At 35.1% G+C, this 72,089-nt stretch overlaps 1 protein-coding gene across 1 annotated transcript; it reads right to left on the reverse strand.

The window, feature by feature from the left end:
- Positions 1-9,020: 9,020 nt before the first annotated feature.
- LOC149574891 (syntaxin-22-like) lies at positions 9,021-34,231 on the reverse strand. Its single transcript, XM_089814741.1, has 7 exons — positions 33,872-34,231; positions 18,332-18,425; positions 11,489-11,628; positions 11,216-11,290; positions 9,695-9,852; positions 9,508-9,608; positions 9,021-9,415 (listed from the first exon to the last, which is right to left on the reverse strand). The coding sequence occupies exons 1-7, from the start codon at positions 34,057-34,059 to the stop codon at positions 9,350-9,352; spliced, it is 822 nt and encodes a 273-aa protein (XP_089670867.1). The 5' UTR covers positions 34,060-34,231; the 3' UTR covers positions 9,021-9,349.
- Positions 34,232-72,089: the final 37,858 nt, after the last annotated feature.

Here is a 72,089-nt window from a genome sequence, read left to right on the forward strand (position 1 = left end):
AATTTTAAAATATGGCAAAAGTTCGTCTTAAATGAAAAGCATCAAATTTTGATAAGCTTGACTTTAAAGTATTTTTACAAGAAAACATTCTTATGTAATAAAAGATCTAAGAGTTGTAGGAGATTTTAAAATGGTATAATAAGAATTTGGTGGGTCATGTGTGATTATAAAAAGATAAATCTAAATATTGGTTGAATCAAAGCCCAACAAAATAAACACATAATTTTCAAGGCAATTATAGACCTATGATCAAAATGAAATTATAATAGTATTTACAAAATGGTTATCCTACATAATTTTAATTTCACTGGCAAGATAATTCCTCCATACATTCATAGTTGATATTTTTGTCAAAATGGGTCCTCATACATAATAAACATTTTATGGTACTAACAGACATGTGCGAACCAAAACTTGCATCCAAAATTCTAGGCCAAATTATTAATACAATTGCAAATATGAAAATGTTATAAATGAAAACATCAACTATATATGCCACGTAAAATAAATTGATGATGACTTCAATGCATTTGATTGATAATTCATAGAATTTGGGTGAATGGCCACCTTATAGTGAGTAATGTATTTTCCAATCAATGAAGATTTTGTACCAAAATAAGCCTTGGATATTTTTCTCTGAGTTATTACTAAGCTACGAATCCTCACAGATCTTGAAAGTACAATATACTTTAATCTTGCATCATACCAAGATAATTGGAAAAAAATTAAGAAATATCATATTTTGAGGGGTTCCTCTTTGAGTCTTTAAATTGCAAGTTATTTTTGGAGCATGTTGGTGCAAATTTTAGCTACCTGTTATGTTTTGACTATTCAAAAAAATGATTTTCCTTGTTCAATCTGAATTAGACATGTGAGGTCAGATCTATGAGGGTTTAAAGTTAGGAGATGTTTGCTAGATAAAAAATATAGCTATGGTTTCAGAGCATTTTAGGTCAAAGGAGACCTTGACACTACATCGAGAAGGACCAAAGGCTTCAAGATTGATTTTCAGATAATCAAATCAATATTCTTTTTCGCATAATCTCAAAATAAATTTTCAACTCTCACCTTTAGTTTTGTAAGACTTAATTAATATTAGGAAAATCATTGTAACGTTTGATCTATGAATTATTATTTTTTCAAATGATATATCATTGGAATGCTAGTTCCATGAATCTCTAGTAGTATAGGTTTCATTATCATATTTTATGCTACTAGGTTTTATTTCTTTTTGAAGTTATTACCCCAATTAAACATCTAAGCTCATGATTTTTTGTTAGTTTACCAAATCTTTGAATGACTCTTTTGCGATTAGAAATGAACTATGGAGATCTTTGGATCTTACCAACTCCAATTTCTCTATGTTCAAACCCAGATTAATTATATTTGAATATATAAAAAAATATCACACTCAATTAGTTACTTACCCCATGTGACACTCAAAGACATTTTATCTTTTTGGTGCCGCTTGAGGTTTAATCTTGATTTAGATTAAGGATGTTTCACATTATATTTTTGCTCTCTTGTGTCTATGTTTCTCTCTTGGCACTTTTTGCTCAAATGGCCAAATTGAGTTCATTTGAGCTACTACTCACAAATATCTTACATGAAAAAACAAATTGTAGTAGTTGTTGCTTTCTAGGAGTGTGTGGCCTATTTTGGAGTATCATAAACTTGATCTCGCTAAAAGTATGAGATAATTGTAACAGGGTTATGCAAATTTAGCTATATGTCTCTAATAGCTTGTTGCTCCAAACTAAGGAGTATTGTGCATCAATACAAGCATGGGAATACAAACAAAGATTTGTTTGCATGGTTAATGAATCCCATGCTTTGAAAATATGTGTAGAAATAACATATCTTTCTCCTAGGATATTTCCTATTAGTGAAGATTATATGGTTAAGTTCAAATCATTGAGATATAAACTAAATGATTCTGAAAAAGGTAAATCTAATAAGGAATGTGGATTCTTGATTTTCACTAAGTTGAAAGGGTCATCTGCAATCTTCATCTCTACCCCTTATTCCACCATGCATACTTTGGATGAACCATTTATGATGCATTTTTTTTGAGATACTTTGTGATTGCTTAACTAGAGAGAAAGTAAAGTTGAACCAATTTGACACAGTTCCCAAGAGTCAAGCAATATTATCTCATAAACACCCAACAATAAAGTAAAGAAGAAGCCCAAAAGTATGATAGAATATAATATTCTCTCTCCTCTACCAAACAAGATAAAACTAAGAAAAATAAATACACATGCATATTGCAAAAATAAAGAGAATGGTGAACATAACTATCATTTAGAATAATTAAAAGGATTGAGGTGACTTGTTCAAGAGTATTATATTTTGTTGTCTTCAATTTCTTCTAGTTCACCCTTCATCTGCAAGTCTCTCATCAAGTAGATGGAGTTTTAATTCCAAAACCTCACACCAATTGGCTTCATCTATATATTTAGTTGAATCTTATATTTTAGCACATATTGAGATGGGTAAAGCACATATTTATGTGTAGTTGAGGAACAAGGTCTATGGACATAAGAGGTAGAAAATTAAATGATGTTCTTTGTATGACATCAGTTTCAACCTATCTAATTAAGGGTGCTCCCCTTAATACCATAAACTCATAACAAAAACAAAGAAACAACAGCAAATGCGAGAACAAAATATGGACTTCTTATTTGCATTGCAAATGTAGTATTACAAATTTCACAAGTACAATATGTTAACCCACATGGGTGCCTTCATTACAATAATCTTCAAGACAAGCTGCTAACTATCACCCAGAGTTGTCCTAGACAATGTTCGAGCCTTTCTTAAATAAGCAATTTTATGTCATCCAAGAAGGTTCTAGATGCTCAAACTTAATACCTAGGGCCGAGAGACCCTCTACATATAAAGTTAGCTAAATACATCTTTGAAAAATTATTTTAGATATTTTGGTAGCCCAACTTCGAAAGGCCATAACTCTTGAACCGTCACTCTGATTGGCTATTATAACCACTTTTCGAAAATGCCAGCTCTTGATCTACAGACTCAGACTTGTGCTAGCGCACTTCTGTCAAGTTTTTGGACCTCATCAAGGCACTCTAAGGCCTCCAATAGTGAGCTTGAAGATTTTTCTACAAATTCTTCCACTGAAAATCCACAGTAAATTCTCTGATACTTAAGCCTTCTATCGAGTTTTTGGACCTCATCTAGGCACTCTAAGGCCTCCAATGGTGAGCTTGAAGATTTTTCTAAAAAAATTCCACTGAAAATCTGCAATAACTTCTCTAATACTTAAGCTGGAGCAATGAGATTTTTATGGTAGGCTTATAATTCCAAAATGAACCTTCATGTAGAAAATGAGAACATTCCAAGCTTGTATGAGAAACTTAATAAAAATAGCAAGTTCCCATAAATAGTAACCACCCTGTCTACTAGTCCTTATTAAAATAGAAAAGACTTAAATGAAAAATATTTTTGAGTGATGCAAGATTGCTCTTACACCTAGGATGCTCCTACATCATATCTCTTGTCTATCTATTAAATGATAAATAGTGGAGCAAGTAAAATAATTGAGTTCATGCCTAATTCTACATTCATCAAAGATTGAGAGAGTAAAGATGTCATTTTTGTTGGGATGGTTGATAAATCATCTCCATGTATGCCTCTATATATTTTCCTCTAAATGATCATATGGTTCCTTTGACTATTATTCACATGCATGCATCAAGTGAATCATATTCCTTTTGACTTTCCTATAGGACACATCTTTGTAGATTGCTCTCTCTAAATGTTTGGTTTGAGAGATCTTGAATTAAAGTTGGAATAATTTTTTTAAGGAATAGGAGAATAAGGATTGTGTCCTACAATCACAAATCGTACCACTATTATGTGGCCAAAAAGGGCGCCATAATTTTTTTTTAAATTGTACTTCCCTAGGACCCCTTCTCTAACTCTGGGGATGTCACCTCCATGTTCCACTCACTTGCATCTGCCTTGTGAGAATTTGCCCTTCTCTCCATTCCCCATTGCACCTCCTCACTCACCCCTTGCCCCACTTGCAGGTCTTGCCCCATTAACCAATGGTTCGATGAGGATTGCAAATCCTTTCATCGCATGCTTCACTCTACTCCACCTACTACTTCTTCCTCCTCTTCCTCTTAGTTGAGGCTCGACTACCGCTGCTTTCTTTTCCATAAGAAACGGAAGTTCACTTTATTGTAGTGTATGTCTCTTTGTGCCATGTTCTTCCAGTCCCCAAAGCTCTTTTGGCACACCATGTTTCCTTCCCACCCCCCCCTCCCCCCCACCCCCCGCCCCCCCCCCCCCCCCCCCCGGCCTCCCCACCTCTACTTTGGACCTTCACTCCCTTACCTCTCACACCTCCACACTCTATGATATTCCTAGCCAACCCCCTCTCCATCTCATCCTCATCGCCACCCATTGTCACTTCTTCTCCTTTTCCCGCATTAATCAGGCAGTTAAAGTTATGAACAGTAGAAAAACTCCAGATGAGAAAGAATTTCAAGCTAAATTCTTCAAGTTGGGTATCTTTGTTCTAGGTCCCTTTCTTACAATGCTCTTTAATCGAGTGGTTTGTGTTGGCTTCCCTGACTCTTGGTCATGACATATTATCTATCTGATTCATAAATCTAGGCCAACCTCTGATCCTGAAAATTACAGGACCACCATGGTTGGGCATACCGTCACCAAACTCTATGTGATTGTGTTGAACAATATCCTGTCTAGTGAGCTCAATCAACGACATTGTCGGGCTAGAGGTTAGGTTGGGTTTTGTTTAGATTTTTAGACCACTGATCACATTTTGACTTTACAAGCCATCATTGAGGAAGCTTGCCACTACTCGACAAAAGTTTATTGTTGTTTTATCGGCTTCCATAAAGCTTTCGACTCTGTTCCTTGGGCGGCTCTCTTTCAGTGTCTTAGGGACATCAGGATCTCAAAGATTCTTCTTACAACTATCATGAGGTTATACGAGCACATTGGGGCAGATTCAAGACTCCATAGGGCTTCTCTAATCCTATCTAGAGCACTCTCGAGGTGAAATAGGGTCATCCTCTCTCCCCCAGTCTCTTTGGCATCTACATCGATGAGCTTGAGGCTTTTCTCCATGATTGCTCACTCCCTAGCGATGGTTGTTATCTACATCAGGTATTGATCTATATTCTTCTATTTGGTGATGATGTGATTCTCCTAGCATCTTCTCCTAATGGTCTACTGTGGCTCCTTGATGGCTTGGCCTCTTTCTGCGACTCACGTGAGCCAATTGTAAATCTGGACAAGACTTGGGTTACGGTCTTCAATTGTTTGAGGACATCCCATCTCCATTTTTACTTCCAAGATACCGAGATTGAGATTGCTTCCTCATATACTTACTTGGGGGTTAAGTTTTATGGACCTCGATTCAGCCTGAGACTAGCCATGCAACCCACAATCAACAAGGGGCTCGACTCCCTTGCTATTCTTGAGCGATAGTGTTTTTGACACCATGACTAAGATGTCTCTTCTTGACTCCCTGGTCAAGCCAACTATCCTCTATAACTCTACTGTTTGGGGCCCCTCCCTCTTGGAGTCTAATTGGGCCTCTGTTGAGAGTGTCCAAACTCTTTTCCTTCGACGCATTATCAGATGTCACTGATTCACACCACATAGCATCGTTCTGGCTGAGTTTGGTGCTCACCCTTTCAGATTAGGGACTATCTTTGATTTAGTTTGGCTTCTTCACCAGCTTCGGAGCTTCGTTGATTCCTCTAATGATCGTCACAAATATTCCTACTTAGCTTATTGTTCCTCTATGGAGGTTGCGGGTTCAAACTCTAGTCACAGGTCTCGTTGTTGGTACACCCAAGTCTCTGCTCTCTTAGGCTCAATTGGTATTAGTTTGGATCGCCTTCCCCCCCTTCTAGTTTTCTCTGGACACTCTAGTCCATCTTCTTCCACCTCAGCGAGAGTTGAATGAGCATGTTAGATTTGACATCTACAAACAACATGTTATCACGACCTAGAGGAATCCCCCATGTGAGCTTTGTTCGCGCATGGCCTTCTATGCTGAGCACTTTCTTGATATCTAGGATGGGATCATCTTACATCCCTGGTACCTCACTCGTCATTGGACTCATGCTCTTTGCATCTCCTTGAGATCTTTTAGGGTGGGTTCTCACTAGCTACGTATTCAAATTGATCACCAAATTGGTAGGGAGGATAGGATCTATCGGCTTTTTCACCTCAGGGAGGTTGAGACCGAGTCTTAAATGTAATTTGCAAAAATATAAAGTCATATGACATATTTAGGTTTTACCAATAAATTTTTTAGGATGCATAAATAATATGAATATGTATTAATTATTATGGTATTTTTTTCTTTTTTAAATTCTAATAGAAAGTTAGAGGTAGGAAGGTGGAACTTCATTACAAGTGTAATATTTAGTTACTACCATTAATTTTAAATAATCTAATCGCTTCATTTGAATTTTGTGTATAAAATGTAAACTCATTGACTCTAGATCATTAATTTCTATTGATATTTACAATTCAAAAGTAACTGCAACCTCACTAGAGACTATTAAACATGCTTTTGGACTTGCAAGCACACTCACAAATTTGACAAACAATCGTGACTTATTTCAATCATTTTAGCTAAAAATTAAAATAGAAAACAGATCTAGAGCTGCACTACTCACAAAACATGATTTCCAAATATTTGTGTCAATGCTTCCTTTTATATATTTGGATGGTCCAATGTAAAGCTATTTTTTATTATATATTTTCTACAATAGCAGTGATAATACATGCAATACTCTCTATTTTTACTTTGGAGTAGACAACACTCACTAAACTCTTGGAGGATAGTACAACAATAAGAACTCCAAACATAGTTATCAAGGGTGCAGTCCCAGCCAGGGGTTATAGCTAAAGATCACATTGTATCTCAAGACATCCAAAATCATTATGGAAGAACATGTGCTTTGTACTCTTCAAGAGAACTAATTTTTTCTCAACTTGTTACAGGTAACTTCTTTCTTTCAGCTATCTTCCTCATGTAATTATTGTCCTTCATTTACAAACTATATTGTTGCCATCAACTTTTTGGCTTGGGAATGCTTCTACCAATTTAATTCTTTCAAGTTGTAAAATTTTTTAATTGGGATTTAAACAAAATGCGATGTCAACATTTTAACCTCCATGAGAATTAGCAATTGTAGGTACATTTTCCCTCGAGGAATACAATGAGGATCATTAGATTGTTAGATTGCATCTTAAATCAATTGTGGCAACTAATATTGACAACATATCTTTAAAACAAAAATGTTGAAAATTATTATCGATTTCCATAGTTACTTACCAATTTTAAGGGAATACAAATTAACCATGTATCCTATATTGTGGCAAATGTTTATGCTCTAACGAATTAAATAAAACAATTAAAATTTTATAAAAATATGATTTAATTATTAGCCAGATTTTTATTCTCAAACTTTAACTGCAAACCAATTGTACTAAAAACATTCACTCCACCAATGAATGCCTCATCCTCCTCATTAGGCTATTGAACACAAAAGCTTGTTGGTACTATACCCTAGCATGTGCATAAAACAAAAAATTTACAATTAAATATATCTCTATATTTTATTTTGACATGATAACAAAAATAAATTCAATACCCTTGTTTAATGAACATTTCAACATTTTTTTTAATGTTAGTCTACTTCTACAAAAGTTTTTCCAAATTATATCACAAATAATTGATTTTCATTCATTATTTGATTTGCCAAGTCAATTCTGAGTCCAAGTAATGCAGCAATGGATTATGATCTATGTGTTAGAGCTTGAAAATGGATCCCATGTGTAATATGCATGGAATTACCATAAAATTAACACGAAAACAATATCGTCCCAGCCCTAAATGCAGCTAATGACCAAAAATACCTACAATAAATAGCTACAAATCAACATTCAATACACACCAGAAGCTTGGAAACAGAAAACACAACTGAATTCAGTTTGGCTCTTTACATACACATGCTTAATCCTCCACAACTATAGAGGTATGATACTATGATCAATTGATATGCTGAATTAATTTTTCTGTTTTACATATCTTTGCATGATATATGAACTTTTAGAATAGCCAATAATCTATGTGGGTTTTTGAAGTTTTTTCATACATGTGATGTCAAGCTTAAACAGAGCTAGAAACTTGTATCATTTTCCAAAAATAGTATAAATAGGTAAAAATGAAACCAGCAAATACGTAAAGTGCATATTTTCCCTGTGAAATGCAATTTCAAGCACCTGACTCATTAGGCATTTAAGATACATGGAATTATATATGGGAAAATGAGTGGTATTTGCTTCCATGTTGCCTCAAGAAGTGAGATAAATATAAACCTGTGTAACTTTAAAAAAGAGCCTTACATATTTGGATTTAACCACTGAATGCATTAGTGAGGTCAAGTAAAAGCTAACACATCTAATATACCACCATATTATGTGTCTTAGTACTATTCGTAATAGTTCGAAAGAGATGCAGATTTTCTTGAATGGATCCGGTTATTCACTTTAAACTTGCATATGACTTGAGCCTGAACAATAAAGATGAACGAATACAACCTTACCATGCTGTTTTCATGCAACATAGGAGGATAAGGAGTTCTTTTAAACCTCTTTGAGCACTAATAAGTAACACATCAACAAGAATAAAAATCTGTATTCTATGCAAAGTCAAATCACCAAAGTCAAGAGATTTCCAAGCAGGCAGAAAGCAAAACAAATCATTCATTTAAAAACACAAATCTGCATTCTATGCAAAGTCAAATCACCAAAATCAAGAGATTTCCAAGCAGGCAGAAAGCAAAACAAATCATTCATTTAAAAACACAAGAGGACAGATAGTTATCCAGTATGAGATTCCCTGTAAAATTTAATTTGTCAGCTATGGCTCCATAGAAGAACTGCAAGTGTACAATTTATCATACGAAGCCATTAAATAAAAAATGTGGCGAGTAGTCTTAAGAATGATAAATATATTCCATTCTCAATTCACCGACTATAATACAAACAATTAGCTTTTTCATCTCCATCAAAGCACCACATGAATTGGAATGTTACTAATCCAAATGCAACTTGTGGCAATAGTCGGTTGTTAAGTACTAAAGAAATGCATTTCTTGGGATACAAAACAAAGGAAGCCAAACTTCCATTTATGTCAAAATGTTGCATCCACGAAATCACAAGAGAAATCCAAGATTGACACAAATCAATCTACACTGATGGAGTTAATAAAGCATTGAAACAATAGGAATCAAATCCAAATTGCTCAAAGGAACATAAGCTTCATTTATGCAGCAAGGACTATGACAACAATGAATGCTACAATAGTGAAAATCACCAGCAACAAACAAGTCTGCATGGTGCAACAAACTGAATGTCAACATATTGTTGTAGTATATTGTCTTGGGTTAAAAAATAATAATGAGGTGTAAACAAAACACTCACCAGAGAAGAATTTGATTTCTGAGCTCTAGATGCATGGGACAATTGAATTTTTGCTTGACCAGTTGCAGAATAGGCACTGTTTATGTTGGAGTCAATATCATCTGGTTTGAAATATCAATAATCATGTTAAGGAAATTAACTCATACTAAAACAATACCAATTATATACATAAATATGCACTCTTTACCCATCATGATTCCTTGCTCATGAACTAGAACTGCAAGATCTTTAAAAATTTCATTTACTTCTCCAATATGCTGCTGAATCTCTTTTATCCCTTGCTCTCGTTCTTCAATAATGGCCTCATTAAAAATAACATCATTTTCTAGCTGAAGAACTTCCTGTCTAAAACATTTGAAGATCACATGGATCAGGAAAAGCTGAAAACTTTGTCACGAAATGCATGCATAATAACATGGACCACAAAACAACAATGTGGTCAAAATGTGGCGCACACAACATTCTAGCTAATAAACTAAGGTATGCACACTAGCACATTAAATGTGACTTGTACATAAAAAATAAATCAACATTTCATCCTCGATGGAATAGGTGGCGCATTAACCTCCCAATTGAGATTGGGATGGACTTAACTAGAGCAATCTTGTCATTTCTAGGTCCTATAGTCATCCTTCAGTCATGCTTCATGTCATCTCTACTTCCTTTGGTTCTCTTTTCCCTCTTTTAGCTACTTTAAGCAACCCTGAGATACTAACTAAAATCAAGTAGTAAGAATTTTTGGAGTTAGTGCTTAGAAACCCACGTGCATATAATAGGGTTCTCAGTTCAAAATTTCCAACAAAAGAGAGGTCAACATCTTTGCCTCAATCAAAGAATTTCTATTCATCAACGTATCACACCATATGATCCATGGTCAAGATGCAAATGTTACAATAGGCAAGAAAATTAGAGTTCCTTATATGGATATCTTTTGTTAGATGCATGATGCCCCATGGCTCTCCTAGGGAAAAATGAATTAATAAACACAAATAGATATTCATTCCTAGAAATTAAAGTTAATTGCTTGGACGAAGCTAATTGTATACAGAATGCTCAAGCTTTTAAGCTGAGGGGGTAATCTTCATTTTGTCAATAGTAGGCCTCCAGGAAAGGCTTGAAAATTTAAACATAAGACTTCACTCCTGTTATGATTAGGCAGGCTTACTAATTGCTACTTCCTTCGCGAAGGGTAGTTGGAAATTGCAACCCTCAAATACAATGACCTTGACATCCTAACCAAGTGTTCCTATAAGGCCTATAAATAGTCCTCCCACAACAGATGTCTAAATCACAGAGCTTAATATTAATATTCCTCTTGAAGAATCAATACAATACACCCACTTTGAAAAGGATGCAACTGTTGAAACCAAAACTTTTCCCAGTAGGCATATATGTTTTTATCACGGATTCATAATGATGATAAAAAATACCACAATATTTAATTCTCGCACAATTCTTACATAAATAAAAGGCATAACAATGGAAACTGTCATAAGGTCTCATTCTTAAAACTGTCTTTCACAAATATAGTTGACTGCAAAGTAAATGAGACAGAATTTACGCTCTCTGGATTTCATTTGACTGATCTAAGTTAATACTCTCTTTCTTAAACATACATAAGGCCATAAGAAGAATAAACTACAAGTGCTACAATCAAGGTAAATAAATAGCTTCGTAGTATATTTATAGAAGCCCCAGGGGAAAATACCTCCTTGACTCTATAAGGATAGTTTGATCCTCCCTAGATTTGTCTTGGCTTAAGTTCAACTCACTTGTACCATAGCTGCAAAAAACATTAGGAGAATAAATTTTCAAAAAATGTCGTAAGCAGAGATGTATGTCAAAAACTTCCGCATAGGAAAAATAAGCCCTGCAATCTCAAAGTTTTCTTGAAATGTATCCCATCCCACTGCAAGCATAAAGAACCAATAAACAAATACTAATGAAATCAAATAACACTTAGAATGATGTTTATAATCACCTCGATGGTGGGACTGCTTGCAGAACAAAAGGCTTATAAGCTGTCTCACGTTCAGCTGCTAGTCTTTGTGCCTTCTGAAATTCCTTTAAGACGGCCTGAAAATCTTTTGCAAGCTTTGCATCTTTTATCTTCTTGCTAGCCTGTTGTTAGACAAAACAATTTAAAAAGTCAGTTTGAATGACTGACTGATGAATACTGGACTGAATTAATCAAAATTTAACATTCAATTCTCTGAATGTGAAGACAACATCACTTAATAAAAGCATTTGACTTCAAGTGGAATGAATTTTGTTAGCATTTTCTGGTTACACTGATGCTGTTAGGATTGCACTTTTCCATGCATGTCTTGGGAGGTCTTCATTCATTGGTTTTTCCCCACAATCCCTGATCAGGGGAATCTTCCCCTCTCCTGCCACCCCACCCCATCAATCCTTCAAGGACATGTTGGCTGGATCTGGTTCACTCACACTTTAAAAAAATGATGTAATCAAGGCAGAAGGAGGCAAGAAGAAGCTGGATCAAACTACAAGAGGATCTAAAACCTTGCAAGCCAGATTTTGAAGAATCACTAATCATCAATTTTGATATTTTGGAATTCATAAAAACTGTATCTACTTTGCATGGTCAATTTGCAGAACCCTTGGAGCTCATCTCCCTCTGGAAGATTTGCATTCTTGGGTTTGAAGGAATTAGAAAGCCAAGAGGGAATATGGACTTTGTCCATGTCTAATAGATATTTCATTATCTTTGCCACTGAATCTGATTGAGATAGAATCTTCAGCAGAGACCCTTATTTCTTATAATGTAGCAAGGCCATCAAAGGCAATCCCTTCTACAACACCAAATTGGAAATGCATCTATTCTCTACATCAAGAGTTCTGATTCCCTAATGTGTTTGTGATGATTGTAAAATCCTTGTATGTGATAATTAATATATCCAAGAGCCACATCACATAGAATGTGGGAGAATTTGAGTGGAATCAGACTTTAAACTGTAGAAGTCTACCGTGAAGATATAGAGGTTGTCATATTATGGTTACCCAACAACAGAATACCTAGGTACTTAAAATATTGTTCAGCCTGTAAAAATTTAAATGATCCCTAGCATCGACATGGTGGAAAATTCTAATGATTTTTCTAAAATCGTTCGCAAAGATAGAAATGTTGTCCAAGATTAACTCTAGCATACTTTCTAATACAAGTTTAATGCTGGGAGACTCTCAGACTCTAGGTTCTTGGTTTTTTTCTATTTCCAAATTTTCTTATCCCTAACTCACTTGCCTTTATATTGTTGTGAAGTTTTCACACCATCGCCCAATTGCAAATGGGGACCCCCACTTTTGCTTTGATAGGATGAGGCGGTAGAATAAATTTGGCAACAATTCAGAATTTTGCAAGCCTTCTCAAAAATCAAGTTGTCCAAAAAATGGAAAATTGGCAAAATTTGGTAAAGTGTGAAAATTGAGCAAAATTGGCAAAATCTAGTGAAGTGTGAACACTGAAAATTGATAAAAAATGGTAAAATTTGGCAAAGTGTAAAAATTAGAAATTAAAATTAAATAGAAATAAAAAATTATTGTTAAAATTAAAACGCTATTCCCCTCCTACCCAACCCCCCCAAACTTGAAGAAGTGGATTCTATCTTCTCAAGAGCCAAGGTCGCCACATGAAGGAGTGGATTCCACCTCTTCAAGTGGCATTGACGCATGAAGAAGTGGATTCCACTTTCTCATCTAGCAATTGACACATCAAGGAGTGGATTCCACCTCCCCATGTAGTAATGAAATGAATTAACCAAAGCGATTGGCTTGAGCATAGAGATTGAATTCGAATTCGCCATTAGAAGATAATCATTTAATTTAATTAAACCTTGCATTGAGCTTTCAATTAAATATTTAATTAAGATTTGTATTATATATTTAATAATATTAAGCAAGGGAAATCAATTTTAATGGCATTAATTGGAATGGAAATCAATTTCAAATTAAGATAAGATCCAATTTGCATTGATTTTACAAAAATGAAGATCAATTTTAATTTGAGATGAGATTAGATTTACCTCGATTTTGTACAATGAAAATGGTTTTTAAATTGAGATGAGATTAAATTTACCTCAATTTTGCAATATATGGATTGATTTTAAATATGCATTAATTAATTCATCCATTGTGACATCAAATCTATCCAAGTGGCATCGATTTTAACAAATAGGCCATTGAAATTAATAGAAAAATAAATCATAAATGGCAATGTATTAAATATTCTCCGATCAACTTAAAATTGTAAAGGACAATGCATAGAGTGAATTATTCCAAGGCCCTTGATTTAACAAAAATATCAATCAATTTCAACCAAAGGGGAGCCAATTCAAATTGATTTATTCAAGAAGTCATCAAATTTAAATGATTAGCATCAATTTTAAACAAGGAAAATAACATTTTTTTTAAAATGATGCTGATTATTGTTGGTTACAAATCAAATTGAAGATGAGAGATGAGATTTCATTTTGCATTACCTAATTAAATTTTGTTATTGGAAATTAAAAAGGGAAGATGGGATTTAAATACTATGGATAGGAATGTTTTTGGTAAAAAAATTGAATTGCAAAATTGATTTAAGAGATGAATTTTAAAATAATAAAGTTTGTGATAATTTTCTAAGTCTTACTAATTTGCATTGTTGAAATTATCATTTAAAATTCCACAATAACTTACAAGTGGTGGTTTGCCTTGCAGGTAAAGTAATGATGAGGTGCGACTTTTATATGATGGAGCTATGATTTTATCAATAAAAGAAGGCAATCTTAATTGATAAATTGATTAAAATTTATCTTTTTCATCTCTAACCAAGTCAGGCTAGATTGATGGTCATGCCTTTTGGGGTTTAATTGGCCATATAAAAGCAAATAAAATTGCTTCATTTCAGACTCGGACCCAATCAGAAAACAAAAGAAGAAAAAACCAAGTACAAATGGAAGAAAAAGAAAATACAAGTCAAAATTGCCCAAATACTGGTCCAAGGCCGAAATTGTGGCGAAGGCCGAAATTGTATGAAGTCAAACTTGCACAACCGTAATTGTGGGAGGCTGCCATTGTAGGAGTCCAAGAGATGGACAATTTCCGCCATGCTAATTACAAGTCAAACTCAATCAAAGGAATGGACTTCAAACTAGCAAATTGAATTTATGCGAGATATTGCAAGCATTTGAAATCGGACTTGTAGCAACGAAGGGCTCTAGGTGAATCCAAGGCGTAACACTTGGAAATTAACAAAGAAAAATCTGAATTGAATTTTTTTGAATGTAGACTGGTTATGACTGAATTATTTAAGTTTGAAGTCTTTCATCATTTAGGTGAAATTAAATCTTTTTGGTTAACATTGTGCATTTCAAATTTGTGCACATTGAATACCTTTCTTGAAAGATTTGATTCCTTAAGCATTAATCCATGAAATTTGAGATGTGAAATGAAAATATTTGACAATATAATGTTGTTTTGCAAGATTAAAATGAAGATGAGCATTGCAAGGAAAGGCTCAAATTGAAGATCGAGCCAAGATGCAAATACAAATCCAAGTCCAAGTTCGAGTGCAAGCTATCAAAGTGGATTTTGAAGGGCAAATGCAACATCATGATTAAGGCTATAGGAAAATCAAGAAGATTATCAAACTTGAATTTCATTCAGAAATCCAGGATGTCCCAACTATGTGCCACACTTACATCATTTCTACAAGTACAGAATCAAGGTCTATACAACAAGGTGCAAGAACAAGCCAAGGCAATGAGAAGATTTCCAAGAGTAGACGAACTTTATAAAGAGGGCAAAGGATATTAATCAAGGTTATGAGATGAACATGCTGAGGTGGCACCTATTCACCTTTAATCAATCAGAATGCACCAAGTATCCCAATGGAGTAACTTCATCATATCATGTCTAAATTCATTGACTATGCTGAAGAAGAAAAGGTAAAAAGGGAAGAATATTCTCAAGGGTGACTTAATGTATATACAAGTGGTATTATCTTATTAATCCATTAAATGGTGGCTTCTTCTACAAGCTTCTACCTAACCTCTCTTCTCATTGGCCCACAAAATATTGTAATTATTTCATTGATTGGTGCACCTTATATAATGCTTCTACCTAATCTATTTTCTTACTGGCCCATGAAGGCAATGTAATTTTCTAATTGGCCCACATGGTGGTGCTTAATTGTAAATGGGTGCGCATTTAATAATTAGTAGTGGAGGTTATGAAACCTTAATTAGGGTTGCATTAGATTAATCTTGGCCCTTGATGTCAAATCGATCTTGGCCACTCATTGAACTGAACAACTATAAAAGGCCAAGGCCTTCTCATTTCTAACTCATTAGAGAGGAGATTAAAATTAGGTTAGATTAGCTAAGGAGAGGAGATTTGTTGAAATTGTTTCCATAGTACTATCAAAGTAATTGTCAATTCATTGTTGGACTTCATGGTGGACTACTTGTGTTGCTTTGGAACATTGCATGGTTTCTACATTCCTCATTAGATTAATATTTTATTTCAAGTAGAAGTAGAAGTAGATGAATGGAAGATATTGTTGAATGGTGATTACTGGTGAAGCTAGTGTCCATACCTTTAGGTAATTGTTGATTGTAAGTAACAGTGCAAGGTTAGTTTGAGCCTAAATTGCAAGCGTTTAACTTCTATTGGAGAAGATCATTTAGATTGCACCTTCGTAGGGTATTTGAATGAGTGTAGAAAATGTGAAAACCATTCTCACATCCATAGAAGATAGCATCTTCCTGTGCCTGGATGACACAACGAAGCAAGGATTGGTTAGAGGCTCACCCCATCATCAACATTATATCACATTCTTAGAATTTCTAAACTCTTTATCTCTTTGTTGTTGTTGGGTTTAAAGTGATTAAAGGAGCTAGAATAAAGTTGGTACCATAGAACGAACAATGCAAGTCCCTTTGTGATAATCAGCATATCATGTCATTACAAATGAGTGAAAGTGCACGGTAAAAAGGAACCTTAACGTTGTCTCATTTGATTATACAAATCATCTACATTGTTTAGCATATGTGCATCCTTATTCAAGAGAGAGTTGGAGATTTAGTGTCTCGTCTCAAACTACTAAGTATTCAATTTTGCATGTTCTAGTGGAACAAAACTCACATCAACACATGCCTCCTTATCTTTTTGGATGTTTCCATCATTTTACCTCATTCAATTTTACATTGCCATCTAGTTTACTTTTCCCCTCTTTTTCATTACATGAATGCTAGTTACCTTTTCTAATCAAACGTTATCCTCTAGACTTGTTTAAGTAAATCCCTTTTGAGACTATTTTAAGCTTGCAACTAGAGTTTCCACTCGTGTGGTTATTGTTCCATTCTCTTTTCCCTTTTTCCAGGAGTTCACAGTATCATGTCACTATAGTGTTTCTCTCTTGGCTTTACATGCGATGTGCTCTCTTTTGGAATGTCTTGGATGCCTTCAGATACTTCCACTTCAGTTTTCTGTGCAAATTCTTGACTAAAGCCCCAGCCATTTTTCTCCTTACACTGGTGCAGCTCACCTTATTCCTCTCCTCTTTTTCCTTTCTATCTCTGAGGCTTTTTATGTTAGCTGTAAGCTACTGGTGCTTCCACAGTCTATGCCAACCTCTCTTTTTCTAATAGATAGATTGTTCATATTGGCGGTACTAGGAAATTAGAAATAATCAAATGCAACTAGTGATAAAGTGAATCAACATACTTCTAGCTAGATGCTGGCTGATAATGAGTTTGTTTCTATTTCAAGGCCCTGCTCCAAATGAAAACATAATCTGATAATCCTAATTTTCAAGAGCAATCTCTCAGTGGAAAGCTTAATGTTGGACATGACCAAGCTAGAAAGACTAGTGCAGCTCTGTCTAGCAGCTGTTTTCTAGTGCAGATTAGAGACCTGCCGATGGAGGTCACTTCCAGTTTCTTCTCTCTTCTCTAAGAAAATAACTCCATTAGTTCTAACTTCTTTCAGGACCTTAGATAAGATAGAACTGCTTCCTAAAACCTTAGCATTTGAACTAATGATCTATTGGTTAACAATCATAATCACCTTTTCCAGTTTCAGTGCAAAGAAGAATGTAGGAGAAGGTTACTTGAAGACAATTCAGAACGCTTAACCATTATTAACACAAATATGAGCAATACTGAAAATGTTGGGGAAAGTCTTAAAAATTATTGTCAATGAGTAGAGATGTCTGGAGAGGATCTTTCATAGAGGCCAGGATCCAGCAAGTCAGAAACAATGGTCAACGCGCTGAGGTTAAATCAGATAATGATTTTGATGAAGATATGTAGCATTCCTACCACCCACTCTTGTTGACCGTTGGCCTGTGACCTAGATCTTGGTTGTAGATTGTATCTTAAACAAAGGTTCCTTGTAATAATGGCATTTATGCTCTTTTTATATGATAACTTTTCTGACATATTAAACAAGAGACATCACTTCACAATATTATCATGCAGAATGGTCACACTAACTTGCAGTGTAGAAAAGGTATTGTAATTGCAGCTTGGAAGGACAAGCATAGATACAAATAAGACATTAAACCACATCAATGAAGAACAGATATAATATCCCCAAACTACTTTTTAACATAAATATTACAAATGAAATTTCTGATAGTTTTGCATATAATAATGTATGCAATGGCATAATCTATGGACAAATTTATAACTGTGCAATATAACGAGTCTCGTCATAATTAATGCAAAAGAGTTAAACCAACAAAACTGGAACCACTGCATGTAATGTCACACTTTATCATTGGACAGAGGCAGAACCTTTGCATATGAAAAACAGAACTTACACCAAATTCTGCATGCATATCTGCTTCGCTCGCTTCTTTAAGTTTTGCAGATGTATCTTTCACCAACTGCCCAATATGTTGCCTAGTCTTATGCCTGCCCATCATAGTAAGGCACCATAAACGGTGAGTGGAAATCAGAGCAAATATTTTGTAAAAATATTGTGCGGCATAATTAATTGCAAATCCACAGTGAAAATATTAGCACCTTTGAGCTTATAAGGGGCCAAAAACAGAAAGCACAAAATGAAATATGTGAAAAGTTAATTACATTGCATTTGAATTTGAATTACTTGATATCTGATATAACCAGAGAGGTAAAAAATTTAACAGTTCTACACATATTATATAAAGAAGGATTCAAGTTGTTGAAAGAAAGATTTGATACTTTTCCCTGCTGTTTTCTTTGGTGATAAATATAACTTTGATGAAGTTGTGTCAATAATTCTCAGTCTCCAAGTTTGCTTTAAGGTATTTTCTCTTAGGTTTCTTCATCTTCCTTGGTTAACACGTGCCTTGTGCCCTGCAATTTTAGGCTCTGCAACCTTCAATACAGTTTGGTGAGCAGGGGACTTGGCTCATGTATTTTGTTTCTTAGCTTGGTTTTGGCTGTGATCTACTAGAAAATAGGGGATATACAAAGATATTATCCATTTTTTTGACACTCGTATGATCTCGGTTTTCTTACTGCTTCTTGTCCATTTTGTTGTTAATAAGTCTTTGTGTGTTAATGTCAATTACAGATTTCTCCTGCTAAGTTGCCAGATTGTCATGTTGTGGTCTATTTTATTTACCAATAATTCTCTAATGTCCCTTCTTGGAATATTCCTGGTTTTAGGCAAGCAAATAATATTAATCAATAAAGCACTAACAAATATAAGCATCATTAGTATTCAAATCAATAGAGAATCATCAACATTCAGATCGTGGCATATTCCTCATCCCAATCATATCATGAAATTCTTAGAAATACTTGAAATAGAAAAATTAATGTGGGTTGTCCTCCATATGTTCGAAGGCATGTAAGGGAGGCCATCTTTACAACTCCCAGTCCACCTTGAAGATTCCATCCTCCTTGCGTAGAAGGTTGGTCATCCCTCCAACTTTTGGCCAACTTGATAAGAGTATGAGAGTGGGGTCATCCTCTTACCTCCTGTGGACTTGGAAAATGGACCATCCTTCCTATTTGCAAGACACTTCCATAAATTCTAAATTGATTGCTTAAGGAAACTGCTATATTGAGTAATATTATTTAATGATTTTTTAAGAAACTTGCTAAAATTATATATGTATATTGATATTGTCGGTTAAATTTGAGACTCTTCTGATTAGTGAACAATCCCCCTTGATTGATCCTCATATAACCTGAATCCCTGATCTGCTTATTCAATTTCTACCTTAAATAGGTGTCCTGAATTATATTTCTAGAAATGAGTTTTGCTCCCGCTTTACACCTTCCAAAGTGGGGGGTCACACCTCCTCCTACCTATTGCTTTGCAAAAAGTTGCACTGCTCCATAATTGAACACTTCTTTTCAATTCATGTTCATGCTATTTAATAAGTTCTGCCTAAATATTAGTCTCAGATGGCCTCCTCTAAATAAATCTCAGCCTTGCCCCATTTAAAAATATATTGCTATTTAATTTCTTCTAATTCTAGTTGCCCCCTCTAAATAAGTCGCTTGCATTTAATTGTTGTCGATATTGTCGACCTATTATAATGAGTTGCTATTATATTTCATTGCATACCCTAGGTTTATTTATTAAGGTTCCAATCTCTACCAAGGGCATGACAGTCCACCCCACCAATAATTGCTTGTCCTCCAGCAATGGTCATGGAGAGAGCGTTCAAGATGATTGTTTTTTAGCCTAAATGTTTTGAAGACTGACTGGTAGACTTAGTCATCAAAGGTGTTGTCATTGCTGGCAACACATACGAAGGAATCATGACCGGTAGAGAGGCACAACCGGCAAGGCACGTTAATGTGTGACTCTAACTCATAAGAGTAATTTGAGTATAGAAAATGTGGTAGCCCAATAGAGGCGATGACAAACGTGATCCACTTAGAGAAAGTGTGCTAAGTGAAGTTGCATAAGCAAAAGGAAGCAAAGCGCAAGGAATAGCAGTGTGAATAGTGATTTCATTCAGCTAGGTCAGGATGATGAGCATGAAGCAAGAAACCCGTGATTGCCTAGTCACGTAAAGGGTAATAGTGCACTCAATGTCACATTTAATGGTGATGGGAGAAAGGATCGAGGAATATTCAAAAGAATTCAAATTTGAATTCTTTCTAACTATGGCAAGTCACCAAGAACACATGGCACTTGTGACTCTTGTACAAACACGCCAGAACCTGACAAGAGCGATGCATTTCTACAACAAGAGGCTGAGCTCGTAGTAGGGTGGGAATTCAAACTTTGAATTCTCGAATCAAGTCTTCCAAGTGGAGCAAGAGAAGAGTATAAAAGCAAACAAAGTTGGAAGAGTAAAGGTTAGATTGCCAAGCGAATCGCCAAAGAGCTAGAAGAGCCAAGCTAAAGTAGAATCTCATATAATAAAGGGAGAGTAATCAGAGAGAGGTCATCTTCTAGGAGTGTTTGTGCTGAGAAAAGGAGAAAGAGCCTGAACAACACAAGGTGTATTGTGTACATAAGCTAAGAGAGCAAAGCACACAAGTGATCAAAGTCCGAAGCTATAGAGCCGAGAAAGCAAAGCTCAATTCCAGATTGGTTGAGAGAGCTAAAGAAGGATCTATATCAAGCTAAGTTCAGTAGCTAAATTGTTAGATCATTTCTTTGTTGTTTACTAATCTTTACAACAACAAATACCGTTGAGGGAGGACCCTAACAGGTTCTTTGTATAGGGTGACACATTAACTTGTGTTCTTAAGTCCTTTAACCAAGCTACTCCTAACAGAGCAAGACTCTAGCGGGTCTCATCAAATCCCCCAACAAGTTGGCACCTTACAGTGTTGTAATCTTCTAACAGGGATAAGCTCTTGATCGGATGCACTTCACAAGAGTACAAACTTGTGAGGACAGACTCACACATCGTGGTTTTTTACCCTAGTTGGGTTTCCACGAGATAAATACTGTGTTTATTGCTATTTTCATGGTATGTAATTTTTCTTAACTCTAATTGGTTGAGTTATAGCTAGTACTAACCTGTAGATAAGTGAGTAGTGTGATTTGAAGTAAAAAGTTGTAATTAGTGAGTATATTGAATCACCTCCGCCCTCTCACCTCCCCCTCTCAATATTTTGACCTGTGGTTGGGACCAACAATTGGTATCAGAGCCTAGGTCCTCTAGAGACGAGAGTTTAAACAACTTATGGAAAAGATCAAGATGTTCAAAAGGGATGCACCAAAGTTCTCCAGGGAGAACTATAACTCAAGGTGTAGAAAGATGTGCTTGCATATGAAGAATCTTGGAGACGCTTACTGGACCCATGTAGAGGTCAAATATGAACCAACTGGTTAACTTAGTACAAACCAGTTGAAGGAAAAGGATATACACACGGCCATAATGGATGCTCTAGCGAGCACCTTGTCCTACCCTGAGTATAAAAATGTGGAGGAACTAGAGGCAACATACGAAATGTGGGAGAAGTTGAAGGTCGTCCATGGTGGAGACAAGCATGTCATGAGGGCTAAAGCTGAAAGCCTAAGAGGAAAGTTTGATGACTTGAGGATGCAAGAAGGAGAAGAGATTGAGGCCTATGGCAAGCGAGTAAAAGACATCATGCTAGCTATCAAAGCATGTGGTGAAGTAATATCAAAAAATGAGTGCATGAGCAAGGTGCTAAGAATTCTACTGCCCAAGTACACCATAAGAGAGTCATTCAAGAGATGAGAACCATAGACAAGATGGAGGTATCGCTCGATGCCTTGATAGGCAAGTTCACTACATTTGATCATAGCAATTTCGACAACAATCAACCACCCAAGGTTGAAATTGCATTCAAAGCCTCGATTACACCAATTGTAATAGTGAGAGAAAGAGGAGAACTTACTAAGCACATCTAGACATAGGAGAGAATTAGAAAGTCTATATGCTAAAGAAGCCGAACAAGAAGAGTTGGAGGTTTTGTTCACAAAAAGAACGGTGAGGAAAAGGGAAGTACAAGAGTAAGCTTCATTTCAAATGCTTTAACTACAATAAGGTAGGACACTACACTGTTAGATGTCCAAAACCTGACAGAAAAGAGACTTGAGACTGGAGAGAAAACAACTGGAAGGGTACCAACAAGAAGTGGTCAAACTACAAAGCAAAAGAGAAGAGGTGCTACATTGTCTGACTGATGAAGAGTCAACCAGCAATGAGAAAGAGGACGAGGATGAAGTATCTTTTGTCACCATCAGAGAAGAAAGGGTGGACAAAGCCCTGATAACTAGTACCAGTATCCACAAGAACTGGATAATAGATAGCGGTTGCTCACACCACATGTCAAGTGACAAGAGCAAGTTCAACTAAGTCTAGGCCTACAACGGAGGAATGGTGAATCTCGGCAACAACTTGTCATGCATGGTGATAGATAAGGGTATTGTAGCCCTAAATGAATCCACTACTTGTGAAGATGTGTATCTAGTGGAAGGATTAAGATATAACCTATTGAGTGTGGCTCAACTAATGTACAGAGGTTATAAGTTTGAATTCAACAAAAGGTCTTGCAAAATACTTGACAAGGCAGGCAAGTTGCTAGCTACACAAGAACAAAGCAGAGGTAACCTCTTTTAACTCAATATTTCTGGTAATACTTGTATGGTAACTAGAAATGATAATAGTTAGTTGTGGCATAGGAGGCTATGTCAAGTAAATTTTAAGAGCATTATCAAAGTAGGAAGGAAGAACAGTGTAAGGGGTCTACCCCCTATTACTAAACCTACAATCTGATGTGTAAAGATTGTCAACTAGGAAAGCTAGCAAGTTCAAGTTTCTCTAGCAAGTCACTTACTTCAGAACATGTATTAAACCTAGTTCATACTGACTTGTGTGGTCCTATGAGGGCAAAGAGTGTATCTAGGTGATGTGTACTTTATGTTTTTTCTTGATGATTTTTCTAGAATGATGTGAACTATTTATTTGAAAGAAAAATCAGAAACCTCCCACATGTTCAAAGTATACACCGGTAGAGCATTGAAATGATTGAGATCAGACTGGGGAGGTGAGTTCACCTCATAAGAATTTGAAAGCTATTGTGAGGAGCACAAAATTAGAAGGCAAATATCAGCTCCCAAGACACCTCAACAAAATGGTGTCGTTGAAAGAAGAAACAGAACTATCATAGACTATGCTAGAACATTGATGATCCAAAATAATGTTGCACAAATCTACCAGAGAGAAGTTGTAAGCAAAACCATTTACACCTTGAACAGGGTGCAAGAGAAGAAGGGGACAAAGAAGACTCCCTATGAATTGTGGTTTGGTCATACACCATCCATCAGTTACTTCCAGGTATTCATAAACAAATTCTATATTAAGAGGGACAAATATAAAGGGAAGTTCAAGCCAAAAAGTGATGAAGGCATCTTTTTGGGATCCCCTACCAAGAGCAAAGCATATAGATGTCTGACTCTTCAAACAAATAAAATTGTTGAATCTGCAAATGTAAAGGTGGATCAATTCTCAAAGAAAAATGGAAGACACTAAAAAGGAACTAGAGGATTACAAGCAATTTGAGTACATTCCACTAAGTGATGTAGTGGAGAGAGTACCAATTGAGGTAGAACCTATACAAGAAATTGTATCAGCCCAAGCAAAGGAATCTCGACCTGAAGAGCAAAGAGAAGATACACCTGAAGGAGAAGTGAGGCTAGCCAAGTATTTGAGAAGCCACCACTCAACAAATCAGATCATTGGAGATAAGGATGTTGGAGTAATCACCATGAGAAAGGCGAGCGAGATGGTATGTCTACTCTCACACATAGAGCCTAAGGCTACAAAAGAGGCTTTGAAAGATCAAGATTGGAGAAAGGCCATGGAGGAAGAAATTGATCAAATAGTAAACAATGATACATGGACGTCAGTCGCCTGACCAGATGACAAGAACGTCATTGGTACAAAATGGGTGTTCTAAAAAAAAATGAACAAAGATGGAGAAGTGGTCAGAAGCAAAGCCAAACTTGTTTGCAAAGCAGCATGCACAAAAAGAAGGCATAGACTATGGAGAAACCTTTACACCAATGGCCAGGCTGGAAGGAGTCAGGATATTCCTAGCATTTGAAGTACACAAGAAATTCAAGGTATATCAGATGGACATAAAGTCTGCATTCTTGAATGGAGTTCTGGAAGAGGAAGTCTACATTGAGCAGCCTAAGGGATTTGAAAACAAACATGGCAGTAACCAAGTATGTAGATTGAGAAAAGCCCTGTATGGACTAAAACATGCACCAAGAGCATGGTATGAAAGGCTACACTCATACTTGATAAAGATTGGGTTCACAAGAACCAATGATAACTGCAATCTATACATGAAGGAAGATACAGAAACAAGTTTTCTGATTGCAAAATCTTCATGGATGACATCATATTTGGAGGAGATGATAAGCTAACTGGCCAAAGCCATGAAGGAGTTCAAGATGTCCATGATTTAAGAAATCAAATTCTTCAATGGACTTCCAAGTGTCCCAATTAAAATGAGGAATCTTCATAGGGCAGACTAAGTATGTGAGAGAAATACTGCAAACATTTGGTATGGAGGAAGCAAGACCAGTAGGCATGCCAATGGCAATCGGTTGCAAGCTATCAAAGGAAGATGGTAGCCCTGAAGTAAATGAGATACTTTACTGATCCATGATTGGTCAATTGCAATATGTGGTGCACGAAAGACCATAAATAGCACAAGTGATTGGGTTAGTGGCTAGATTCTCGGCCAACCCAAAGGAATCACACATGGGAGCTGTAAAGAGGGTCTTCAGGTATCTAAAGGGTACTGAAGAATATGCTCTTGGTATCCACGCAAAGGTAACTTTGAACTTAGTGTCTTTACAGATGTTGATTGGGCGGGAAACATAGCTGATAGGAAGAGCACAATTGGAGATGCATTCTTTCTTGGAGGAAGACAGGTTGCCTAGACCAGCAAGAAGCAAAACTGCATATTGCAATCAACCGTTGGAGCAAAATATGTTGCTGCGGCAATGAATTGCACACAAGTTCTGCTTGAAGGAATTCATGAGAAAATGGAGGAACCAGTAGTTATCAATTGCGATAACACTAGTGCAATCAATATATCCAAAAATCTGGTTATACACTCAAAGATTAAACATATATCCATCAAATGCCATTTTCTGAGGGAACAGGTGCAAGCAAAAGAGGTCAGATTGGAATATGTACAAACTAAGTAGCAACTGGTTGATATCTTTGCAAAGCCTCTTCAAAAGGATACTTTTAAGTATCTAAGAGAAAGGTTAGGGGTCTTACCCCTATCTAGCCTAACTAAGCCCAAGCAGGCAGGCAACAATCCATGATCAAAAAAATGAAGTAAACTAAAGGTGGATTGATGAGAACAAGAGACTACTCCATAGGGGGGAGAAGTCAAAAAAAAGCAACAAGGAAGAAAAGATGGTCGCCTTTGGCATTGTTGTCAAAAGGGGAGAAGTTGAGAGGAGTAAAAGAGTTGCAAATGATCAAAGCATGAAAATGCACTATCTCAAGGGGAGACAATGAAAGAAGTAAAGAAAAGAACACACGCGAAACAGAGAATACTAAAATGACTAAGCATTGCCATCAACGCCAAAGGGGGAGATGGTTGGCCTAAATGCCTTGAAGACTAACCGGTAGATAGACCGGTAGACGTAGTCATCAAATGTGTTGTCATCGCTGGCAACACATACAAAGAAATCATGACTAGTACAGAGGCACAACTGACAAGACATGCTACTCTGTGACTCTAACTCACAAGAGTAATCTGAGTTGCGAAGATGTGGTAGCCTAGCAGAGGCAATGACAAAGGTGATTCACTTAGACAAAGCATGCTAAGTGAAGTTTGCAGAAGCAGAAGGAAGTAAAGCCGAAGGAACAACAGAGAGAACAATGAGTTGATTCAACTAGGTCAGCATGATGAGCATGAAGCAAGAAACTTGTGACTCCCTACTCATATAAAGGGTAAGAGTGCACTTAATGTTGTATTTAATGGTGATGGGAGAAAGGATCGAGGAATAGTCGAAAGAATTCAAATTTGAATTTTTTCCAACCATAGCAAGTCACCAGGAACACGACCCGTGACTCTTGTACGAACACGCCATAACCTAACAAGAGCGATGCACTACCGCAACGGGAGGCTAAGCTAGTAGTAGGGTGGAAATTCAAATTTTGAATTCTCAAATCAAATCTTCCAAGTGGAGCAAGAGAAGAGTATAAAAGAAAACAGAGTTGGAAGAGTAAAGGTCAGATTGCTAAGTGAATAGCCAGAGAGCAAAAAAAGTCAAGCTAAAGCAAAATCTTGTATAGTAAAGGGAGAGTGATCAGAGAGAGGTCATCTTCTAGGAGTGATTGTGCTAAGAAGCAGAGAAAGAGACTGAACAACACAAGGTGTATCGTGTGCATGAGCTAAGAGAGCAGAGCACACAAGTGATCGAAGTCTAAAGTTGCAGAGTCGAGAGAAGGTCGAGCTCAATTCCAGATTGGTCAAGAGATTTGAAGAAGGATCTATATCAAGCTAAGTTCAGTAGCTAAATTGTTATCTCATTTTTCTGTTGTTTACTAATCTTTACAGCTGCAAATCCCGTCAAGGGTGGACCCTAACAGGCTCTTTGTACAAATCACTTAACAAAGTGACACATTAACTTGTGTTCTCAAGTCCTTTAACCAAGTTGCTCCTAACAAGGCAAGACTCTAATAGATCTTATCAAAATCCCCTAACAAGGTGGCACTTTACAATGTCATTGTAATCTTCTAACAAAAATAAGCTCTTGACCAAGCACACTTCAGAAGAATGCAAACTTGTGAGGATCGACTCACACACCATGGTTTTTACCCTAGCTGGGTTTCCACGAGATAAATATTGTGTTATGTGTTGCTATTTTCATGGTATGTATTTTTTCTTAACCCTGATTGGTTGAGTTATAGCTAGCACTAACCCGTAGATAAGTGAGTATTGTGATCTTTAGTAAAAAGTTGTGATCGGTGAGTATACTGATTCACCCCCGCCCCCTCGCCTCCCCTGCTCAGTATACTGACCTGTGGTTGGGACCAACAAATTTCTCACAATTCAACTTCTGTTGCACAATTCCAATATTGTCTCAAGATGCAATTTGAACCAAGAAATGTTTTTGCCTTTATTTCAAAAGTGAGGTATCCTAACAACTCTTAACAACATAACCAAGAGTTAGAAATGTGCAAGGTTCATAAATTAAGATAAGTTTTCTCTTATCCTTAGAGAGAAGAAGCTAGGACATCCTGTAAAAGCATAGCTTGAAACCATGTAGGGGATGATCAATCGAAATTTCAATTTCTCTCTGCATCTACAAGGAATCTGTTTTGATGTATTTCTTTGAGGTAAGGTAAGAAGATAAACCTTCCACATCTTAAGATGAAAATTAAGTATGACACACATCTATGACTTTAATTGAGCTGCTTTCTATTGATGCTTTTTTTCCTTCCCAACAACCTAAGGGCCAAAACATAGAAACATTATGGTGATGCGCTGTAGACAAAACTATTACTATTTGCCTTGGTGAAAAATGATTCGTCTTCTCTAATTAAAGATCTTGATTCTGCAATAGAATCTCTTCATTGATAGGTGTTACTGTCAGGAATCCAATGAAACAATTTCCTTCTTTTGTAAGAACTTAAGTGCAGTACTATGAGTTTTATGGGATGATTTTTCAAGGTCGTTTCCAATAATAAGAAGATTAAAAGTATTGTAAGATGGCCATTTCTCAAGGCATAAGTTACATCCTTGTCTTATTTGTAAAGGAGATTGTGTTGAGTGGCTAAGTTGGATTCACAATAGGTACGTTCATAAATATTTTACTTTATGATAGATCTTGTAATATATTAGATCAAACATGTTGTTGGTGTAAATACGTATTTACTATTTACACTTTACTTAAGTTAATGCATTATTTTATTATTATGCATTATTTTATTATTTTTTAGGTGAGACACTTAGGAGTTTGCGTACTTTTATGAGTTGACATGTTGACAACACTGGAGTAAGCAACTCTAATTCAGCACATGGTGTCTACAACACTGGAGTTTGCATAATTAACTGAGTTGTCATGGAGACAACATAGTTATTCCCACTCCTATTTTAGCACATGGTGTCTACAACATTATTTTGCGTGCTACACCTTTGTAGGCTTATCCTCTCATCATCGCACTTACTTCTGTGCTTAATGGAAGATAATCCACTTCAGGCGGACATGTGCCTGGTTGTATGACTTATCATGTTGCTTATTCCTATGCATTCTAGAAGCATTCCAAAGGCCTTTATATACAGGCACTCCTAGCGTACTTTAACATTGAATCGAATACATATTGATATTCTAATCATACTCTTTTTGGTCTACTGTTGTGCTTGTGTTTGAGTTCTTTGATCTTGGGTGAATTTTGGCCTAAGGCAGATTCTTACACATGTTACTATGATATGGTAGTCTCAAATCTATAGCTGTGATGATAAAGTCATGAAGGATGCTACAAAATCATTGCAATAATCATCACTACTTCATTCAAATACTTGTTTTGAGAATTCCCATCTGTGGGGGGGGGGGCTGCTACCTAAAAATTGTTACTGTTTCCTCATTCAGGGGGGATGTTATAGATCAAATGATGTTGCACATTTATTGTGTTGTACTTCTTGCAAATTTTGTTTGTGTGTGTATGTCAGAGTTTATCAATACTGAGTGCTTCAATTGCATCTAATGATGATGTTGCAGATTGATAATTATGCCTAATTACATGATGAGTAGATGAAGTTCTGTGATAGTTTAGTTGCATGACTCTTGAGTGTTGTTGCATTGAGTTGAGATTGATGCTTGAGTGATTGGCTTGAAAGCTTTGATTTAGTTTATTGAGTGTGTGCTGGGTATCTTAGATTCCTTCAAAATCTTGGGGCTCAAGGATTTCAAAGTTGACTCCAATTTGTTTGGGATCTTGTAGAATTCTCAAATATTTTGTGTTGTTAAGCATCTTGAAAGGGGTCAGACTTTCTTAGGTTTTGTGATTGAAAGGAGTGTATGTATTTGCCAAAACATGTTTATTTATTTCATAAATGAATGGCTTGTCTTGATTCCATTTTCCTATAGAATCACTACCAACATCAGTACTATGTACTCTCATTAACAGTTCCCCACTTTGAAACACTTCATAAAGTGAAGGGTAACCTTTCGTTAGAGAAGTTTAGCAAAGAAAGCCTGTAGGCTCGAAGTGATTTCAGGGTTCTCTTTCTGGACTGACCTTGTACAATGTAATGTCCCCCCTCAACTGATATGTCAAGTTATTAGAATCACTTTAATAAGTCTGTTTTAGTTATGTGTCTCCCACACTTAGTCAATTTTATGAAGTAAAAGGAGACAAGTGTGTGGGGTCGTATTCACTTAAGTTGCCCCTATTTCTATATTTCTATAGTATCACTACCAACATCAGTACTATGTACTATCGTTATCAGTTCCCCACTTTGAAACACTTCATAAAGTGAGGGTAACCTTTCTTCAGAGAAGTTTAGCAAGAAAGCCTGTAGGCTCAAAGTGATTTTAGGACTCTCTTTCTGGACTGACCTTGTTACATGTAATGTCCACCCTTAACTGATACGTCAAGTTATTAGAATCACTTTAATAAGTCTGTTTTGGTTATGTGTCCCCCAGACTTAGTCAATTTTTTGAAATAAAAGAGACGAATGTGTGGGGTCGGATTCACATAAGTTGCCCCTATTTTCCAGTCATGGGTCCGGCCTTTGGGTTATTTCCTTATCCTTGAGTGATTTAATGAGATTAAGTCAACATTATCCTTCCAGTCAAGTGGTGAAATTGTATATTAGAAAATTTGCCTAAAATCTAGGCTTTGTGGCTGTTTGGAATGTGAAGTCTTTTTAAGGCAGTGGTGCGGATGAATGGTCTATTATAATATCTTGATTTATGTTTTTTCTCTCTGCAACTGGAGCGCAACCTTACCAAGATGGAACCCTTGGCAATGGAGAGCTTGTACGTCAACCCAATGGTGAAGTATGTGCCACCAGTGCTACAGCTATAACATGGCTCTGAGGATTAGCGCTTGGAAGAAGTCGCTGGCAGTTTGGCTAGCAGCAATACTGTGAAGGATATTGCAAATTTAAAGGGAAAGTCTCAGCTGAAGAAAACTACAGAATTTGATTAGCCATTGATATACGCCTGGGCTGTGATTCACAACCAGATACATAGCCTGTCCACTGTAAGAAGACAATAAATCCGGTATCGCCCATTCAAGTACTATTATATCCTCTGATAAAATATTTAGTTCTTCTACTGTTCTCTCCTTGTTGTTTATCTTATGAACTTAGAATTAAAAATTTCCAAAAGAATCAATGGAAATTGATTTATCTATATGCTCTGAATTAGGTCATGCTTTTAGATGTCTTTGCATTATTTCTATTACTAAGGATATTTCATACCATTCAATGCATCTCTCAGCCAACTTGAAGACTCTTTTTCAGGTGACAGGGCACAATGGAACATTGAGCAGATTTAGCATGGCAACAAAAATACTTATCTTGAACACAGTCATGAAGGTCTAGGTCTGTTAACTTTTATTGTAATAGCCATTAATGTTACCACAATGACCAGACTAAAGTATCCATATAAAATTGCTAACAAGGATGACATTATTAAATTTTAGAAAACTTTGAATGCAATGTTCTAGTTTTATTGAAACCTGTGGTAATCACAGTTATGAGGGCCATCATGTCAGGTAATAAGGGAGTATGGATGTTGCAAAAGGCTGAAGAGGATCTCTGCTTATCAAGGCACTCGTAACCATTAGTTTTGTTGTTGAAAACAAAATCTAAATTATGGGAAGCCATTCTTAAAAGCTTATTAGGACACTTTGTAGGACTGATAGCTAAACACCACTTCTGAACACCATGAAATCTTTTCAGAAAGGTTTTTAAGTGTCATAGGGACCTGATACAAGAAGAAAGATAATCTTTGTTGTGGAAACTATTTATAAATGTTGTGATGCTATTTTGTTCCAGATCTTAAAGAGAAAGCCTTGAGGAAAATAGCAACAGAAACAGTGATTGGAGCCCTAAGATTTGATTTCAATACAGATCACCCTTTTGCAGTTTGATATTGTGTGATCCCACCCGATCTCCTAGGATTTGTTTATGCCTTTGTTAATATGATGTGACACAAGAACTTTCACTTTCCCTCCAATGCATGAAGCCAAAGGAGTACTTATTCACACTTGGTGAAGGGGGAAATATTGGAACAATTATGGAGTCTGAGTTGTGTTTTGTAATATGCATCAAGCTGAACATATTGTTCAACGCACAAGATTCTTTTACACTATCATTATTTGTCAACTACCAGAGGAATGGATATAAAGTGCAGTCTTTGATTGTCTGAATGTTTGATATGAATGTCTGAATGCAGTCAAGTGATCTGTGCAAATACAGAAAAAAGAGGAGCAAGCATTGGAGTTTATGCACACATTTCAAGAGGCAAGCCCATTAGTAATGTCCATAGGAAGAAAAAAATATTATAAATGAGTAAGTCATGTGTGCCCAGGTCTGAAGCAGCAAAGATTTAGGCATGAATGTCTAATGGCTTAGCCATCTCCAAGCTCCTCTGGAGTATTTTGTTGCCAGTTCAACCATCAGCAACTTCCTCCCATATTTAAAATCGAAAAACACATCCAGAATCTCTTTCCAATAACTAGGAATGCATGTGATAGGATGTAGCCACTGTTTACGTCTGCCATAGTGTCTACCACATGCAATAAGTGTGACCGGTTTGAACAAGAAAGTTTTCATGTGTAAAGGCTACTGTTTAGGGGCTGCTTCAGTCAGATGTACAGGGAATTTCAGTCTCTATTATTATTCCCATCCTGCTATTCTGCCTCTTCAAACTGCCTAGGGTTTACTCATCAGTTCAACATGTTTTCAATTCCTAATAACAATGGATTCTCAAAAATAGAAGTAGTTTAAATACCTCCATCATTGCAGATTTCATGGTGATTTCCATATTTTTGTTGCTAAATTCATCAATTCTCAAGTTACCTTTTCAAACTTCCAATGGACATTCATGGCTATTCATATATTGTCACAAACTTTCAATGGACCTTCATGTTCAAGATACTAGTTTTAGCAGTAATAATATATGGCTACAATTATTCTCAATGCTTTATCCAAGAAAAGGATAAGGATATATTTTAGACTGTTTTACTCAAGTTGTTTAATTATCTGTTTCGGTACAGTTTTGCTTTAAACTTTGTTTCTTTCTGTTTTTTCTACGGCTCTTGAATAGGCTTTCTTTTTAGGTTTTGTTATTCTTAAATATCTAGAAGTTATTTATTTTGACATATTAATAGTTTCTTTGAGCACATAAACTCTTAGTAAATGTTTTGACTGGGCTTATGTTACAAAAATTGTTATTCAGCTTAAGTAGGGTGAAACTTATGCTTGTAATTTCATCCAATAGACTGATTGAGATTGTATTGAGTCAATCTCTGAATAAGCGATATCTGTTAGTTCGAATTGAGATATAATTGCAGTTTAAGTATTTATTTGTTTAGGATTATGTGTTGTTATTTTTTCAATCTTGTTTGTAACAGAATACTAGTCTTTAATTTAGCTAGCCAGAAATTGTGTTGTTTGTTTGTGTATTATATAATTTATCTTCTTCAAAATCTGAATATCTCATATTTGAACTGTTAATAGTCTGGCACATGCAACTAAGTCAAAAACACAGACACTTAATTATTTATTTCATGCAAACCTCTTTAGTAAGATTTTGCATAGTGCGTACAACTGTAAATTCAGTGTATGGATTTAGTCTAGGCTTAGTTTTAAGTTTGGTTAGATTTGAGGGAGCTACTTCTCACAATTCGAAGAGACTTTCTACCATACACTGTTCCAAAGCTCACCCACATTTATTAGACTAAGCATTTTGGGAGAATTTCCAGAAGTTGCACGATGACAAATAATCCTGGTGATCCATGTACTACACCTGATTTCAGGAAGAAACGCCCTAACTCTGCCAATGCATGGCCTTTGTCCTACCCACCTGGCCAATAGCTCAACATGATGCCTCTCAGGCCTCCTACAATAAGTAGCTTATATTTTTAACCATGCTTACACTGCTGGGTAGCGCCTTAATTTTGTTTTATGAATTCTCCCTTACGATTGTAGATGATTTAATTGGAAATTAATTTTATAAAAATATAGAAAATTAAGTTCCCGTTGCACAACCTTGAAAGCATGTTACTAGTCAGAGGAAAGCATGTCCAGTTATAATTTATATAAGGCTCAGCAGTTGCATATCCTCCACGGAGATGAAAATTTTAATATTTATCCATGCAAGGTCTAAGCAAGAGCCTGAACACAAAAAGTGGAGACAGAAAGCAACATACAATTTCTCCCTTAGCTCAGGAGAATCCTTTGGTGTGCCCAGGGTATTGGCAAGCCGCTGAAAGGTTGAAACCGCTGTATTGACCTGGAAAACTCCTGCCGCCACGGCCTGAGATAAATCCTGCTTCCCATTAGAGGTCTCTTTCCTAATGGGTAATAACCGCCCTGCTTCTAAATCCTGAAAGCTCATATTCCCACGATGCAATGAACCCTATACAACAACAATTTTTCCGAAGCAGCCCAAAACTATTTCAATTGAAAAGAACTGACCGTTCCATATCCTATCATCTCATTCCACTGCTAGCAATTGCGTTGCAATACAATTCAGATGTAGAAGTCAATCAGAAAGGCAGAATTGATATGTTAAAAAAATAGGGGAGATTCCAATGTATAATAGAATTGGGGGAGAAAGTAGATCCAATCACTATCGTACAGACTTTTACAGCCATAATTTAATATGACGTCTATAATTGGGAGAGGTCATCTAAATGATTGAAAAGGCAACGGGTTTCTCATGGGGCTCATTGTTTGACGTTTCCTCTAATTTTTGTGGTTGAGTTCATAAATTTGGCAGTCTTCTCAACGAAGCAAGGAATACTCCTGCATTTTGTTGCGGAGCCATTGTACCATCCAAATCCAAAACCAAGTTGGCGTGTCATATCCTTTGTTTACTGGTACGCTAATTACGGCGTGGACAAGACCCATAAACAAACACAACAGCAGCTTTAACTTCCAGTCTACACCGATTAGGTAGGTGAAGACCGAATGGTGAATTTACATGTGCACGGGGCCAGACCTCATGGTAAAGTAAAACTGTCTCTCCAGCCGTCTTCGACTTGTGACAGACTTCATGGTAAAGTTCTTCTAAGGATGGCTTCTCTACGTCTTGTTTGAAGCATAGTGTTCGGTGTCTCTCTTAAAAAATATTTGTAAGTCTTATTATTGTCATGTGGAGTCTTAAATACATGGTAGTCTTACATCACTAGCACATATCTAGACGAAGATGGTTGTTCTCGTGTAGTTCCATATTTACTATTACTATTTGTAGACCCAAAACATGTGGTCATTATTATGAACTGCAAAAGTTCAAATCTTATAGAACGTAGGGTATGTATGTCTTGTTGGTAACATAGTGTTAGGTGTCTCCTACAAGAAATACATGGTAGTATCATATTATTGTCACCATATGTAGACTCGAAAATATATGGTTGGTACAGGGTAGTCCCATATTACTGTCATCAACCCCAAAATAGTTGCTTGTTATAGGGTAGTCACATATTATTGTCATCATATACAGTCTCAAATTAATGCAAGAGCATCCATGGTGTAAATGCAATCTTGCATCACCCAAAAATATATTGCTTGTCTCTTGAATAAGGGTTGTTTTAGTGCAGAGTTGTTTATGGAACCTTGTTACTTAGTAATTCAATCATACGAGCTCGAAATGTTCTAATTTTAGAGGTGGAGGTTCATCTTGGATATATCAGCCTGACGGTTATGATATGTTGCCTTATCATGTGTATTTGTTAAGTTATCGTGGATTTTTAGTATGAGTTTTTGGTATAAAAACTTTGAGCTCAATTTTGAAGGTCTTAGAGGCTTTTGATGAGGGATGAAACTCTGCTGAATAGAGCTTGTGCAAAATAGGCATTGTGCAACAATAGATGATGATTCCAGAATTGGGTCATAATAGCCAATCGACTCAACGGTTTGCAAGATATGGTCTTCAGAAGTTGGGCTACTCGAAAATCCTGAAATAATGTTTGTAATTGTTTTGGGTTGACTCTATATGTACTTCTAGGGTTGGTCAACCTCAAAGCTTAGGGCTAAATGTCTAGAACCTTCCTAGGTGGTGGAAAATTGTCTATATAAGGAATGCTTGTAGATTGTCTAGGACAAATTTGGGTGATAGTTTGCAACTCAATCTTGTAGATTATTGTAAGGAAGGTGCTCATGTGGGTTTGCATATTGTATATCAGAATTCTGTAATTTTGCATTTTTGAAGTGTAGTCCCTACCTCAAGTTTGCTTTTATGTTATATTGTCAAATTCTTTTAGGCTAGTTTTCATGGTTACGTGATTTGATTTAGTGGTACTTGGTTACCTGATTTGGTTGATACTATTTACATGTTTGGATTATATATTTGATGAGATACCTTATACTTGGATATTTGATGTGTTCATGGCTATTCTTGTGATGGTGATATTGTACATCCTTCATATAGTGATTTCATTTGCTTTCATAATGACAATTATATGGATGATTTATGTGTGGTTTTATGGTTACTTACCCATACTTGCATGTGTATGGTATACATGTATATTTTACTTTATATTTGGCATATCTGATGTAGTTGAGGGAGGGAGTCATAATTACCTGCTAGTCGGGATCTACACAATGTACCACTCCCTGCCATTGCTTGTTTAGATTAGATTTATATGCATATGTACATGTTTGGTTTTTATGCAGATTATAGGTATCGAACATCGACTTCCCTTAATTACCAGGATGAGTGTGCCCTATTGCAATATCTCAATGGTAAAATAGGGGAGATAGTTCTCAAGTCCAATTCCTAAACCTGAGCTAATTGTCCTAAAATATAGGAAAAATATCTAATTTATTTACCTTTCTAAATTCGTCAAAGTGACATGAATTCAAGACTTTTAACCTTTGAGTTTGATTCGTACTTTGTCTTTAACATGAGTTTTCCTTTTTTGAGTTTGTGGGTCTACTATGATTTTTGGATATAATTAAATCAATCAAAGAGATTATTAAATGATTTAATTAAATGAAAATTTTATAAAGAAAAATCATTCTAAATATTATATTTAATTAATTGAGAAATTAATTAAATGAAAGAAATGAATTTAAAGATTTAACTAAAAGACCAAATTTGGTGCAATTATATTTATTTAATTTAATAATAATAAATTTAGAAGTTGAATTTAGATAATGAACTTAAAGTATTATTATTAGTTAAATTAATAAATATGTTTTCTAAAAACGTCTTTCTTACTAAAAAAATGAAGTGGAAATAATTTAAATAAAGTTTATTCTAATTAAAGGCAAAAAGCGTGCATAGGGGAATTAAATAAATTAAAATAATAAAAGTGTATTTTAATAAAAAAAGGCCTTTGCATGTTCAAAAAACAGAAACCCTAGGAAGAGTTAAACTCTTTATTAATAAATTGGAGCTCATTTATACACACACGGGTTTTGGAGGAGCAATTTTTATAGATTGAAAGACGAAATATTTTAGGATTTGGGAGATGGGAATTGTTGCAATCATTGAGTTTTTGTCAAATTATAGCATCAAGTTGAGGTAGGAATCTTGTAGGATTCATCTAGTAAATTTCTTGAAAAGCCTATGTCTTCTTTATGCATGTTATATCAAATTTTGTTTATGAAAAAAAATGGATCTTGAATTGAAACCCTCATTTGAAAATAGATTGCTTTTTATTGTAGAATATCTATGAGATTTACAATTTAGAAAACCCTCATTGGAAGATTTGAATTTAGAAAACGAAACCGTGGCTAGGGTTTGAGAATGAAAACCAAAATTAAATTGCACATATTTGATTGGTTGGAATTATTTTTCCCATCAGGTTGATGGGCAAGAATCTATTAAAAATATATATATTAAAAAACGGAGGTGAGGTCGTGACCCCCCCACCCCCCTTGGCTATGATTTATAGCTTGGTTGCGAAGGTTGTCATTGGTAGTCGAGCTACCATGATAACGAAGGTTGCCAAGGTTGTCATTGGTAGCCAAGCTACCATGATAGTGGAGGCTACCAAGACTACCAAGGTTGCCCCGCGCAAGGCAACTAGGACCGCGTCAGCTTTGGAACGAGCGGTGGCCCACCCCTTAATTATAGGTTAAATTAATTTTTTTTAAACATTTTTTAAAAATTCTTTAAAACAAAAGAGAGTTTCTTTTTTTATTATTAAATTAGTTTTTTAATATATTAATTATAAAAAAGATTTGATTATGTAGTTTTAGATTTAATATGTTTAACTAAAGTTTGGTCATTATTGAAATTAATTTTTTTTATTTAATTATATTGGATTTAGTTATTATTAAACTAAATTTAATATTTATTAAATGTAATTACTACCCAACTTCTATAATTGAATCTATACAGATATTGTTAAATGGAAGTCTTATGTAAAGTTTTAATAAACTATTTTGTTTTCCATGTGGATTATCATTGGATCTTATCAAATACATAGATATTTGGAAAACGTAGACGATTAAGTTACATAGATGAAATTTATATTACAATCAATCTAAACTTGAAACCTCTATCCAACTAAGAGACAATTATGAAATGATAACTTGGAATTGACACAAATCGATTATTATGAAATTATAACGAAAACTAAAATGACTAAATAACTACACTTGTTTTGTTTTGTTTTAAATGCATGTCAAAATGTCATGATTTATCTTATGATGGGTTTTTGGGAAAACCTAATATTTTGACCAGTTAGGCATGTTTACTAGAGGCTTGGGAAGTGATTGTTTTATGATGTTGTTATGTGATGCATTCACGTGTTCTATGGTGAAAACCAATTCTGTTATGTAAGCTCATGTGTTGTGATTTTAGTGATATAACCTTGAGGGTTAGTCAATTATCTATTGGTGCTATCCAGTTGCTTGTATGGGATTGATGTGGTTGTTGTGATTTTATGAGATATTATGTTATGAGTTTAGGGTAGGTTATCTATGTGTATGTTGGGAAGTGGCTTGCAATGGAGATCAAAGCCCTAAAGAGGATGCTTGGGTAACACATTGTAAGTTGTATTAAAAAGTGATAACATTCCATTAATGGGAATAAAATGAATTAACAAGAATTAGTGTATTACCTCGCCCATGTCTTGAATGCTAGTATAGGCTAGGATGGGAGTAGAGAGGATGCTTGGTTGTGACCATGCCTAGTTAGTATGCCTTGTCTGTAAGAAAGGATATTGATGTCACATAGAGTCATTAGGGGGTCAGGGTCCAGAGTGACTACTAGGGTAACTTTAGAGTTGGCTCATGTGATGACACTTGCCCACATGCATATTAGGTTTTCTGCATGTCTTTTTTGCTTTCGGGATTAGATGTTACTTGTGTACTTGGTACCTTTGAGATAGATTGCTATCAGGATTCCTTGACCTAGATTCTTGTTATGACTTTTGGATTTAATATATTTGGGACTTGGGATTATCTCCTCAGCACAACGGCCTTTGTTGAAACACTCATGAAGAAAGATTTGCATCTTTCTACTCATGAAGGCTTAGTCCACCTTGCTATTGAGCTGGCCATCTAGATCAAATCATTTGAGGTAGCTTGTGATAATTGGGATGTTGCATTGAAAATAATGCTTGAGGTCCACAAAACAATTTTGGACAAACACACTCTAAGTGTATAACCCTTTGACATAAGTGTCAAAATGGGGGAGAAATAAGAATGGGAGAAATAAGAAGTATGGGGGAGACAATATTTTTGAGGGAGATAATTTTTTTGAGAAAAGAGTAGTTGATGATGGAAAAAGAGTACACATATCAGTCAATACAAATCTACTTAGTAGGAGGAACAATTTTGATTTAGATATAGAATAGTACAATCAACTCAGGGGGAGTTATTAAATTTTGAGCTATGACTAATGATTCATAAGCTTTTACAAAATTTGAAGTTTTGAAGTTTTGTATGTAAGTGGATATTATCAAAGTTATGCTTGAAAGGCTAAAGGTTATTCATACATGATCAAGTATTTTTCAACTCATGTCAAAGGGGGAGATTGTTAATCTCAGATTGGTTTTGACATATGAGTGTGAATATACTTAAGCCATTGACTTAGTTCATGCCGAACAAGTAATGCATGCCGAGCATAAGTTGTCAGATAGTATATGCCGAGTGACAGATATTTAGTATGAGCCGAGTAACTAGTAAGTGACGAGTCACTCAAGTCTCGAGCAGATAGTATGTGCCAAGCTATTCAAATATTGAGTGATTAGTGGATATCGAGTCATTTAGAGGCTGAGTCACAACATTGAAGTTACAGTTGATGTCGAGCATCAGGAACTTCAAGTGTCGAGTTACATAGTATTGACATAGTTATTTGTAATGGCACAAACTTCTATGTAAACCATTTTTAGGCAAACTTAAGGATTTTTTACAATCTTTTATGATAAGGATAGATCTTAATTGTGAGTCCCTATGCATTACATGCATTCAATCAGAAAAAGGGAAGGATTAATTGGTAATTTGAGTGAATCACTACCATTGATTCATACCTAACCCTAAGTCACCCAAGTATTCATGAAGAGGACAAACCCTAAATTGCTAAAGAATGCTTAAGGAGAATTGAAGAGAGTTTGTATATGCAGACAAAGCATTCATGGTGATTAAGGTGTTATGATTTGAGTTACCTTGCAGAATCAATTAAAGGATAATAAAGGAAAGGAATCAAAAGACATCATAGATACATCTGATTATAAAGGATCAAGTACACATTAGTATAGTGGTGATCTGACATCAAGCAACAGAGTAATAACTAAAGGATCATTGGTGAGACATTCTAACAGGTGAATCAATTAAATATCTTAACTGAGTAGTCTTAACAGGTTGTTGTAAATCCTTTAACGAGATGCTTACTTCATTGTGAGTTTAAGTCCTCTCACTAGGCACACTTATAACAGGGCATTGAAATCCTTTAATAGGGTAAGATCTAACAATCTTGTAAGCCTTTAACAGGGCAAACCTTTCACAGGGTGGATCACATCTCATGGTCAAAACATTATAACCTTCATTGGATACACTTTATTACTACAGTAGTGAAGAATTGTGGGTGTCATCCCCACCCAGTTTTACCTTCTCCTTAGAGGATTTCTAGGTAAGCAAATATCTTGTGTCATACATGTATTGAATATTTTACTTTCATGCTATGGATGTATATGTTTAATTTGGTATTTTAGTTTATATGCATAGATTGTGAGATGGATGTGTGGCAAATAGTTTTTAAGGTTGAAAGTTTTAAGTGTTGATTCACCCCCAACCCCCCTTCTCAAAGTTTACTTCCCTATTGTATTTCCAACAATTTTGTCTTATCCAACCTTTGTTTTTTTTCTTACAAGATTTATTTGATGACAATCTAAGGCCACTTTATGTCTCCATTTGTTCAACTTTCTTAAGATAACTTATAAAATGCACCATGGGAATGTCCTTAAAGGGATGCTACATGTTTTAACATGGTAGATTTCATAAGGAACTAAAGTTTTGAGTTTGAATATGGTTGTGATCATGTGCTTTTGAATATTCTCTAGTGTCTTCCATTTCACAACTAAAGTATTGCTACCCCATAATTCACATTTGTAAAGAATTACGTAAAATCTAAAAACCAAAAAAGAATATTCCATTACTACAAATCCCTTCTTTTGTTTTGAAAAGAATATAGCACTCTCTACCCTCCCAAAGTTTGATTCCTTCTTCAAGTACTTCAATTAAGGTTGTTGAGAAAGTCAATGCCCATAAATTTATACTTATTACTTTGTCTAAATTTTCTCTTCAAAATAAAAGTGAGTCTAGAGCATCCAAGAGTGTAGGACAATTTTCCATCATCCAAAAATACTGGTGTTTTTATTTTCTATTAAGATTAGGTGAATATGAATAAATGTAAGTTATTATAAGTCTCTATGATCTAGGAAAGTGTTCAATAGGACATATAGGGTTTAAATTATTTAATGTTTGTGGTCTATGCCTATAGGAAATTATGATGTTCATGCATGGGGATATATCCTAAGAAGGAACATCAAAAAATTTAATTAAAGTTACATTTCAATAGCATTATCATTCATCTTAGTTTCATTATCTGATTAGGTTCATTTTAAAGTTCCATTTCATAAACATTGTCATTCCTTTCATTAAGGTTGCATCGTAAATATTAGGTTCATCTAGTTCTTTTATCATTTAAGCTCATTATTTTCCTTTAGATCATTTTAGTTCATTTAGGCATTTTGCATCTATCATTACAATATACATAAAACCATCTTATAAATACATCAAACATAGAGATCCATCATCATATAAATCCCATAAAATCATGTAAACATATGGGCATTGCATAGAAATAGAAATAAAACCATGTGCATCTCATCTAACATATTGAATATTAATTTACCACAAATACATCACATCACATCACATAGGTTTATATGTACACGTCACACACAATTGCATAAATCACATAAGTTCATCATGCATTGCATCCTATAGGAACATGTTAAAAGCATGATGCATCACATATAAAGCATATAGCAATCATCACATCCTACAATCACACATTATTACCATCATATAGGCACCATATCTAAGCATCTGATAAAAACCTCAAGGGCATAGGATCTATAACACATACATCCCACCCAATCACTTCTCTCTATATATATGCCATAATGTAATAATAAAAGAATACGCATCCCACCCATGAAAGAATAAAATTTCATCAGTTTCCACAAGTCCATCATAAGTACAATGTCCATATAGTACATCAGGGTTTGTGCCCTCATTAATAACTATCATGAAAAGTACATCATCAAATGCACATAGTACATATCCATCAAAAGCACAACATATCATTTTTCATTGGTCTCCTTGTCGACAGGATCATCACTCATCTCTATGACAGGGTCCTCACTCGGGGAAACCTATGGTGGACCACAAGTTCATAGCAACATCATCTCCATTGTATATTTCCTACCTTGACCACTCCCACCTCCTCCCTTTGATCTCCCTCAATTGCACCATCTCCTATCCTTGAGCTCTTTGCCTCCTCCATCTACATTATCCTTGACCTCCACATATGAATCTGGCCTATCCTCTAAGATCCAATAGTCCTCTGAGACCCTCCCATACTCCAACTACTCCCAATATCTTCCTACAACCTTGCAAGTGTCTCTATTGTACTTGACTATGTAGGTCATCTATAATTCTCAATCTGATCCTCTAGGACTGTACGATGGTACCTCCCCCAATAGAAACTATCCCTATCTCAAAGATTATTTGCCTCTCCTCATAACCTTTGGAGCTTATCCAACCCTTTGTCAAAAATGACATGAGCCCTCAAAGTTTCTACCTCCAGCAAGAGTGTCACACTACACCTACAACACATCCACTATCTCCTGGAGTCTATCCCTCTCTCCCTATGCTACCTCCAGTCTCCCTTAAGCACATCCTGCTCTTTTCAGAGCCTATCTTGATCAATGTGTAGCTTGTCAAATTAGCCCTATAATGTGTCTCTCACCCTAAAATGATCTCTCTTGGCTTGAAAATGATCCCATTCCCCCTATGTGTCATGTAGCAGTTGATTAGTCACATCATGAGCATGTTGGAGTGATGCCAATTGTGTTGCTCATCCCTTGTCATCCCACCAACAAAAGGACCTCCTTGAATCGATCCCCTCACAAATACCTCTATAAATGGTGGCACCTACAAGCCCTATATGCCATCCACATCCATTTTATGAGGCCTAGTGTCCTCTTGTCTCCCCTCATCTTTTTGTTTCCTTTGCCTAGATGGAACTTGGACTATCTTCACTTGCTAGCTCAATCCTTGAGCCATGTATCTCCCTTGTTTGTCATTTAGTGTTTCCTCCCTTGCTCTAACTGATACCTTGGGAACTTGAGACCTCCTAGCTATTGTTGGCCTCTAGAACTAATCTCGGTACTCCTAAGTCAACCCTACATCTTCTAAACCTCCATACTAATCCCATTCGATTCTATGTATCTCACGCCACACTACTAACAACCCATCTCACCTCAAGGTCTGCCCAAATAGAGTAAATGGCTCCTTGGTAACTCATTGGTACCACATAGGATCTATTGGCACATCTTGGACCCATCAAAACTACCTCAACATCCTATCAAGGTGATATTGATCAATGATGTAATCTCATTGTCCACAAATTAACCCAAGGGTAATGGTGTACGATAGTTACTCCTGCTCCTTCAACCTTGGCCCTACACCCATATACAACCTCCATATTATGACCTCCATATCACTGTGCTAACATCATTTAACACTACCCTCCAGTAATCCACCCCCTATGTGTGGTGGTATGTCATGTTGGAAATCTAATAGGGAAAGTGTGATACTGAGAGGGGGGTGAATTAGGACCTATGAAACTTTTTTCACTTCAAAATGAAACATATTTGATATCACCACATCAAACTCTCATTTAAACATACATCTCATATAAATGAAACCAATCGCATCAACATAATATCAAATCTACCTTCTAATTTCATAAATGTAAACTTATAAACACATTAACACACAAATTTGGTAACACAGAAACCCTCCAAGGTAAAGGTAGAACTATGTTGGGGATGACACACACAAAATCTTCACTACTGCAACAACAAAGTTGTGTTTGTTAAGGTTACAATAATTTGATCACTTTTGATGATCTACCCTATGAGGGGTCTACCCTATTAAAGGCTAAAAGAACTTCTAGGTTCTACCTTGGTTAAAGGATTTTTACATCACAATGAAGTGAGTACTCTACTAGAAGATTGACATAAGCCTATTAAAGCTACAATGTTAAGAGATTATGGATTAAAATTTGATTTATCGTTGTAATAATGGTATGGGTAAAGTATTGAGCCCACAAGAATTCATGTATTTGGACTATACTAGGGATTTGAATAATTGAAGGTCAACTAATAGTTATGTTTATATTATAATTTAAGAAGCATCCACTTAGATGATAAAGAAAAACTAGATATTCATGTTATCCATAATAGGAGTTGATTATATATAGCTACAACACATAATTGTGAGGAAACTATTGTTGAAGATACTATATGTTATTATTGAAATTAAGAATCATGTGATGCACTTTACCTATAAATCTTCATGTTTACAATACTAAAAATGAGTACATTAATGTACAATATCATTGGATAAAAGAGATAGTTAAATCCAAGAAAGTGCAAATGGGGAAAATTAATGCTCAACTAAATGTTATTTATTATTTGATAAAACCTACAAGTATTACCAAATTCTTTTGGGGGTATAGATGAGATTGTTTAGTCTCATTCTCATATGACAAATTAATTTCTTATAAATATCAAGTGGGAAATGTTGGGACTTGGGTGGATTTTTCACTTGTACGGAATTTCTAATCTAGAAAGGTCTTGTTTACAATATAATGAGCAATAAAATATATTGTGGTATATTAGAGCAAGTTTCAAATGTTGTAGCAAGCATAAGTGTATATTTTCATGTGGTGATGTTGTAATAGTAATTGAATGTGTTTGTAGGAGAACTCACAACCACATACTAAATTAAGTGTATCAATTAAGGAAAAGATGGATTTCATGAAACACATTCTAGAGATATTTATGCAACAATATCTAGGTCCACAAGTGATACTACATCACCCAAAAAAATCAAGTTAACATTCAAATTTTCAATTTAGTTTTGGTTCAATTCTGGGTTGGTTCTTTTCTATTCTAATTTTGAAGGAGTTTTTAATATCAATTTATCCAAGAAATGTATCCACCCTATAGAATACCCAAATTGGTATCAATACTTTCAATTTAGCAATGTTCAAAGAAAAATCAATTAATTTATGGTCCATCGAAGGTTTTCCCTCTATTAGGAATGAACTAGAGGTTTAGTTACTTCCTAACCTTTAGAACATTGGTGATTTCTAGCTCCTTGTGAAATTATTGATCAATCTTCAATCATTAGTGTTTCTACAATGTCAATTCCACCTTAGACATTATTCAAATGAGTAGCATAATTTCAAGTTTGTGATAATTTGAAAAAGACCTAACATAGATTTGGGAAGTCAAGAGGAAATGTTACTTCTAGAAAGCCTTGGAACCATTGACAAGTTTTAGATCCTCCCTCACAATTTGAAAATTTCTAGGTTCTACTATAATCACCAATATATAATAATATATTGGTGTTTAGGAAGGTCTTGATTCTAGTGGAGGCCCTAAAAATAATTTTTATTTGTTCGATTCTTTTGCATGAATTCACATTTACATTAAAGGTTTTGATAAGTATTAGATTTGATTGAATAGTAAGTTCTTAAAACATGATAAAAAGTTATGACAAGGTTTATGTTGGCTATTTTTTTCACCATTCATCCCATCACAGATAAACAATCTAAGAAATTTTCAATGGGCCAAAATCTGTCACAATGGGTTAACAAGTAAAATATATAAAGATAACCTTCGTATTACGTTCAATTTTATATTTTGTAAGGTTCCCTTTTTTCCCCTTGAGAAATGGTAAGACCCTTAGGTTTTTCACATTAGTACATTAGGCCTCCATCTTTGACCTAAATTTTTCACTACAGGCCAATTTGGCTTGTCAAATTCTCTCTCTTTTTAATATGTTCCCAATAACATTGAAAGTTCAATGAAACTTAATTGATTTGGTTGAAATTTTGACATTTATAGGATATAAACAAAACAAAAAAAAGTGAAATGCTTCATTTTTGTACATTTTGTTTTCACACCAGTGGGAGGTTTCAACACTTGAGATTGTGGGCAGGAGGGTTTAGCAAGATAAAGTATTCACATTCACTTTAGGTAAGCATGCCAAGCTCACATCTTCCCAACCTGATTTTAGGGTGCTAGAAATGTTCCTCTTTTGGGGTTTTAATGTTGGATCTTGAACAAATTTGTTGGATCTCTTGACTTGCTTTGTATTGTGTTCCATTTCATATGAATTTCTAATGTGTATAGAGTCCAGACTGCCAGAGTTTCACACTTTAACATAAAGAATGGAACGAAATTTTACATCACCCTATCTAATCCACAGAATCCCTATCCAAACTAGTAGATCCCACCCATGAAGATCCATAGAAGAAGTTTCGACCTCCTATGATTATTGCAACCTAACAAGGACCATAAGTTACAATGTTTCAACATTCAAGTCATCAAACTAATATCATAGAACATCACATGCATATTCTTCTATGCAATATGAATCTAACATGGTTACTCACAAAGATAGATTCCCTCAATTTGATTAGAGAATCTGTATAGATTGAAACAATGAAATAGTTCTACACCAAGGCAATCAATAGTTGCAATTTCTCGGGTGATTAACACTATAACCTACAAGAAGGGGACATAATATTCCAATTTTTTTTTAGTTTCAAAATATCTCCAAATACATATACCAAAATTTTTTAGTGTGCAGTCATACAAAGGATGTAGTCAGATTGCATACTAAATAATTTTTAGAGTTCAATCATGAAAGATTGCTACCTTTGGATCAACATTTTTGGGCATTCCTGACTAAATTTGTTCCACTTATTTAAAGCAAGACTCTATGCCATCTTGGAACTAAGAGAGTTTTAGTTTTCAAATTATTAGGTAGACCAACCAAAGAGGTTGTAACTATAGCCATAATTTTTTAAGTCATGGAACGTCCTAGGTTTGAGTCTTGGAAGGTACAAAATGAACTTGTAAGGTTGTCCTACAGGCAAGAATGTTTTCAAGAAACATGTGAAGGAAGAGCTCTACTTCTTGAGATTTTCAAGGTATATAATCTATGTTTTGATGAAAATAGTCCTTGGTGTTTTTGGGAAATATACCTCTATTTTTTTGTCTTTTACACAGCTAGGGTACTTTGAATATTGTTTTTGATACTTTCAGTACCATAAAAATTTCATCTATTTTGACATCTATAACCTTCTATTTCCTTTATTAGTTCCAAAACTAGTGGCCTAGGTTACTCAATTTTCTTATCTTGCATTCCCACATTGGGTGGGCTTCTCAAAATGATGCAACTATCTCAGAACATGACTGATGCTTTTATTGTTTTGGCTCTTGATTTGACATGTTTTACACATAACCGATGCTACCAAGATCACAACTTGAAATGCCTAAGGTATAACTAATTCCTATGCTTGTTGAAATGGAAATGAGAAGTAGGTCAATTTATAGCAGATCATCTCACCATTCTTCTATGCTTTTTGAAATGAAAATGAGAAGTAGCTAACCTCCACTCTAGCATAATTCAATAGTAAAGTATGAGATAAGATTCAACTTACCTAACAACATAACACAAAATGTAATAGATCTGGTTAATTTAAATTATGTTTATGCAAATATTGATGACCTTGATTAAAAAATCACCAGCTTAGATCAATGCCTTCTCCATGGGAAATAGAGTCAAATTACCACTCATATAATGTAATGATAAATTTAAAAGTTATATCCTACCACCTTGTAATAATATGTATCATTCATTTCTAAATTCTTCCTTGCTTATCGGATTCAATTCTTCTTTCATATTTATATACTCTCTACCTTCATCTATTTAATAATTTTTTTGAATTGAAGCTACGAATTAGACAATAGACATCATAAAAATGCACTAAAGATAACTAAAAATTTGTTCAAATTACTCTAAAACACACAAGTATAGAAATGAAGAGGAATAAAATTTAAAAAAATCTAAAATTTTATTTTATATTCAGTTAGTAGATCAAATGTTCAACAATTGACTCACGGATCTACAAGCAAATAAGATTGACATTTTAGAACAAAAATTATAGTCCTTTGTATTCACTCTTCATAAATATGACATCATATATCAATAATGGATAGACATAAATTGAGAAAATATGACTCATTTAATCGAATAATAGCCCTACACTCTAGTCTTTGATACTATTTTATAGACTAAGGGTAACAACAAGCTTTAGACATAGAGGTAGTACGCATGTCAAAATACAAATTGTTGACCAATGACATTCATAACTTGAAGTAAGGTACAACTAAAACTATAGATATTTTCTTGTACATAGTTAGTCATATTCACCTTTTGATGTATACATGTTAACATATCCATGACTCCTTTGGTTGCAAGAAGAAAGGTGCTCTTCTTGAAATGTGATGTAATTATGTTATTTTTGTTGAGCCTTTGATGACATGCCTTCTTTACTAATATATGTATGCACCCATGAGAATATTCCTCCTTCGATGACCAATCAAAATCCATAACCCTATATAACATCTATCTATATGGAATGTACTTAAATGAACATTGATTAACTTCCCTCTTAGAATTCTCCTAGTATAACTATGAGGTAATTAATTTGTCTAGTATAATAGTTAATGTGGGAAACTTACAATATGGAAACAATCAGAAACTTAGATTTAAATAGGCCCATAGCGTAACTTTTTGTGCTTCTATTTTGCAATTATAGAATGATGATTTGTTTCATGGTTGTAGGTGATATTTGATCAATGGTGGCTGATTATTAATGTTGACATTGTTTTTTTTTTAAACTAAAACATCGATGTAGTGGTGTATTTTACATGTTGCCTTAATACTAACATAGTGTTGTATGGACTTATTTGTTTCTGCACCTATGTACATAAACATACATATATTCTTGTATGGACAAACCCAAAATGAATTCAAACCCGACCCAAAAAAATGCAAGGTGGTTCAGTTTTGCAAAAAGTTGTCAAAGTTGTCAAATGCAACTTTTGCAAAATGCAAAGTTGCTTGAGAAACTTTTTGCAACTTTGCATTCTGACCAATTATGAACTTAAAAACCTTAATCACATTAAAATACTAAGTCCAAATAATGGTAGAGGAAAAATATTAGGAAAGGTGATTTGGGAAGGAATGTACAAATTGGTTGGCCTAATATTATGAGCGTGATTTGTGTGTGTATTTGTAAATCTTGTACAATCTTATAATATTTTATTATTTTTTATTATATACAAAATACTACTAATTCTTGTATGTCTATATTTTATATATTTATAGCCTAAATATTTTCCTATGAAGAAAGTCCACGCTTGCCAATATGAACCCAAAACAAAATAATGAGACAATTGCTAGATTGTGGTCTCAGTTCTGAAGAAAAGTTGACAAATGTAATTGTCCTTGCAAAAAGTGTAAGGGCTTAAAGAATCGAAGAATTCTAATCACAACAACCTAGAGTCATTGTAGGCAACATCGTCACGTTGAAGGGGGCACGATTTTCATCGATTAGTGAAAGTGGATTTCCAACTGGAGAAACATGGATGTGTGAATATCCAAGCCAAGGATAATGTTCTTGTGGAGGAAGATGATCCTACAATAGAGAAAACAATTGAAGATGGTGGTATTGGCATAGTTGATAATGTGCCAGAGGACATGATTGAAGAAGATGGTATTGGTGCAACTAATCAAGGTGATTATGGTGATGGTACTAGCACATATGATAATGATGATAAAGATGGCCTTGATATATCTATACTTCAAAAGGCATACGAGCTCCTATACCAAGGCTCCCAAAAAAAATTTCTCTTCACTATAGTGTTGTTGGTGAACTTGAAGGTTATGAATGGTTTACCCAATGTAGCAATGTTATGTATGCTAAGGTATGTCATGTTTTTCATCTTCAATGTTAGCATACCTTTACTATTCATTATATTAAAAAATAATATTTGTTGTTGTAGGTTGATAGGTGATTTCTTTTTAACCACCATCAAACATTTGCCTCATTTGTACAGAGACTTATCTACTGTTATGAATCAAATTGGAATGAAGTATCAGACAACACATGCATGTCCCAATGATCACATTCTATATCATAAACAACATGAATTTACAACATAATGTTCTGATTGTCATATTAGTAGATATCGATCAGATCAAATTTAAAAAAAAGGTGCCTCACGAGGTTATTTGATAAATTCCCATTATTCCACATCTTGAACAATTATCCAAGTGCACTAGCTTGGCAAAATTTATGGATTACCATGCATGTAATAGAAGTCAAGATGACATTATGTGAATGATTGTGAATGGTTATGCATTTAAGGACATAAAAGATAGGTGGCTAGTATTTAAAGAAAAACTTTGTAATCTGAAGCTTTCATTGGCAGCAGACAGTGTCAATCCATTTGGAGATATGAGATATATTTACTTGGTGTGGCTTATTTTTCTTATTAACAAAAACATTCCTCCTTGGATGTCCATAAAGAGGGAGCACATAATGTTGTCAATGATTGTACCAAGTATTTTTATATTTAATAGTTATCTAAATTAATTTATAAACTCCATGTCAAAATGGTCATAATAATTATGTAATGTTTATGTTCATTCAACTAGGTAAGTACCAAATTAAAGATATGAACGTGTATATTAAGCACCTTATTGATGAGTTGTTGAAGTTATGGAATGGGGTCACTATGTATGACATCTCTAGACCAATAGAACAAAGACAAATTCTATTTCATGCAATGCTTATATGGACAATACATGATTCCCCTGGGCTCACTCATTTTTGTGCTCTGTTATATTGTTAAGGTCATATATTTTTGGTATGTTATAGTACTTACACATTATTGTTGTATATTTTAATTGTGCATGATAATTGTACATGAACTTTTAGATCTTCAGACAAAGGAAAAATTTGCATGTCTAGTTTGTGGTCCAAAGATGAAATCTTGTTATTCAAGAAGTTTAGGAAAGTAGGTGTTCGATGAGTTTAGGCACTTTCTGTTATGATTATTTTATTGAGATTTTGGATCGACTTGTAATTATTAATTATAACCCTAAAGTGGTAAAAATACTTGTACGAGCTTAGGTTTAGGGATTCTTTTAGTGTGGTGATGCAAAAATTGGTTCTTGCGACAGTATTGAGATGTAAGGGATTATGGATTGTAATCAAGTTATAATCATTGGATCGTAATAATATCAAACTTGTTGTTTGGTGGACGTAGCCCAGGAATTGGGTAAACCATGTTAAATTTTGGTGTCTTGTGTTCTTTTCTGTGTAATCTATTATTTTCTAATATTGTTTATATTTGCATGTAATTGTTATCTCTATTTTTGGTTTAATCCTAACACTTTCTCCATAATAATAATAAGTATAAAATTACTAAAAAACATATTTTTAATGGGAAAGAAGAAACAACATCAAAGCCATGAAGAATGACACCTTGTCTATGGAAGTTAGAATACAATAGACTAAATCATTGAGGTAATGTCATTCCATCTGATTTTTTTGTTTAAAATTTATATTTTAATATTGTCTTTTATTTAGTATTGATGTAGAAGGTCGTAGGCATCAATGACTAACTTCCTAAAGGAATAAAAAGTTGTCCTAGTCAATTTAGTATGTTGTCATACTACAAGGATCTCCCAATTGTGCATTTGTTTGATGCTATGCATATTGGAAAGAATGTAACTAAGGCACTATGGAAAATATTGGATAGAAGACATGACAAAGAAAAAATTGCCAAAATTTGTAATGACATTCATGAATCCAATCATGCACTAATATTTTTTATTGAATCAAACATAAATAGAGACCACATAAATACGAGTGTCCTTCCTTGTTTATTAATGGAGCAACAAAGACATGTATTAAAATAATTCATAAAAAAATAAAATTTCTCACAAGATTTGCTGCAAATATAAGCAATCTTGTATAAAAAAAATTTGATTTTGGGCTAGGGTTGAAAACACATGATTGGCATACCTTCATCAAAGTAAGTCATGTTCTCTATGCTGAAAATATAGGAGTAAATGAGAGGGGAGGTGAATCAGTTACCACTAAAATAAATCCTAAATTCCTTACATGTCAACAATAAAAATTGATTACTGTTGTTATTTGGTAAACACAAAAAAATATAATAACTCGATAAATGCAAAGTGTGATTTACTTTTAGCTGATCTTAAAATATTAACAGTGATTAATTTGCAAGCATAAGAGAAATAACATGAACACATGAGACACCAGGATTTAACGTGGAAACTTAATATGGGAAAAACCACCAGTGTAAGTAGTTACTATTTTTTACTCTTCTGAAGTGAGCCCTATTAGGAGCCAACTTGGTTAAAGGTTACAAAATACACTGTTAGGTGTGACCTTGTTAGAGGATCTAATCACCTTGTTAGGAGTGGCCTTGCAAAAGGTCTTAAAACAATTCAATAGAACTGTCACCTTGTTAGAGGATTTACAGCTGGCTATTAAACCAACTCACTTAAGAGATTTTAGATCACTGCTACAATGGTTAAAGAGTAACAATGAAATGACTTGATTGTGATGCAACTGAATTGTTGATTACATATCTCTATTTAGCTTCATACTTGATCCTTCTTGATCGAATAACACTTTTCTACTCCACAAGGATACTTGCTTATCCTTCAAGTTTTCTCACACTCTTTCTTTCTCAATATAATCAACACACTTGCATACACTAAAAATCTCAACTTGACCTTTCATTTATACCATCTAGATTGTCAAGTTGGCTCAAATTCAAACTACAATAACCAGTAATCATTACCTTAGTCAGCTAGAAATAATACTTAAAATTAATGAGCTTCTTATGCAAAAACAACAAGATCCTTTATTGGCCAACCCTACTCGGTAAACACTAGTTCTGAGATGATTTTCTGTGTTAACCAATAGAAGCTTGGGTAACACTATGAACTTGCAAAAATCCTTTGGCAACCAAGTGAACTTGGTGAACACTAACTCTGTCCAACTTTCCTTCGCTAACCATGTGAACTTAGTTAACATTGTTTCCTTCGATGCCCGAGTGAGCTTAGTAGACACTATCTTCATAGAATAATCTTCAAGAATGCTCGGTAGACAAGGAAAATTGTCTTACTGACCAAGTGAGCTCAGTAAGCACTGACTGACAAATGATATGACATTTGTGTAACATCAAAGACAACACACAATTAGACAATTGAATCCAACAATCTCCCTCTTTGGCACTGATGGCAACACAACATGTCATAGCATAATGAAATTTGAGAACAAGACTTTCTCTGATAGAAAGTTTCTCTCTCTTAGATTTTTGCCAAAAAGCTTCTTCACTTTCATGCAGTTATCTCCCTCTATGAAGGAATTGCATAACTTCTTTGATACTATACTTCTTCCTCAAAACAAATTTTAGAAAGATATGACAGTAATCTTCTCCCTCTTTGGCAACACATGCCAAAGACAACACATACCAAATGAGTATTAATGTACCTTGAGTACTGATTCATATGCAATATTCTCTTTGACTATGTTGCATTAATTGATTGATCTTCAACTTGGTTCATGTTGATGCATCACTAAAACTTTATTTAGTGAGCTTCAGATAGGGGAATAACCTCTAACTTACCTCTTAGATACAAGAATACATCCTTAGGTAATGGCTTGGTGAATATGTCTATAATCTATTCTTCTATATGAACATTTTCCAATCTAATTTCTTTATCCTGCACCAATTCTCTAACAAAAAGATATTTTATAGAAATGTGCTTAGTTTTGGAATGCATCACTGGGTTCTTTGATATGTTAATTGCACTGGTCTTATCACAATACATGACAATTGGTTATTTGATCTCAACCTTCATGCCTTCCAACAACTATTTAAACCAAACAATGTTAGAAAAATTCACTGCTGCTACAACAAATTCTGCTTTTGTTGTAGATTGGGATGTGCAATTTTGTTGCTTGCATGTCCAAGATACCAATCTTTTACCAAGAAAGAATGCTCCATCACTTGTACTCTTTATATCATCAAGATTTCCTATGCAATCAGCATCAATGAATACCTTTAGGTCTAAGTTTCCTCCAAGTTTGTACCATAGAACATAGTCTGTTAGGATAAACCACGGACAGAAATAAAAACTACATGCAAATATAACCAATAACAGAAAATAATAGAACACATAGAAATGAACACAAGGCACCAAGATTTAACGTGGTTCATCCAATCCTTGGGCTACGTCCACCAAACAGCAAGTCCGATCTTATTACAATCCAGTGATTACAACCTGATTACAATCTGTAATCCCTTACAGCTCAATACCGCCGCAAGAACCAATTTTGTATCACCACATATAAAAAATACCCAACCCTAAGCCCTTTTTATACAAGTATTAAACCGCTTTAGGGTTATAACATGTCGGCCATATGTCGGCCATAATATGTCGGCTACCATGTCGGCTACTTCCCAAAAAAAAAAATTTCCCCACTATTTATGAAGTATGTACAGTACTTTCCTGATCAGTCACCACAATCTAACATAGTCTTCAATACCTCTCAGATATCTCAAAATTCTTTTGATTTCCATCATATGATTTTCTCTAGGTTTAGCAGATAATCTTGCCACTATCCCAACTGCTAAAGCAATATTAGGCCTTGTATGAACTACATACTGTAATTTTCCAATCATTGATCTGTATAAGGTCTAATCTGCCTCTTTTGAATCATCATCTTTGGTAAGCTTTAGTCTAGTACACATGGGGGTTCCAACTGGTTTAGAATCTTCCATTCTAAATTTCTTAAGTATCTCTTTGATATACTTAGATTGAGTAATGTAGCTACCATTCTTGCTTTGTTGTATCTGTAGTCCAATAAAGAACTTTATCTCACCAAACATGGACATTTAAAACTCTGTGTTCATTTGTTCTAAAAATTATTTGCATGGATCATCATTCCCTATAAATAGAGTTTCTATTGGTGCTCAAAATTGTGTTCCCATTTTGAGCGTCTATTTGAAAAATTGAGCCCTATAAATGCTTTTGATGCCTATATACCTAGCTGTACCTTTGAGCTCCAATAGGTATTTAATGTTTCTAACACCTTTCATTTAGTATGTCTATGTGTTCCATGATGTTAAATTACCATTTCGAGCTATTCTGTAAGATCTTGTTTTGAGCAATTGTTAAATCTACATTTTTACCCCAGGTGTCAAACATCAATAGGAGGTTATGTTTGCTACTGAATATCTCGCATCTAGAAATGTGTCATGACTCACCACTTTGGTAATGTCTAGTGTCCATACTTGAGAACCTATGTTTCATATTTCCAGTTGTTTCGAATCCGTTTGACTAGGTTTTGAATCCCTCAAAATTGGTAGTTTACTATTTTCATGCTGATGCACTTTGCACATATTTCTGGGAAGCCCTGTTTGACATGTTATAACTTTAACCCAGTCAATCAAAATGCTAAATTTCCTTTTGTATTGTATTGTAGATGCTAGAGACTTTTTATGTTTCAAGTTTCAGCTTATGAAAAATCCATTTGATTAGTTTTCAAACATGATTCCAAATGCAATTTCTATCTTTTTACTGATATCATAAAGTGCAGATTGATTGGAACCCCTGTTCGTGATGTCATAACTTGAGATCCATGATTGGTAAGATTGAATGGATTGTACCCTTGTGTTGTCCTCTAAAAATGCTCCAAGTGTCTCAGTTTTTTAAGTCATGACGAATCCATCTACATGTTTTTCCAGGTAAATTCCATTTGCAAAAATTGATTTCTTGTCATTCTTTCTAGTCAGCAAATCCAAGTAGCTCATTGTGACCATCCACCATTTGCGCCTAGTTATTTGTCATGAGCCCAAATCACAAATCCATAATTTCCTCATGGTAGAGAATGAGTGTCCCAGCTTTCATCTCCCCATGTGCTCATTTGCCTAGTTTTCAAAGCCAAATCTGAACCCAGTTTGTTGTTTTCTAACGTGTTTACTTGCAAGTAATTATGAAAAGGTCAACTTTGATGGTCAATATCTTTTGACCCCGAATTCATCATGAGATGAGATTCGACAGGGTGCAAGAGTGTGGAGCAGAGAGTCAATGTGTTAGATTTCAAAGCCCAATCAAGTGTTCTAGTCAATTTTTAAAACTAGTCAAAGGACCTTCCTAACACGAAATTGATAATTTGCAGACAGGTGTAAAATGAGTTTTTAACGATCAGTGAGTGATCAAATTTGATTTCAATCAGTTCAAGATGATCAATGGATCAATCTTAGAATCCAATTGTTCGAAAATAAATAAAAAATTAGTCAGACCCATTTTGGGGCCTGACTGATTACATTAGATTGATGGAATTATGTATGGATTGAAGAGCTCCATGCCATAACAAAAGATTGTCACAGGATAATGTAAAAGCTCCCTAGAAATTGAAAAAGGCTGGAGCCTTTTGGAATCTTTCTAGAAGAGTATCCAAATTTTTTAGAAATATTACCTGATGTCGAAAAGATAAGAATCAAAAGTTGTAATATTAGTGTTTAAGGAATATTCAATTGTAAGATGCTACAAGAATTGAATATTAGTAGATGTCCAAATCTTCATGTGTTATGTCTTGCACATCTGAGTTGCCTGGAAAATATAATAGTTAACACATGTGATCTTGAAAGCATTCCTAGAGATGAGGTTGAATCATGGAAATTTCCTAAAGACAATCTAACACTTCTAGCTATAGTTGGTATAAAGGATCCATGTAGAGTAGGTGTAAGAGAAGTTGTAAATTTATGTCAGAATGTTAGTGTCAAGGTTCACATGGTGACTAGTGATAACTGTTAGAATTCTTTATATTAACTGAGAGGGGGGGGTGAATCAGTTATCCAAGGTCCAAATGCCCTAATAATAATTTTTCATTACTTTTAATGAATCCATACACTTTTCATCCATCCAAACTTAGTTCAACCATACTAGAAAGTTATAGTAAATCAACATGCAGTAATAAAACATGCAAGATTAACACATGACACAATGATTTACGTGGAAACCCAATTTGCGAAAAACCACCAGTAACATGCTACTTGATTCTCACTCTTCTAAAGTGATGCCCTGTTAAAGGCTTACAACACACTGTTAAATGTGACCTTGTTAGAGGATTTCACCAAACTATTAGGAATGGGCCTGATCAAAGGACTTTAGAACATTCACTTGGAATGTCACCCTGTTAAAGGATTTATCTCATGGCTATTAAACCAACCTAAGTCCATAGGATTTAAACTAACTGTTACAATTGCTAGAGAGTAACAATAATGGAATGTTGATCTAATACAACTTACAACATACTTTGCATATTTTAGATCACTCTTCAGTTCTATCCTTTTGCTTGGCTTTAATCACTTCAGCTCTGACAACTTATCTTCCTCTCAAGCTTCGTCTCCTTGAGTCTTCTTACTCATCATGCCAATGCAATCATATCTGGGGTCTTCTTATCGAAACAGAGTAACTATGCTTTCTTTCTCCTTAGCACCTCCTTCAGCACTTCATGCTTTTATGCTCGACCACCTTCTCCTCTCTCTGCTTCATGACCTTATGACTTCTTAAATAGAAATCTAGTTTGCCTTTGCCACTCAATTCTCCCTTTCCAGCTTTAGGGTTTCAAATGGATTAGGTAGGATATAATGTATCTACCCTATATCTTGCTCTTATCTAGAAACTTCGTCTAGACTCCAGTTGTAATCTCCAAAAAAATGTTCTACATGGTGTTCTGTGCCACCAGCTCATCATTCTTATCTTCCATTTAATTCACAGATTTCTAGATAACAACCTTGTCGGCTTGGATCTAGTGAATCTTTGATTTTCAAAATAATGCAGCAACTTGGCATTATTGATTTACTGATGCTCGACATCTCTGTATTACTCGACACTATTGGTTTTCTGATGCTCGGCATCTGTTTCTACTTGGCATTTGATTTTACTCGGCATCTAAAGTTCACTCGACATCTGAAATTTACTCGACATCTAAAGTTTTCTTAGCACTTGAAGTTCACTCGGCATCTGAATTTTACTCGACATCTGAAGTTTACTTGGCACTTGAGGTTTACTCGGCACTTGAGGTTTACTCACTCGACTTTAACTAGGAATCTATTTGGCACCTACTAGCTTGCTCGGCTCCCTCTTTCTAATGAACTTTAGTTAGGCTTTACAGATGTCTTAGTTAAAACCTTACATCTTTGATATGTTTCAGTGTGCCCATCCTCTATGTCATCAATACACTTTTTCATCAATGGCTTAGCTGATCCTTCTACTTCATTTCAACATCATAACTTCAACCTTTCTCTAGGTGTTCTAGTTATAGCTTATTGATTGCCTCCTCCTTGTCAATCAACCACTTGATAGTATTTGGATTACTAAAGCAATTGTCATTCCTACAAGTAGCAAATTTGACATCAATGACAAAACAATGATTGAGAACATTCTTGAATAGTTCCATATGATCATTCCAAGATTTTTCTCATGATCTTTTCAATCATTTCCAAAAATCTCCCTCTTTGGCATTGATGGCAAAACCAAATTGATCAATTGATCAACTTAGTTACCACCAAGATTGTATACGTTGTTTGCTATTGTCTGCTACTTTTCCTGGCTTCTGCATCTTTACTACTAATCTCATATATATCTTTCAGTTTCTTTACTAATCTCCTTCTTTCATATATATCTCCCTCTTGCTTTGTATTGATCAGGTTTCTGCATATTTCTCCCTCTTTGACATAAATGCCAAAGATGTAGCATCTTTATTATGCAATTAATAAGCTTTGGCTTCTTGATGTCTTCTCCCTCTGTCACCATGCTTGTGACTGATTTGGAGTTTCTACTTTTGCTGTCATCCTCTGCATCATTCTGTAAATATTTCAATGATTTGTTCCTGTTGATGCAGGGCAGCATCCTTGTTGCTTTAAACTGCTTGAGTTAGGGGTATTACCCCCAACTTGCCTCTAAGATATTCATAAGTATCCTTGGGCAATGGTTTAGTGAAGATATCTGCAGTTTGTTTCTTTGTGTGAATGTATTCCAACTTCACTTGTTTGTCTTCTACCAATTCTCTAACATAATGATACTTGATTGCAATATTCTTGGTTTTTGCATGCATTACTGGATTTTTGGATATGTTTATAGCACTTGTATTATCACAATACAATATCATAGATTTTGTCACCTCTTCTTTCATTCCTCTTAATAGATGTGTGAGCCACACAATGTTTGTGCAATTGACTGCAACTGCTACATATTCTGATTCTGCAGTGGACTGGGATGTGCATGTTTGTTTCTTGCTAGTCCAAGTAACTAGCCTTTTACCTAAAAATAATGCACCTCCACTTGTGCTTTTTCTATCATCAATGTTGCCTCCCCAATCTGCATCTGTATATGCATTGAGTTCAAACTTTCCATTCTTTTTTTAGTATAGACCAAAGTTATCAGTTTCTTTAAGATATCTCATGATTATTTTTATTGCTATGAGATGATTTTATTTGGGATTAGCAAAGAATCTAGCCACTATTCCAACTACTAATGCTATGTCTGTTCTGCTATGTACAACATATTGTAGTTTTCCAATCATGGATCTATACATTGTTTGATTGACTTCAGCTGATTCATCATTTTTGGATAGCTTATTTCTTGTCACCATTGGTGTGCTAACTAGTTTGGACTCCTCCAATCCAAACGTTTTGAGTATTTATTTGATATAATTTGATTGTGTCACAAATATACCATGTTTTAGTTGATGTACTTGCAATGCAACAAAAAATTTGATCTCTCCAAACATAGACATTTCAAACTCATGTTTCATTTTGTCAGCAAAGCCTTTGCAAAGCACTTCCTTTCCTCCAAACACTATGTCATCCACAAAGATTTCAGATACAATAATGTCCTTACCTTCTTTTGCTTTGATGTACATGTTTCTATTATCATTTGCTCTTTCAAATCCTTTTTGCACTAGATACTTGTGAAGTCTCTCATACCATGCTCTAGGTGCTTGTTTCAAACCATAGAGTGCTTTATGTAATTTACAAACCATATCCCTATTGTTCTCATCAACAAATCCTTCTGGTTGTTCAATGTAGACTTCTTCTTCTAATATACCATTTAGAAAAGCAGACTTTACATCCATCTGATAAATTTTGAAATCTTTATATTAGCATATGCAAGTAAAGTTCTTACTCCTTCCATTCTAGCAACAGGGGCAAATGTTTCCCCATAGTCTAGTCCTTCTTCTTGAGTATAACCCTTGCATACTAGTCTAGCTTTGTTTCTAGTAATCTCACCATTCTCATCTAGCTTGTTCCTAAATACCCACTTGGTGCCAATCACATTTTTGTCAACTGGTCTGGGAACTAGACTCCAGGTTTTGTTCTTCTTTATTTGATCAATCTCTTCTTCCATAGCTTTATACCAGTCATCATCTTGTAATGCACCATATACTATTTTAGGTTCAGATTTGCTAATTAGACATGATTCGTGTCTTAGTCTATTCCTTGTCATTGGTCTTGCATCTTTGTCACCAATTATCTGTTCAGCAGGGTGATGTCTTTTTACATATTTGGATAATCTTGGTTCTGTCCTTCTTTCCATGTTTGATCTTTCTAATTCAGGGTCACTATGTACTGAGTTGTCAAGTTGTTCTTCATCTATTTGATGTGTACTAACTTTTGAATCAGATTAGGCATTTCATTCATTCTGCAACTCGACTTTTGAATGTAACTCGGCATTCACTAGTTGTGACTCAGCTAAAACTAAAATTTGTTGAGTTTCAATTCTATTGACAGCATCCTCATCAACAAGAATTCCTTCATAATAATACACAAAGGTTTTTTATTCATTCGTTCTCTTTGGTTCTTCAGCTTGGACTTCTGTATGCTCATCAAAGTTTACATTTGCACTTTCCACAATTTTTTTAGTGTTAGTATTCAAACACTTGTATGCCTTAGTTCTAGTGGAGTAACCAAGAAATATGTCTTCATCACTTTTTGCATCAAATTTTCCATTTCTAGCATCTTTAAGGATAAAGCACTTATAACCAAACACTTTGAAATGTTTTACATTGGGTGAGTGACCATACCATAATTCAAAAGGTGTTGTATTTGTACCTTTCTTGACTTGTACTTGGTTCAGTGTATGAACAGCTACACTTACAGCTTCTCTCCAGTATTTTAGAGCAATGGTCTTTTCCATCATTAATGCTTTGGCACAGTCAATCACAAATCTATTTCTTCTTTCAGCAATTCTGTTCTATGGGGAGTTCTGGGAGCTGACGTTTATCTTTTGATTCCTTTGTCATTACAAAATACCTCGAATTCTTTTGATGTGAATTCACCACCTCTGTCTGATCTCAGGCATTTCAAGCTCTTTCCTGTTTCCTTTTCAACTCTAGCTACATACCACTTAAACATTTGAAAGGCATCAGATTTTTGTCTTAAGAACATAACAGTCATCATCCTAGAATAGTCATCAACAAACAACATTATGTATTTATCTCCTTTGTAGCTTTGTACTTCCATTGGTACACATAAGTCAGTATGAACTAACTCAAGTACTTCTTTAGATGTATAGTTTTTGCTTTTGAAACTTGACTTTGTCATCTTTCTTAGCTGACATTGTTTGCACATGGTATTATCAGGCTTCTTCAATTTTGGTAAACCTCTGACTTTCTTCATTTTACTAATATTAACCAGATTGTCAAAGTTGACATTACATAGTCTTTTATGCCATAACCATTCATCATCAAATTTTGCAACAAAACAAGAGACATCATCCATATCAAGGTAAAATAGATTACTTCTTGTTTGATCTCCTTTTCCTATCAATTTACCATCAGTATCATAGATTTTTGCAATTTTGTTTCCAAACTCTACTTTGCATCTTATATTGCCTAATTGTGAGACACTTAGCAAATTGTAGTTTAATCCTTCAACATAGTATGCATTATCACATGAAATTTGTTCTGTAAGCTTAATGGAAACTTTTCCTTTTATTTGACATGGAGCATCATTACCAAATCTAACACTATTTCCATCATACTAAGTAAAGTTAACAAACTTACTTTTGTCTCCTATCATGTGATGTGAGCATCCGCTGCCTATGATCCATCTATCATTCTTGTTCATACATTTTACCAGTACTATAGGCTCTTCTTCATCAGATTGGTCCTTCATGGCTACATAAACAACTTCATCATCATTATCATCAGAATTTTCTTCAACAATATAAAACTTCTTGCCTTTGTCTTTGTAGTCTTTCTTATTGTCTTCTCTTCCATATTTGTATTTTTTGCCTTCCTTGTAATCCTTTTTCTGTGTACATCTAGCAACAATATGACCTACTTCATTGCAATTAAAACAAATGATAGGCATCTTACCTTTGAATTTTCCTTTACCTCTGTGAAATCTTCTAGCAAGTAGTGCTTCCAATTTCTCTACATCTTCCTCATCAGTGCTACTATTACTGGATACATATTTCATCTTTCTTCCCTTTTTTGATTTAACCTGTTCAGCATCTTTCAGTGATAGCTTGGCCTTGAAAGAAGATTCAACAACTAGGTCAAAGTTAGATAACTCAAATGTAGTGAGTCTACCCACTATACCTTCAAAACTTAGATTGTTTCCTGGTACACATCTTAGTTCATTTATTGCAGATACTCTAATAGCATAGATAGGGAGCAAGGTTCTTAAGAACTTACTATTAACAGTATCTTCATCCAATTGACCATTCAAACATCTTATTGCACTTACCACTTCCTTTATTCTTGTGCCATACTGAGCAGCATTCTCATTTTCCTCCATTTGCATATCATCAAACTTTCCTTTGATGCTTTCTCTTTTTGCTCTTTGGACATTTTGATCCCCTCCATAGATGTCTGATAGGACTTTCCACATTTTGAATGCAGTGTCACATCCTTTGATATCATCAAATTCAGTATAGTTAAGTGCAGAGGCAATTTCCAGCATTGTCTGATTATGTTCTTGTTTGTTTTTCATATCTTCTGCAGTAAGAGTACCAGTTAGATCAACATGTTTAGTAATAATTGAATTTTGGGCATAATCTCCTATGGATCCAAGATGTAGCTTCATCAAACTTTTCCATGCCACAAAGTTGTCTTTGTTGAGCTTGGAGACTTCTCTCTTAGACATTTTGATCTTTCCTTCTTATAGTCCCTTTAAACTGAAACAACAATTTGGCTCTGATACCAATTGTTAGAATTCTTTAAATTAACTGAGGGGCAGGGGGGGGGTGGTGAATCAATTATCCAAGGTCAAAATGCCTTAATAATATTTTTTCACTACTTTTAATGAATCCATACACTTTTTATCCATCCAAACTTAGTTCAACCATATTAGCAAGTTCTAGTAAATCAACATGCAGTAATAAAACATTCAAGATTAACACATGACACAATGATTTACGTGGAAACTCAATTTGGGAAAAACCACCAGTAACATGCTACTTGATTCTCACTCTTCTAAAGTGATGCCCTATTAAAAGCCTGCCCTGTTAAAGGCCTACAACACACTGTTAAATGTGACCTTGTTAGAGGATTTCACCAAACTGTTAGGAATGGGCCTGATCAAAGGACTTTAAAACATTCACTTGGAATTTCACCCTGTTAAAGGATTTATCTCATGGCTATTAAACCAACCTATGTCCATAGGATATAAACTAACTGTTACAATTGCTAGAGAGTAACAATAATGGAATGTTGATCTGATACAACTTACAACATACTTTGCAGATTTTAGATCACTCTTCAGTTATATCCTTTTGCTTGGCTTTAATCACTTCATCTATGATAGCTTGTCTTCCTCTCAAGCTTCGTCTCCTTGAGTCTTCTTACTCATCATGCCAATGCAATCATATATGGGGTCTTCTTATCAAAATAGAGTAACTATGCTTTCTTTCTCCTTAGCACCTCCTTTAGCACTTCATGCTTTTATGCTCGACCACCTTCTCCTCTCTCTACTTCATGACCTTATGACTTCTTAAATAGAAATTTGGTTTGCCTTTGCTGCTCGATTCTCCCTTTTAAACTTTAGGGTTTCAAATGGATTAGGTAGGATACAATGTATCTACCCTATATCTAGCTCTTATCTAGAAACTTCATCTAGACTCCAGTTGTAATCTCCAAAAAAACATTCTACATGGTGTTTTGTGCCACCAGCTCATCATTCTTATCTTCCATTTAATTCACAGATTTCTAGATAACAACCTTGTCGGCTTGGATCTAGTGAATCTTTGATTTTCAAAATAATGCAGCAACTCGGCATTATTGATTTATTGATGCTCGACATCTCTGTGTTACTCGACACTATTGGTTTTCTGATGCTCGGCATTTGATTTTACTCAGCATCTGAAGTTCACTCGACATCTGAAGTTTACTCGAGATCTAAAGTTTACTCGATGATTGAAGTTCACTCGACATCTGAAGTTTACTCGGCATCTGAAATTTACTCGGCACTTGAGGTTTACTCGGCACTTGAGGTTTACTCTCTCGGCTTTAACTAGGAATCTATTCAGCACCTACTAGCTTGCTTGGCTCCCTCTTTCTAATGAACTTTAGTTAGGCTTTAAAGATTTCTTAGCTAAAATCTTACATCTTTAAAGATGTCTTAGCTAAAATCTTACATCTTTAAAGATGTCTTAGCTAAAATCTTACATCTTTGATATGTTTCAGTGTGCCCATCCTCTATGTCATCAATACATTTTTTAATCAATGGCTTAGCTGATCCTTCTACTTCATTTCAACATCATAACTTCAACCTTTCTCTAGGTGTTCTAGATATAGCTTATTGATTTCCTCCTCCTTGTCAATCAACCACTTGATAGTATTTGGATTACTAAAGCAATTGTCATTCTTGCAAGTAGCAAATTTGACATCAATGACAAAACAATGATTGAGAACATTCTTTACCAGTTCCATATGATCATTCCAAGATTTTTCTCATGATCTTTTCAATCATTTCCAACAATAACATCTTTATAGCAAGAGCCATAGCTACTGAATGTGACATACTCAAGCTAGATAAAAGCCCAGAAGGTCAAATTGTTATTAAGGGAAAGGTTTTTTGTGATTACAATGAAGAATAGAAAGAGCATATTGCAAACAAAATCTATGTAATGGCAAGGTCATCTCCTATAGATAAACTTCTATTGGTACAAGCTCCGAAAAGAAAAGGTGAAGTTGTAACGGTGACTGGAGATGAAACAAATGATTCACTGACCTCTAGAGAGCTGCAGCAGGGGAAATGGGAATAACCATATACAGGGCATCAAAGAGGGAGTCAAAAAAAATTTTAAAAAAAGAGGACACCCAAGCAGCAGTCCACATCAATGACAAGGGACATAGAAGAGACTCCTATGCAAAAGAGAAGATATATATGGTTTGAAGTAGAGGAACCATTTTTTAGTAGCAAATGTTGAAGCATAGCACTCAACGCAAGCAATCTCCACATTAAGAACAGGCAACACCAAGCTAAAATGGAGCAGCCGCTAGCATTAAAAAGTAGCTCCATGCAATTGAAAAGGGAGTTTTTAGCATAAAAATCCATGAGAAAGCCATCGGGAAATTTGCATTAGTAATTAGACAAACAAACAACCAGCGCCAATGTAAGAGGAGAGACTCAACACGTAGCAAAAAAGGAAACCCATTAGCGCTAAAGGTAGGGGAACTTGAATCAGCGCTAAGCAAATGAAGTGAGTGTTTCATATAAAAAATTAGAGACACCATGCATAAAAGTGCAAACTAATGCATGAAAAACCACGACCATAGCAAGAAAAAAGTAGAACATGCCTTATGCAACAAAAGTCGTTCACAAGAAGAAAGTGCAGATTGTAGGGTAGTCAAAGCCACCAAAGTATAGTGAACCTCCATGTGAGTAGTAAGAAGCATAGTCAGCGCATCGAAGAGGCATGGATAGGTGATAAAGAGGGAGCTAAATGTGCCACAACAGATGTGAAAGCTGCAGAGCAAAGGAGTATATTAGAAACCCATGCAAGTAAATTTAGAAGCCACAGCTCACAAGCCTCCCACGCAACACAAGTGACCAATCAATGCAACCAAAAGGGAGCTCAATGCATTTGAAAAAGTGAAAACCAAACAAGGAAGAATAGAACAGGGAGATCATGCCAGTATAAAGCAGATCCTCATGCTAAAAAAGTCAAAGCCACACCAAACAAGCTTGCAATTAAAGAGAACTCAAAATAGCCCAGCTCCATGTAAGAAAAACTGTAGTCAAGAAAGGATCAGACCAAGCCATGAGCAGGTTAAATTGAGTGCTAGTTTGTAGATCACGCCAAAAGACAGGGAGCAAGATGAAAATAAACTGTAGCATTGAAAGAGGAAGAACACGCTAGTAAAAGGAGGGAGGCACTATCATAGATGTAGTTCATGCCAAAAGAAGAGTGGAAGGTTTTTTTCATGGTGGCAGGAAGACATTTCAAAATAGGGGTGCAAAAATAGTTTAGCACAATTATTCCATATTCACCGAGCGGGGGAGTTATGAGGGGTTTAAATAGAATTCTATACTTCATATGAAATGTCTAATGAGAATTTCCTTTTGGAAAGGAAAGCCTTGTGTGGGGGTACCACCGATGACATCATCTGGATTGGACCAGAGAAAATTTTTGAACAAACCAATGCGTGAGTTGATGTGGCAACAGTGAACGAGATTACGACATGTGGTTGCATCGGATGGCGGGGGCATACCCGCAATAATAAGATGTACGCACGATAAAGAATGTGGGAATGCAAGATGTTGCCATGTGGCAACAGGTCCCATGCGTGCTGATGTGGAAATCAAAGCAAGTCTAGATAAAAATCAACTAGATCGTGACATGTGTCACGATCCAACGGTGGGCACATGCTCGCAAAAGGAAAGTGCTCATGGGTTAACTAATGCGGGCATGCGGGATTGCACCATGTGGCAAGCAGGTCCCATGCAAATGGTGATGTGGCACCCGATGGCAAGGGTCGACCAATCAAATACTACCACATGGCAGTCGGTCAACAGAGGGTTGACCCGAAGTCAAAGGGTAGGGGAAAAAACAAAATTTTAAATGGTCATTTTAAAATTTGTTATTTCAAAGATGTGCACGTTCAGGTTCAAATTTTTAAATTTAAAAAGGCTTGTTTCTAAAGTTGAGACTTTAGACCTTTTTAAATTTTTGAAATTTTAAAAAAATTGAAAATTTAGTTGCAAATCAGAGCCTTGCTAGAGGGGGACATTTTCAAATAGAGATTTAAGGCATTTTCGGTAGGCTAACATAGCAATATTATATATCGTCGGAATCATGAGAATCTGAATTTTTTGATTCTAGAGTTAGTTTCTGCACAGGGATTCATGAGTTCAAGTTATAACCAAAAATGTTAAATTTGGGGCCTTCTTAGTGGAATGAGTTAAAACTGAAAATGTAGTTACAAGATCAGTAACCGACAGTGAAAATGAAGCTGGGGTCATTTCTAAGTCAGTTAAATGGTGTTTTCACCAGCATTTTCATAAGGCATATCAAATATTTTGACAAACAAAAGGGATTTCATCATTCAACAAGAGATTTTTGCAAATCAGTTATAGGATAATGATGAAACAAAATCAGATCAAATGGGTAGAGAGAGGAAAGAGGTTTTGCAATTGAACAAGATGAAATTCCAAGTGGACACATGTTAGACATAGATCAGATCCAAGAATTCATCTTTCTTTCCTATATATTTTTGTCTTTCTTTCATTGTGGAGGTTCCAGTTTTTGGAGAGAAACCACTCACTGCTGAGATACCATGTTTTGGTTCTAGTTTTGATGGATTCCCAATACTGAGACACCATTCTTCAACATTATTCTCTCATGTGAACAATAGCAGTGCAGATAATATAGAAAGTTCTGATATGTTAAGTGTTTTCATGTTTTAATTTTGTGCATCTGAATGTATAGTTTCAAGGAAATCAATACATATGAGCAATAATTTCACTAGTTTCATTATGGTTCTTGTCTCCTGTCTCAGCAATCTGTAAGTCTTATGTGGTCTTGGAACAATGATCTAAGATCCATTTGCATCCCCTTCAGGTTGTATTTTTGATGTATTTTGTCGTTGAACCAAAGGGCCAAGTAAATGCTTGATATGTTTAACAAGGTTATTGGTTACTTGAGAAGGATATTTTGTGAGAATGAGATCTGAATGAACACTGATGTTTGAATCACAAGGTGATTAGATAGATCTAATGTCTCGGTATACAAAACATGTCCTAATGTCATAGATGTATGTTTTGAATTGATGGAATTGCCGAATGGATTAAGCACTGATCAGTTATAGGATCACTTGTTATACTTCTACATATTTGAGATTTTGTTGAATCAACATCATTAATCAAATGTTTCCCTTTCATGTTGAAAGTTATTCAATGTTTAACCCGCACTTAGCTTGCCAGTTTCATCAATCATGTTCTTAGCTATTTCATGCTTGTGATTCTTGGTTAAGTATAGAAGATTTAGGAGTTTCATCTGCCATTTTTGGATTCTAATTATGCTCATTGCACTGGTCACATAATTGAATCCTAAGAGGTTCACCCGCCTAGGTTTTGCAAAGCCTGAAGTGTAGCCTTATAGTTGGCCTAGGTTCTTGGTGAATTGTGTCCATTATTGGAGATAGCTTCCCATAGACTTATTCTTGCCTTGCATACTTGGTTGTTCAAATTTTGTTAAATCGGGAGCCAACAGTTTCATCCACAAATATCTTTGCCAATACAATCTTGTTATCATGTCCTTCCTTGATATACAAACTATTGTTATCATTAGTTCTCTTAAAACCAATCTGTATAAGGTAGTTGTGCAACCTTTCATACCATGCTCTAGGAGCTTGTTTCAGACCATACAATGCTTTGTGTAATTTGTAGACCATGTCCTTTTTGTCTAGATCAACAAAACCTTATGGTTGCTCAATGTAGACTTCTTCATCAAGAATACCATTGAGAAATGCAGATTTAACATTCATCTAATATACTTTGAATCCTCTATGAGCAGCATATGCAAGTAGAGTCCTAACACCTTCTAATCTTACAATAGGAGCAAAAGTCTCACCATAATCAATTCCTTCTTCTTGAAAGTAGCCTTTACACACTAATCTTGCTTTGTTTCTTGATACTTGTCCATCTTCATTTAGCTTATTTTTCAATACCCATTTTGTTCCAATGACAATTTTATATTTAGGCCTAGGAAAAAAGTTCCAAGTTTTGTTCTTCTCTATTTGTTCTATTTCTTCATTCATAGCCTCAATCCAACTTTTATTTTCCAAAGCATCTTTAACATTTCTAGGTTCAAAATCAGCAAGTAAACAAGTACTTTTTAGCTTACTTCGTCTCATAGTTCCTTCTAATTTATCTTTAATAATCTGATCAGGTGTATGATGCCTTCTGACATACTTGGCCAATACAAGTTCTTTGCATTTTGAATGATATGCACTATCTTTGTTTTGAATTTCAACTTTTGGCTCTGGTTGCTCAGACTCGGCATTGGCTCAATAGCTTTAGAATGTGACTTGGGTCCTTGTGACTTGATTTGAATTTCTTGCAATTCAATAGCTGAGGAAGACTCAGGAGTTGAAGTCTCCTTATTGATAGATGTGTCTGGCAATGTATTAGGTTTGAAGTAAACAAATCTTCTATAATCTTCTGGTTCCCTTTTGCTTTCTTCTTCAATTCTTTTTGCAAACTCGTCAATTCTCACATGTGCACTTTCTATGATTTTATGAGTAGAAAAATTCAAACATCTATATGCTTTACTTTTTCAAGAATATCCTAAGAATATACTTTCATCACCTTTCACATCAAACTTGCCTTTTCTAGATTCTTTCAAGATATAACATTTACTTCCAAATACTTTCAGGTAACTTACATTGGGTTTATAGCCATACCATAATTCATAGGGAGTTTTATATGAGTCTTTCTTCAACTGTACTCAGTTCAAAGTATGAACTATAGTGTTGATGGCTTCCTTCTAGTATTTGATAGCAACATTCTTTTCAATCATTAGAGTCCTTACACAATCCATGATAGATCTGTTTCTTCTTTCAGCTATTACATTCTGCTCAGGAGTACCAGAAGTTGATACCTATCTTTTAATTCCTCTTTCAATGCAAAAGTTATTGAATTCATTGGAGATGAATTCACTGCCTCTATTTGATCTTAAGCATTTCAATCATTTCCCTGTTTCCTTCTCTATTCTTGTTAGATACCATTTGGATTTTTCAAATGCTTCTGACTTTTCTCTAAGATACATAACAGTCATCATTTTGGAATAGTCATCAACAAAGAAAATAAAGAATTTTTCTCCACTATAGTTTTCTATTCCAATGGGTCCACATAGGTTAGTATACACAATTTCTAAGACATCTTCAAACTGATCATTTTTGCTCTTAAAACTAGTCTTTCCCATTTTGCCAATCTGACAATTTTTGCATAAACCAACATCTGGTTTCTTCAAACTAGGAATACCTCTTACTTTTCCAAATTTTCTTATCTTGACCATATTATAAAATTTTACATGACATAATATTTTGTGCCATAACCAACTTTATTCCATTTGAGCAATAAAACATGAACAATCACCAAGATCAAGATAAAATAGGTTACCTCTTGTTTGTTTGCTTGATCCAATCAAATTTCCTTTGTCATCCAACAATCTTGTCTTGCCATGCATGAATTCTACCTTGAATCCAATGTTGATTAGTTGTGCCACACTTAGTGGATTATGTTTTAGTCCTTCAACCTAATAGGCATTGTCACATACAAGTTCTTTGGTTAATGAGATTTGACCTTTCCCTTTTATGCAACAAGGTTCATTGTTTTTAAACCTTACACTACCACCATCATAGTCTTCAAAGTGTTCAAACTTTTTTTTGTTTCCAGTCATATGATGTGAACATCCACTATCTATGATCCATGTATCATTTTTGCTGACATGAGAGATAAGCGCCATCTTAGCTTCTTTTTCATTAGATTCATCTTTCATAGTAATGTATACTATTTCATCTTCACTGTTATCTAAATTTTTAGCCATAAAACAAGTCTTCTTACCTTTGTCCTTGAATGATTTGTGATTTTTGAAATCCTTCTTATTATTGTACTTGTGACTTTTCTTCTCATCCTTGCTTTCTTTGTTTGGGCACCTGGCAGTAATGTGACCAATTTCTTCACATGAAAAATAGATTAGGGAAACTTTACCTTTGTATTTTCCTCTGCCTCTAAAATATTTCCTTGCAAGTAAAGCTTCAACAACTTCAAGATCACTATCAGAACTTTCCTCTGATTCTTCTTCACTTTCTGATTAAATGTCCTTTATTTTCTTGCATTTCTCTTTAAGTGAAAGTTTGGCTTCAAATGCAGATTCAATATTCTTGAAAGCTAGAACATAATTTTCATAGTTGTCTAGCTCAAAAGCTATCAATCTTCCTGCTAAGATATCCAAAGTTATCTTGTGATTTGCCTCACACCTCTTTTCTTGAATAGTAGATACTCTAATTGCATAGATAGGAAGCAATGTTTTGAGAACTTTACTTACAATAGTTTCATCCTTGATTTCTCCTCTAGAAGCTTTGATTGCACTAACACTAGCTTTGATTCTTTCCACATACTTGGCAACATTTTCATCTTCTCTCATTCTCATTTGATCAAACTATCCATGAAGGCTTTCTAC

The sequence above is a fragment of the Cupressus sempervirens genome, chromosome 2 (genome assembly GCF_028749045.1).
Source record: "Cupressus sempervirens isolate cs-2001-9-10 chromosome 2, ASM2874904v1, whole genome shotgun sequence".
Taxonomy (NCBI): Eukaryota; Viridiplantae; Streptophyta; class Pinopsida; order Cupressales; family Cupressaceae; genus Cupressus; species Cupressus sempervirens.

What these genes read in the sequence shown, in the direction of transcription:
- LOC149574891 (XM_089814741.1), bottom strand. Translation starts at nt 34,059, where the DNA reads ATGAGCTTTCAGGATTTAGAAGCAGGGCGGTTATTACCCATTAGGAAA. An exon ending in ATATGCATGCAGAATTTGGT is followed by an intron (nt 11,629 to 18,331) that starts GTAAGTTCTGTT and finishes GTCTAACAACAG; the next exon opens with GCTAGCAAGAAGATAAAAGA. An exon ending in TGAGCAAGGAATCATGATGG is followed by an intron (nt 9,609 to 9,694) that starts GTAAAGAGTGCA and finishes ATTTCAAACCAG; the next exon opens with ATGATATTGACTCCAACATA.